This window comes from Protopterus annectens, chromosome 9.part0 (assembly GCF_019279795.1).
Source record: "Protopterus annectens isolate FY-2018-M chromosome 9.part0, PAN1.0, whole genome shotgun sequence".
Classification (NCBI taxonomy): domain Eukaryota; kingdom Metazoa; phylum Chordata; order Ceratodontiformes; family Protopteridae; genus Protopterus; species Protopterus annectens.
In genome coordinates this window covers 1754866268-1754938356 of record NC_056743.1, presented here as the reverse complement: position 1 = coordinate 1754938356, position 72089 = coordinate 1754866268, and positions in this window count along the sequence as shown.

Genomic DNA, 72089 nt, shown 5'->3' with positions numbered 1-72089 from the left:
AAGTTATCATAAACAAAGGTAATACAATCAATTAAACATTCAGCTAAAGTCATTTTAGAAACTGCCTTGCCTAATTTTGACTCCAAAAAAGAGACAAACAATTGTTCTGATTTCCTAAAATTTTTGGTTCTTTGTAGATAAAACTGTCATTACCTGTGAGCATCCAAAAAGTGTGACATACACTTTTCCTTATTTGAAAAATTTGGAAAGAAGACTGGAAGGTTGATAACCTGATTAATATTGGATTCTGACAACACCTTACGAAGAAAGGAAGGATTGGTCCATAAGGATACTCTATCCTTATGAAAAATCAAATAAGAAGGCTTGGATGACAAGGTCTGTAATTCTGATAGTTTTCCAGGTCAAGAATTCTAGTTCACATTTAGGTAATGGCTCAAATGGGGATTGTGTTAAGGTTTGTAAACAATGTTCAAATCCCAAGAAGGGGTGGGATCTTTTAACAGGGGTCTAAGTAGAAAAGTTCCCCTTATATAAGCTTTACAAAGTTTGTAGGAGGCTAAAGATGAGTTATTTACAACTATATGTAAACTGGAAATGGCAGCTATTTGTACTTTACTGGTATAAGAGCTAGCACCTTCATTAAAAATTGTAGCAAAAATTCAAGAACTTTAGAAACAGGATCTAGGTTTTTCTGCTGAGTTGAAAAGGCAAATATTTTCTATTTACTTCTATAAAGTTTCCTAGTGGAAGCTTTATGAGATGATAGTAGAATGTGATGGACAGAAGAAGAATGCCTGGGCTGATTAGCAATCAATGGAAGTGGAGAAACCATGCGGTCAATTTTAGGCTTGGGAATATCTGGACAACTCATGTCTGTCAGGTGAGACAGTAGGTCTGGAGTTGGATCCAGAATCTATGGAGGATGAAGTAGATGAGGGAAAAGAAAGGGAAACCATATCTGAAGAGGCCAGTAAGGAGCAATGAGGACAACTATGCTCTTCAACTGAGATGCTTTCAGAAGACATTTGTGGATTAGAGGTAACAGGGGCTAGCTGTAAAGGCAATTGGGGGACCAATTGTGAAGTCAGTGTCCCTTGGTGACTTCCCTGGTGGGGAGATCAGGGCAAATAATGTGCTGCACTTGTTGTTGAGGGGAGATGGAAAGAGGTCTCAGCATGGCTGTCCGCATTGATGGAAAATCCTTTCCATAACCCTCATATTGAGGACCACCCATGAGACATTAAAATGGACCTGTTTAACTTATCTGCAATTGCGTTGGATTTTCAAGACTGTGCATTGCTATCAGAAATTGATTGGATGACATCATCCATTGTCATACTCTCATAGCTTCTCAACACATGGGGTAAGATTTGGTTCCCCCTTGTTTGTTGATGAACCAGATTACTGACATTTTGTCCATCTGGATTGCAATAGTCCCAGTGGGGAAGAGTGTCTAGGAAGGTCTGCAATCTAGAAGGACAGCTCTCACTTCCAGGACACTGGTATGTGTGTTGGCCTCTTCAGGGGACCATGAACCTTGGACTGTCTTTCCCAAGAAGTACCTCCCCCATCTCACAGGCATCAGTGGTCACTCCCATCTTTGGCTGGGGAAGAACAAAGGGATAACCTTCTTGTACTTGACTGGAGTGTATGCACCATTGGAGATCATTTTTGCAAGCCTGTGTTACTTTGATTTGACTGGGTAAGATATGGTAGAGAATGGACCACTGAGTTACCAATGTCCACTGAAAAATCCTCACATGGTACCTTGACAACAGTAACAGGATGATTGCCACTGAGATGGATCCCAAAGCTTGAAGGATCAGTCAAGCTGAGAGAGAAGAGCTGTGAATGATCTTTCTGACCAAGACTGAATACTCTGAATTCTTGAAACAGGGAGACATGCTGTTTGATTGATCATACTGAGCAAGGCACCAATTAATTCCAGTGTCTGTACTGGTTCTAGATGAGACTTCTTGTAACTGATAAAAATTTAAAACAGCTTGAAAGAAAAACTCTAAAATTCCAAAAACAGAGAATGGCCACCAAAAGTCGGATAGAAATACAATGTTTTAGCGCTTTCATTCTTTACTCATTTTATATATATTCAACACTTGACAGATATGTTTATGGACAGTGGGTATACTAGCAGCTTATTGGAAGCAATAGTAAACAAAGTTGTAGAACTTAGAAAGGGCAAGGCTAAGCCAAATCTAAGATGTCCTGCCACTAAAAATAATTCAACTTCCATAAATGTATCAAAAGCTTCCAGTAAAGTTTCCCAAAATCAATTCACGGGGCTTTTCCTCTCCCTGTTTCCACGGATTTAGCAGCCATTAGAGAAATTATTCAAAATAAATGGAAGATCATTTTAGGAAACCAGGATATGGCTGAAACATTAGGAAGTGCACCTTGTTTTACTTACAAAAAAAATCATCAAATATCAAAAATATGTTGCGAGAGTCAAGCACCTTGATTCAGACAGCATTTCCACATTTGGTACTTTCAAATGCAGAAGATGCAGATATTGCGGATACATCAGTAACTGTTCAAGTGGTTTTCATAGGTTCATAGGTAGGTACTAGGCTATTGGCCCTAGGGCCTATATAAGCCTAGCCAAAAAGGTACCCTGGCTTTCTCCACCCAAGAAAATTATTTTCCTGTGCCCATGTTGAGCAAAGCCACAGAGGTGATCCCCGGGGTGAATTGCACACAGAGTGAATAAAACCATTATGGCAAAAGACCAATACAATTGTAACTCTTTAGGCATTGTCTATATAGCCAATTGTGAAACAGGTACCTGTTTTTACATTGGGAAAACTGTGAGAAAGCTCTCCAAATGATTATATGAACACACACTGGCTATTAGAAAGAAAAACAATAATAATGCATTTAGCCAAACACTCAGTTATGTACTGATTTTAAGAAGTTTACTTTTTTTGTCTTGGACAAAGTAAACACAGAAGGCTTTATTGGAAATTACAACATTCTGTTTGAATGCCATGAAGCAAAATGGCAGATGAGACTTGCAGCTGACAAGAAACCAGGTCTCAATGAACACATAAACCTTTCATTGTTTTATTTTAGCACAAAGGTTATAATCTGGAGTGGCTCACTGAGTTAATTTACTTCAAGTGGACCTTAACCTTAAATGAATACACATACAGTATATGTTTGTTCTGAAGTCCAAATGAAGTTCTTAACCATTTTAGTTATTTAATTTTAAAAGTGTAAACTTGTGGATTTACAGCTTTAAATATAAGTCTGAATTTGATAATTTGTTCATCATGATTCACTGAGCAAATCATGTGATGGTTGGTGCAGTTTTTTAAAACCTTTGTAGTGTAGTTCACTTCAATTGAAATGCCAAGATGGGAGCATAACTGGAGTATGTAATCTTGAACTAGAATTAGTTGATGCCCAATCAATGCAGTTATGAGCCAGTTGTCAAGATATGAAAACACTCAGAATTCCTGCAGTCTCAAGTGAGCTGCCACTACTGCCATACACTTGGTGATCACCCTGGGGCTGTGGTGAAGCCAAAGAGCAGAGACCTGAATTGGTAATAACTGGCTCTTAGCTGGAAGCATAGATATCTCCTAGATTGTCTGTTCATTTTGATATAATAGTATGTATCCTGAAGATCTATCGAGCACATCCAGTCGTCCTTGTGCCGAAAAGGCAGAATAGACTGAAACATGGCCATCCTGAACTTTGTGTGTTGAACTGATGGATTTAGACATCTGAGATCCAGAATTGTTCTTCAGTCCCCTGTTTTCTTTGGCACTAAAAAGAATCTTAAATAAGTTCTGGACTATTTCTGATTTGGGGGGACCTCTTGAATGACTCTTTTTTTCTAGCAGCATTTGTGTTTCTAGTGCTGCTGGGTAGAATGTCCAGGATTTAATTTGATACTAGTCTTGGCTGGAGCCCCTTCAGTGTGGAGTCTGCATGTCCTCCCCACAGGCAAGTGGCGCTTGAAAGACATGCGTGAATGGGTATGCCGTCGTTGAAGGTTGGGCATCAAGCTGGCACCTCGGCACCCATAAAAATCTACTGCCAATCATTAGCGGACCGGAGTTCCGCTGTGGCGACCCCTAACTGGGAAAAGCGGAAAGAAGAACAAACAACTAGCGGGGATGGATGGGAAAAAGATACTATTCATTTTCTGGATATTATCCTCCACACCCATGAACCTTTGCTAAGTTTTAGCCAGGTTCTCTGCAGCAGGGATAAATGACCCCTGACTACCTCCAGAGATGGATAGTTAGGCCTCCTTTCAGAAGCACTGACAGGATCTGCCAGAGAAAGTATGTCTAGGTCCTTGGTTATGCAGACCACCTCTGCTGCAGAGATGGTGTCTTCCATTAGAGCCCCCCTAGCCCTGAAGGAACTGTCTCCATGTGGATCTTGGAAGGGACCCTGGGATATTCTGAACCACATTTTTCATCCACATCATTGGTTCCTAGAAAAGGTTGTTGAGGGTTCAAAAATGTGTGCCCACAGCAGACAGGGTTTTCCCTTCCTGCTCACACCAAGAGAATGTGTTTTTAAATTTGTGGCCAAATAAGGAACTTCCGCCCAAGGGAGCATTGGCAAAGGAAGCTTTGAAGGGTTCTCCAAAGTCACACAAGTGCATCCATGCATGCCTCCTAATGGAAATACCTGGACCCATCATGCTTGAACTGCCTTCAGCTGCATGAGATATAAGCTACATGGACAATTTAGAAATGGATAAAGGGTAGCCAAATGCAAGGCAATAGAGCTCTCTCCCATTGAAAGATATGGTCCCAGTAAGGGATTTGGTAAGTTCTTTAATCAAATCCCACTGACGTCTCATGAAGTGTGCCAAATACTTCAGCAGCCAAATGGCAAAGTTTTCCGAAGCATAGACATGCCTCTCAAATCTGTCCAGCACCCTAGACTCCATGTTGGGGGGGGGGTAAACAGAGGAATTTTGTTCTGCTAGTTCCTTCTTTGTGGCTGTGACTACAACCATGGCATCAACTGGTACTCCCTTGCTCCAATATTCAATGTCTTTTGGTGGTGCCAGGATCCTGTCTGGTCTCTTGGGGACTGGCTCTACAGTGTCAGGATCCTTCCACACCTGTTGAGAGACCAAATCAATTAACCCGTCGGTGGGCATCGTCACCCAGGAGGTAGGTGGATCAGCTCCAAAAGCCTCCAGGAATACCGATTTCTCTTGGGAAGGGTTGTCAGGAGACCAACCAACCCTTTGCTTTAGGAGTTCTAGGATATCTCTAAATGAGACAGTGTCAGGTAGTGATCATCAAAGTCAGTATATTCTGTGACAGACTCTTGTGGAGAGTCTAAATGCCTCCTTTTTGCACTTTTTCTTCCTGGGAAATTCTTCAGTGGGATGTTCCAGGGAAGTATCACAAGAAATTATTATACTCTGTTGGGTATCCTGGTGACTGACATGGGATGGCTGTCCTAGTGGCATAGTTGGTTTAGGCTCTAGACTCATAGATGAATGTGGTTGGCTAGTCAGTGCCAAAGAAGGAAGAGAAGTTCAAACTCTGGGAACAGAGAAAGGTCTTTTGACTACCTTGAAAGCAGAAAGCCTTGGAGACAGGGAGACCTACAGCTCCAAAAAGACATGCTTACGGAATGTAGGCTGCCTCCACCCCAAAGGCAGATTAGTTGAGGAGGGAGTCAGAGCCCAGCTATCTAATGCTGAAGTTCCAAGGGGCAGAGATGGCTCTGACAGCTTTGGAGTCTACTCCAATACCCTGGATCCAGCAGCAACGCTATGGCTTAGAGAGTCATCTAGCTCTGAAAGGCTCAGTGACAGTCCACTCAGAAATGCCACCGGAGTCAATGATACCATACTGTTCAGATCCGATGTGGATGACTCCAGAATCTTCGGATCCAATGGCTCTGAAACCAATGGTTGAATTGGAGACGGAGCCAATAACGGTGGGTAGTACTAATAATGGTCTCTGGACCTGATAGGGTCGGAGATGGAAGAACCCTCATTTGAATCTGCATTGAAAGGAACTTCCTCATTATCCTGTCCACATCAACTTCGGTCAGAGTTCTGGAAGAACGTGTAGAACATTCTGTGCACAATGGTCTGGAATGGTGATGCTTCAGAGATCACTCCAAGAAAGGGGAAGGTAGTCGAGAGGAGATCAGATCTGGGACCAACTATGGTGATCAGATCCTGGGAGACATTTCAGGTCAAGACTTCGGATCCAAAGGGGTCAGATCTGAAGGTTTAGAAAATTTTCAAGGAGGTTTGGAAGCCAGAGTCTCACTTGTGTTTGGATCCGGGAACACTTTCTTGAATCCTTTGTATCCAGTTTCTTAATTTATTCTTCCTGTTGATCAAAACTCTAGCATTAAAAGCTTTGCAAATATCACAGTTAGAGTCAAGATGCACTGGGCCTAAACAATACACACATTTAGAATGCGCATCCAATAACGGTAGTTTATGGCCATGGGCCATACATTTTTTTAAAGCCCAAAGGCTTCTCATACATTTTTTAAACACTTTGCAAAATGAAGGAAAGATATTAAGCAAAGTTATTTTTTTTAAAATAATTAGAAAGGGAAAAGGGGGCTGCGGTGGTGGTGCTGCGGTAGTGTTGTCGCCTCACAGCAAGACATTGTGCCATTTGATTCTCAGCTAGAGCGTCTTCTGTGTGGAGACATGCGTGAATGGGCGTACCTTTGTTGAAGGTTGTGCGTCAGGGCTGGCAAACACGGCACGTAAAAAATCTACTGCCAATTATTAGCAGACCGGAGTTCCGCTGTGGCGACCCCTAACCGGGAAAAACCAAAAGACACAAACAAGAAAGGGGAAAGGGGGAAAAATGACCAACAATAGTAATTAAAGTAGTACTAAAAAGTAAGAAGAATAGGAGATACCAAGAAAGGTAATTAAGACTACACCAGTATGGGTAAAAAAGGGAGGAAGTGATATAAAGGCTTATTTATTTATTTATTTATTTATTTATTTAACACTTTTCTTTTACCAGTAAAGTCCGACTGGGACAGAGCCCAGTTTCAGCGGAGACCTGGGGAGAAAAAAATCTAGACATGTTATTGGAATGTGGGAGAAAACTGGAGCACATGGAAGGAAGCACACATGAACAAAAGGAGAACATGCAGACTCCATACAGAAGTCACACCAGCAGATAATCAAACTGGAAAACCTCTTGCTGTGAGGTGACAATGCTAACCACTGCATCACTCCGCCACCCATGCTTGTATAAGTTTTATAGAGAAAAAAGAAGTTTTTAAACATATCAAGATAAATAGTTATAATAAAGAGTCTCACTCACAAGAAAATAAGTCATTATATTCAACATTATACAGTAGGGTTATCACCTGTCCCACTTTGAGAGGGACAGTCCCTCTTTGGCAGTTGTGTCCCAACAAAAAATATTAAAAAGGGCAAATGTCCTGAGATTGTAGGACATAATTATGTCCCATATTTTAATAGTTGCATAAAATAGTTATTTCTGTATCTAAAATACCTACATGTTACAAGAAACATAATAAGCAACTAAACTGCTACAAGAATAAGCTTTTATTTATGAAAAAAAGTTAAGTTCTATCCTTTGTACTGACCATGGGTATGTGTCAGCCTGTAAAATCTGATGTGTGTCCCAAAAATGTCCCACTTTGGCCATTTGAAAAGGTGGCAACCCTACTATACAGTGAACATGTCCATACGCTAAGGTGGCAAACAAGATCTGAGGTATGTTAGGTCAATAGGGCATTGTGGGTAAGGGAGGAGCTTGAAAGTTTTAGTGTTCCACGAGCTGGAAAAAGTGGCCGAGTCAGTTGAGGAATGAATGAAAATTACAACATCAGATATCCTTTTTATGTTGCACAACTTATAAGTAATGAAATGGCATCTAGGTCCAAAGAGGTCATTATCCCACTGTATACCACCCTTATCAGACCAATCAAAGAGTATAATACTCCATTTGGTAAGTACCTTAACAGGCATATGCAGCAACTAGAGCAACCTCAGAGGTTTCTTACAAAAACAATACAAGGAGTAACAAACCTGCCTTATACAGAGTGCCTTAAAGCCCTTTCCCTCTATTCAGTCTCCTACAGATTGCTGAGGGGTGATCTATGTCTGGCTTATGAGGTATCTGCAAATCGCACACATGAATCTCCTACAAATTTGTAAGTCAAAAAGTACCAGAAACACAAGGTCTTGGGACCTAAATTTTGTCTATGACTTAAACAGAACATCCTGGACAGATAGATATGTGTCCCAGAGATTGCCCATCCTATGAAACAGACTTCCTGTCCATGTGACATTGAGTTCATGTATTGCCCAGTTTAAGTGCAACCTAGATGAGTGGATGAGTATAGAAAATTTACACCAAGCCTGCCACTCATATCCCCTATGGACAGAGAGAGAGGTTGCTTATAAATGCTTGGCTCTCAATAACCTACTGGGAAACAGGACATTGTTATTCTTTTGGGAAAACTTGGCTAGGCTTAAAAAGGCCTCTCCTGAGTAACAATCTGTGAAGCTATGGTGGGACAAATGACAAAGGGAGCTGGATTGCCAGTATCGCTCAGTGGCTATGGCAGATGTGCAACAGACTGATGTATGAGTGATGTTAAGCAAAATGCAGCAGGCCATAAATATTTTGCATGCAGTAACAAACCATACTGAAGACCTCAACCCCAAATCAACCAAGCAACAGAAACAGGCTTTGAGCAGTTGAAACCCTCAATCAGAGTCTATGCATGTATGGGAAAAGGCAGTGCTAAAGTGTTCGTCTGCATTTCTCTGCAGACCATGAACTGGTACCATTAGCCAAGGTTCAAATGGGTATCTTGTGTTACCTGGAATGTATAACAGAGAGAGGACACATAAGGGATCATTAGTCATTACTACCTATATCACTACATAACCAGAAAATAATTAAGGATAACAACATTGTAATATTCTGCATTAACCAATTAGGTGATCATGAAGATTCCTACTATGCAATAAGAGGTGGTATAGTGAATTGTGTGCCAAATGTGGGAATCCTGGGTACTACCAGGATGCTGGGCCAATACATTGGTGATGCAGCCCAGTGCATCACATGCCACCTGGCAGTTGATGAAATGGTAACCATTCTTGCTATGGTACCTCTCATCCCAATGTCCAGACTGGGCCCTTATAGCCACATGAGTGCAATCTACCTCTACAAGCTCCTCAGGAAAGTGTGCCATTCCACAGAAGGTACACATGGTACTCAATGCATCCTGCAGTGATACTAGAAAATATATGTGACTAGCCTCAAGGGCCAAGAGTCTTTTGAGAAACTGTTGCTGTATCCTTCAGGCAGAACCCTGTGAGAAACTCAGTGTGTCCCCAGTATGTACAGAGACCTGGTTCAAGGCTCCAGACAGCACCCCTGCATTACCAGGCTATAATTCATACCACAACTTTCGGCCACCTAACCTGGACCGAAGCACTAAAGGTGGAGGCGTGTCCATATTCATTAGGGATATCCACATCTCCAGGCTAGTTGCTCAACATAATCCATCCAAAATTATCCAAGTGCAACTAACACTGGGCAAGACTGCAATTCAGGTAGTAGCTTGTTACACATCCCCCACCATGCCCCAGGATCCCCACTCTTCATTTCATAAGATACTTGAAAATATTAAGGTGCAACCCAATACCTTAATTATGAGGGATTTCAACTACCCCTCCATCAGCTGGGAAAACTAATCATGTACCAACTCATTCGCTCAGTGTTTTCTGGAATTCATAAATTCCAAAGCCTTGGATCAGCTTGTCTACACCCCCACCAGGGGCAGCAATATCCTGGACCTGGTCATTACCAATATGGGTAACCGATTTTCCATGCCAGAGATCAACTCCTCGCTGGTCAGATCCGACCACAATCTAATCATCCTAGACATCCATATTCCACCCCATCTCCCATTAAGGAAACCACCGTCAAAAACTACTCCAAAGCCAACTTCATGCTTCTTAAGACAGAAGTGGCAAATGTCACGATACCCATGCAGATGGAAAATAGAGGTACGACTGCTGAATCTTAAATAAATGCACTGTATAAGCACATACACGAGTGCATGGATTGTGCTGTCCCCAACAGAACCAAGATGCTATCCTCCAAAAAAAGGAAGCCAATCAAGTGGTCCCCTGCCATAAACAAACTCTACAAGAGAAGGAAGAAGCAGTTGCAAAACATAGTAAAATCCCAAGATTAGAGGAACTCCCTGATCAGCCTCAGCAAGAAGCTGAGATCCCTCATAAAATCCTCCAAAGCCAGTTATGAAAATAAAATTGCCACTGATTCCAAAGACAACTGCAAAGCATTCTACAGCTATGTCAAGAATCTCAATGGCAACCCTCAGATCTGCTCTGAGCTACAGCACAATGGCACAAAATATACAGAACCAACTGATATTGCCAACATCCTGGCAGATAGTTTCAGTGCTAACTTTACCCCCCCCCTTACCCTCCAAATGGCCCATCTTTATACCAGAAGAATGCAAAGCCCCTGTAATCATGGATGAACAAGTAAAGACTGCACTCTCCAAAGCCAAGAACACAGCATCCATGGGACCAGACAACATCCCAGGCTGCGTACTGCATGAATTACAGAATGAACTGGCACCCTACTTAAGTACCATGTTCAGTCATAGCCTCACCTCAGGCTATGTGCCTACTGAATGGTGCACAGCGACGATTATCCCACTCCACAAAGGGGGTGCCACCATGGAGACTGGAAACAACTGCCCCATTAGCCTGACAAGACTGGTCTGCAAGGCCATGGAACGTATCATCTTGGAGCTTGTAAACAAAGACATAGGTAACTTCCAAACCCTGGACCCCACTCAGTCTGGGTTTGTAAAAGGTAGCTCATGTCTACTAAACCTGACTGACTTCTTTGAAGCAGTCACTACAGCTCTAGACAAGGGAAAGGTAGTGCACACAGCCTATCTTGACCTCGCCAAGGCTTTCAAAACCATCCTCCACTCTGGAATTATAGATAAACTCACTAAACTGGGCATAAATCCCTATATCACAAGATGGGTGGCCAACTGGCTCACTGACAGAACCCACACAGTAAAAGTAGCCGACTCCAAGTCCGACTTCAGACCAGTGATGAGTGGAGTAATACAGGGTTCGTTCCCGGGTCCTCTCCTATTTGGCATCTACTTCTCTGAAGTGCAGGCCAACACAGAAGGTCTTTGGCTAACAAAGTTCACAGATGACTGCAAATGGGAACCATAATAGAATCACCTAATGATGTACAAAAGGGCCTTACAGAGACAGATGCTTGGTGTCAAAGTCATGGCCTCAAGCTCAATACCAAGAAGTGCATTGTCATCCCCTTTAGGAAAAACTCAGTACCCATGAACTACCACATAGGCAGTAGCTCACTAAACACTGAAAGTGTGATAACAGACCATGGGACACAGGTGGACAGTAGTCTCTCCTTTGATAACCACATCGCCACAGTAGTCAGGAAATCTTTCTACGTGGCACACCTCATCACAAAAGGGTTCTCCTCTAGAAAAAAGGAGGTCATTTTTCCTCTCTACTCATCCCTCATCAGACCCATTATAGAGTACAATGCCCCGTTTGGCATGTATCTCACAAGACACCTACATCAATTGGAAAGGCCACAGAAATACCTCATTAAGAGGATTACCAGCCTCAAACTGATGCCATACGCAGACCGTCTCAAAAAAGTCCAGCTCTACTCCATTGCATATCGCCTACTCAGAGGCAATCTCTGCCTATCATACAAAACTATGTCAAACCCAGAGCTGTTGGACATGGTACACTTAAAGAAATCCCAGTCTTTCCAAACCACACGCTCCAGGGACCTAAACATTGTCAACACAATAAATAGAACATGCTGGAGGGATAGATTCCTATTCCAGACTTCCCATACTCTGGAACAAACTACCCATTCATGTCAAGCAAAGCTCCTCGTTAGCCCTCTTTAAGAAAAACCTTAACAACTGGATGGGAAATAGAAAATTCACCCCGGGGATCAGTTCTGTGGCACTGCTTGACAGGGGCACAGGAAAATAATTTTCTTGGGTGGCGAAAGCCAGGGAACCTTTTTGGCTAGGCTTATATAGGCCCCAGGGCTGACAGCCTAGTACCTACCTATGAGTCTATGTCTCTGAAAGGTCCCAATAGAAAGTATAGTAAGGGTATACATAACTTGGTAGCCACAGGAATAGGAAGGATATGCATTCCTGCAGTTCCAGTTTTTGGGCTGTAAAAGTTCAACAAAGCCCTTATGATCTCCCTCTTCATTCAAAACCAAGTAATTCATATTCTGCAAGATTCAAGTGCCTTATTCTCTCCCTATATCTCGTACTCATAGGTCAACAAGAGTGGCTCAGCACACCAGTTCACAATGTGGCACAGACAAGCAGCTCAAAGTGGGAAACAATAAGGCTTGCAGCAAAACTGAGCACCTTCACCAATTACAAGGTGACTGAAAAATGTGCTGATTTGCTTTTTATAACAAAAGTGCACCTGCATACCAAAAAAGAGAATCTGAATCACAAAAGTTGGGAAGAAAAATGTATTTACAGTTAACTTGCATATTTTGCACACACTTCTTATTTGCATCTCATTATATAATCATCTGTCTATGAACTACTTCAAACATTTCTTCTAACTGCTGCGTTTGTATGCAGCGCATGTCTCTGAATCATACCTGCTATGTGCTTGTATGCAACTGGCATACATGCGTGCTGCGCACCTGCTTAATGAGTATGAGTACCACTCAATATCTTCAGACTACCTCATTTCTTTTTTCACAAGATCTAAAGCTACTACAAAGCACTGTGATTGTATGGCTTCTAGAACAGGTGATATGTTGGAGTCTCGCTAGTCTGACGCTCAGAATGATGGAAAGACTGATGAGATAGGCCCTTGATGATATAATTTACATAATTGTATTATATTAGTGCCTAAAACTCCGACTGTGGGCAATAAGAATATACAGTAACAAGTAATTATTTTACATAGTTTCTGAAGCTACACAGAGCAAAGTTCTTAGCTTGCAGTTTTTGCCCTATATTCATATCTCTCAATCTGCAGACACTGAAAATACGGGTCTATATTAGAAGCACAAGAATACTTCTGAGTGAATATGGAAACAGCAACACATATTCATCGAATCGCATTTAAGCAATTCGATGAATATGTCATAGGGCAAGGAGATAGTTGGCCAACTTCACGGAGTTGTCCTTTCCTTCCCTATAGTGCGATCTCGGAGTTGGCATATTTAGTTAGGGGGGGGTGTGCGAAGCCCCTCCACCTGTTTATGACATTAAATTATTTTTTTTTTAGTGAACGGCTGCGTACGTTTTTTCCCTAGGAAAAAAATTGCTTAAGTGGCCATTCGCTATTGTTAGGTTTCGTGCATTATGTGTCGACTTTTATGTAGTCGCACATATGCATTTTCAGTCTTATAATATAGACCCGAAAATACATACAAAAGCCCTTGAAAAGTAGGCAGATCCAGCAAATAAATCTAGACTTCGTTAGATCGGAGTGCAAGTGATGTGCGCTGTATCTTTAAGAAGCATGTCAAAGCTGTACGTGCACATATATAATCTCAATCACATGCACTCCAGAGGGCCATTTTGTAAGAAAGTCGTACATAAGTTAAAGCCAGTAATCTTAAATAATGTGTTTGTATATAATAAAGCTGCTTGAACAGAACCCACAAAGACTGTTCTATTGTTTCCAGAATGGGACAGCGACAACTTCTAATTAGCATAAACTATTAACTTCCGAAAGGAAAGCACAGTTGTGTAATTTGCACTTGTCCATAACAGTAGATCTTCGACTTCTTCACTGCTGCAGTAGCCTATTGGGTTCTTTACTGCCAGGGTTACAGCAACTGGCCAGCTTCCAAAAGCTTTTATCCCCTCCTACACTGTCACTCTGGCTGCTTATAAGCTAAGCCCTTTTTGGAGGGAGCTATATAAACAGTCAGAGGGGCTAAAAATCCTGAGGACTTTCTTGTTCCTAAACAAAAAATGTCTCTGCATCATCTTTGGGATCCTCTCTGCATCATCTTTGGGATCCCACAAAAACAATATACAAGAAGAGAGATGGCGGATGAGTAGAATTTGTGCAACTACTGTTATGGGTAAAAGCAAATTATACAACTGTACTATGTCCATCATCCTCAATGCTGCAGTAGCCTATGGGTAAACTACCATAGTTTATCTGACATGGGAAAAAGGTGGATAAGGATCTGTGAGACTCTGGAGAATGGTCCTAGCAAAACCTACTCTCAATCTGGAAAATGTATCCAGTTTGTAGTGTTTAGTAAATGTATGGATGGAGGACCAAGTTGTTGCCTCTAGAACACTTCTCAAGTACACCTCTTTCCAGATGCCTTAGTAAAAGCTAAGGCTCTAGTAGAATGTGCCTTAACAATGCCTGGAATGGATTTTTCATAGTGAGGGTAACAAAACACAACAGCAGAAGAAAACCACCTGGAGATAGTCTGTTTAGACACAACCTGACCCTTTTTAGTCTTAGAATAGGAACAAAATAGCTAGTTAGCTTTCTTAAAGGACTGTTCTGTTTTTATAGCACCTGAGTTGCTTATGCACATCCAGAGGGTATAGAATCATCCCCCCTTAATGTTTTGGATCTGGATAGAAAATAGGAAGAAATTGACGGCCTGATTCAACATGAACTCTGAAACAACCTTGGGCATAAATGAGGGCTATGTATGCAGAGTGACCCTGTCTTTATGAGAGAAACAGATAGGGTTCTCCAACCATAACAGTTTGCAACTTAGACACTCTTCTTGCCAATGTCAGAGCAATCATATCAATCAGAAGAGCAGTTTCCATGTAATGAACCTCAAATCAATCTGATTGACGGGCTCAAAGGGTGATATATGCAGTTTTGCTACCATAAAGTTGAGATACTAAGGAAGAGGAACCCGTCTATGAGGAGGTCTCAGGTGAAAACTCTTGAGAAACCATTTAACAAAAAATGGAGGGGGGATATAATGGATAAGGTGTTTACCTCACAGGTACAGGGTTTCAGTCTCACCTCTGGCAAGTTAGCTAAGTTTGAAAGGGCAGTTTGTCTATGAGCATGCTAAATGCTATGAAAGCTTTTATGGGGTGGTGTTTGGCATAATGGTTAAGGTATTTACCTCACAGATACAAGGTACAGGGTTTGATTCTGACATTTAGTCACTGGATAGGCTTGTAATAGTCTGTAGACTGATAGCCTACTATTTACCTATGAACATATAAACAGAGAAGAAAGAGGGGGATCAATGGGCAGGCATGCTGAAATGGCTGCAAGATGTACTTTTCTAGAGGAATAACATAAGCCACAGGATACAAATAATCTCTCACAGTTCTTGGCGCAACAAAATGTGAGCAACAAGCAGCCAAGGACGATAAATAAGGTGAAACTTGTCTTTTATTACTATGAACACTCCACAAACAGTCCACATTTTCATCCAAAATTAACAGACTTTATCAGATATAATAAAATCATACCCACAATCCTGGTTTATATACATTTTCAAAACCTCTCCAACCAGTCATTACACAGTGTTCAAATAGCCTCAACACTTAATTGCACTAACACATTAAAATTTTGAGCCATAGCCTAACTAGTCTTATTACACAATTCTTTTCATAAATAAAATTGATATGTTATAATATATAAAATCTTATATGTATAAAAATGTATTCATAAAACTGTGTTTGTAAAAGTATGTATTTATAAAAATATAAAGAACATGGTTTATACTTACTAAACCATAAATAGTGTAGTATAAGGCTCCATCTAGTGGCTTTATACAAAATTACACTTATTGTTAAAAATTTAAAAACCTTAAAATTCCACAAGGTTGACTTTCTTCTTAAGCCTTAAAACGTGTACATTTTTTTTTATTTTGTTATAATTAAAAAAATCACTACTAAAAAAAAGATAAAGTCTAATAGTCTTCCTCAATACAATTCATAATCACAGCACTTTTCAGGGATAATGTTATAACTTAGCCAACCTCAATTTCAATACAGGGGCTATGCTAATATTTCCATTAAGCCCAGGGATTCTATTAGCCTCAAGCCTGATTTGCCAGAATAATTTTCTGTATTCAAGCCTTGTTTCCCAGGGTCTGCCCCTTAAGTCCACTTCTACCTTCTCAACAACAAAAAAAGAAAATTTAGCCCCCATTCAAACTTTAGTATGCTTAAATAATGCATTTTTTTTGTTTTGTGTACTAATTTTTCCGAAGTACAAGCAAACACAGGAGGGTTATGGCTGACAAAGTTTGCAGATGACTGCAAACTGGGCGCCATAGTAGAAAACACATCTGACACAGATATCCTTCAGAAGGGTCTCACAGAAACGGATAACTGGTGCCAGAGCCATGGCCTAAAGTTAAATGCCAAAAAATGCATAGTCATACCCTTCGGGAAAAACAAGGTTACCCCTAGCTACCAAATAGGTGGCAATCCACTGAGTACAGAAGAAGTTATCAGGGACCTGGGGACCCAGGTTGATAGTAGTCTGTCATTCGACACCCATGTAGCTAAAGTAGTTAGGAAGACCTTCTACATTGCCCACCTTATCATGAAGGGATTCTCATCTAGATCAAGGGAGGTCATAGTCTCCCTATACTCATCACTCATCAGACCAATGATTGAGTACAATGCCCCATTCGAATGTATCTGACCCGACACTTGCAGCAGCTGGAGAGGCCACAAAAGTTCCTCACCAAAAGGATAAAGGGTCTCAAACATCTGTCCTATGCTGCCCGACTGAAAGAACTCCAGCTCTATTCAGTCGCACCGCTTGCTCAGAGGTGACCTTTGCCTAACATACAAGGCCATGTCAAACCCAGATTTGATGAATATGCTTCACCTCAAAAATCTAGATCCGTCAGAGCCACAAGGGCGGAGACTTAAACCTCGACACGGCTATTAATAGGACGTGCCGGAGGGATAGATTCATCACCCAAAGACTCCCTATGCTGTGGAATAAAATCCCGGTATATGTGAGGCAGAGCACCTCGCTGGCCTTGTTCAAGAGAAATCTTGACCAATGGATGGGAGATCGCAGATATACCCCAGGGATTACCTCAGTGTCACTGCTCAACAGAGGCACAGCAAAATAATGGGTATAGTTCCCCATACTAAAGGGGTGGCGTAAGCCACAAAACTATGGGCTAGGCTTGTAAATGCCCTCGGGCAGATAGCCTAGTATGAACCTATGAACCTATGAACCTATAATGCCATAATAGTGCTTGTAAATACGCCTTCTTAATTTGCGCTTAGTTTTGCCTATGTAGACTGCCCCACATAAATCGCATGTAGCTAAATATATTACCCCTAGGGCATTACAACCGTTATAAGCTCTACCTATGATTTCATTATTCCTACTAGGGATGAGCACCTTTTCACAATTCATAATGTAGGGACATTGAGAACATGCACCACATTTATAAATGCCAGCTCATTTCGTACTGATTACGCCACCAGCACAGTTATCATGTTCCAATAATTTATGACTGTGAAGCATTCTTATTAATAAAATACGAGCTTCACCTTATTTGTTGTCCTTGGCTGCTTGTTGCTCACATTTTGTTGTGCCAAAAACTGTGAGAGGTTATTTGTATTACTTTGGTGGCACAATTGTTCCTTTTTAGCATTTTTTGATAAGCCATAGGATAGTAACACACGCAAATATAACACCCCTGATGGGTCCATGGTCATTGGCTAGGCATCAACTAGAAAATCTTTTCCATTTCCAATATATGATTTTCTAGTAACAGTTTTTCTTGCCTCCTTCACTACCTGCTGCACATCCTCATGAAACAGGTGCCTAAAAGGTATCAAAACTGAATCATCCAGGCAGTCAGCTGAGGTTGCTGGCTGTTGGGATGCCTGAAGAGCTAAGCAGTGCTGTGTAGTAACTCTCAAGCCATCAGTGCCAGCCAGCACAAAGGGTACAACATAGTGCCACCTGTTTGTTTATGTACCACATCACAGTGGTGTCTGTAATGATTTGAAGGAGACCTGGGTCCCAAAGATGATTCAGAGACCTTATGGCATGATTCACAGCCAACATTGTTTTGATACTGATGTGTTTTGATCTGACTGAACAGTCTCAAAGTCCTTGTACTTTTACTCCCTTTGAAACTGCTCCCCAAGCAAAATATGAGGAATCAGTCAATACACATGGTGTTGGGGTAGATGGAGAAAACAGGAGACCTGGAGTACGAGCCATTTGATCCAGCAAAGGGAATCACAAGAATCATAAAAGTGATAAAGCCTAGTATCCTGAGAAATTCTCTGGCAGTAGCTTGAGACTGGTGAAAAAGTTCAAGAAGACTTATAGATCCAAATCTACCTTCTCTTGAGGAAGGAAAGTCTTGTAGCACAGTGTCTATCAGGAAACCCAGAAACACAGTCTTGTGTGATGGAGTATGAGAAGGTTTTTGCATATTTACCTGGAATCCCAGATGTTCTAGGAGAGGAAATTTCTTTGCTAAGGACTCCTGACAACTGGGAAAAGACTGCACAAATAAGCATGTAGTCTAAATATGGAAAAATGTGAATAGCATGCAGTCTGCAGTGGCCCACCAGTGGGGTTAAACACTTTGTAAATACTCTTGGTGCAGTGGACAGCCCAAAGAGTAATGCAGATAACTGATAATGTAATGCAAGCACATAAAATATTAGAAATTTCTTGAAGATGCATGTTATCGGAATGTGATAGCAAGCATCTATAAGGCCTAAAGTTACTGTATGACTCTAATCTGGAATCAGAGCTAACCTGGTATGAAGGGTCAACAGCTTGAATTTTGGAATCCTTACAAACAGATTGAGGGAAAAAATATCCAAAACTGTTCTGCAAGAGTGCTTCTTCTTTGGAATGGAAACATTCTTGAATAAAAGCCCATTCCTGTTTGATCTGTGGGAACATTCTCTATGACTCCTGCATCTAACATGTGTTGGAGCACTTGAGGAAATAACTCTGTTTGATTGAGAGGGCGGAGGGAGGGAATCCCCCTGAAAAGAAGTTTTTTTTCTGTCCATTATGAAATGTAACTTGAGGAAACAATTCTATTTGATTGAGAGGGTGAGAGGAAGGAATCCCCCTAAAAAGAGGGGACTTTTCTGTCCATTGTCAAATATAACCCTCTTGAATCATCTTGAAACTCATTTGTCTAAAACAATCTGTTGCCAAGTGAGGCATGGAAGCTGTCCTGGTTTTTGGTATAGTCATTCTGAGGAGGACACCTGACCCCTTTTTGGAAAAACTTCCTTCTTTTAGGGATTTTCATTAGTCCCCTCTTGCCATCTCTTCTTAGGTCTGTTAGCAGGAGACACCACTTGTTTATGTTGTCTTTTAAATGGAGTAGAGAATTTGAAAAGAAAGAACGTGGAGATCTAAAAATCCTACAATCCACATTAATTTACCTCTCTCATCCTATTATTTGTGGACCTGCATAGCAGAAGGCCCAAATAAAACCTCATTATCCAGGGGGAATTCAAAATTTCTGACTTTAATCTTCTAAAAATATTTGATTACATACTCAGTCAAATCTTCAAAACATCGTAACTAAAGCAGAAGCCCCAGTATCACCATAATAATGCACACTTTTTATGGAATGTTTAAAAACGTTAGAGAAGTTTGCAGCAATTTGCCTGGGCCTCCACTGAAAAGGGGGTTTTTGACCACTTTTAAACCCACTCAGATAAACCAAACAAACAAAAGTGAAAATAAATAAATAAACAAATAAATAAATAATCTGATTTAAGTAAGAATTACCTTCAGGAGATTGAAAAGCAGAAAATTCTCAACTGTTGGCACATTTTGCATAAACTTCTACATTTAGCTTTGGTAAAGGCTAATGTTGGGGAAGTAAAGAATATCTTACCCAAGCTTTCCAGCAGTTTACCCTCTTTCTCCCCAGGAAATGGGCTGGAGTGGTAAGGAACCTGTTTGCAGTAGGAGCAGTAAGATGATGGATGAGGCAAGAAATATTTAGTAGTTTGAAATACTTTATAGCATTTGTCTGTCTTTTTGGTGCTGGTGGATGAGATTTAGGAGTGCTACAGTCAGTATTAAAAGCATCCTCCGAGGTTGACAGAATGTGAGGAATGGGTGCACTACATGAGGTTTCTTCTGGAAGTAAATCATAATGCCTGCCCAATTTAGGGGGAGCCACCACCTGTCCCCAAGCAAACACATCCTTTAGTCATGAGACAGTTTCAAAAATGGAGAAAGCCTCAATTTGTACAGATTCAGGCTCACTATTTAAAGAGTCAGAATTTTGGGCTGTGGAACCCTCATATGGCATAACCCTATCCATGTCCACATGAGAATCATCTGAAAAAACATCCTCATCCTTTGGAGTGGAGGAATAAGAAACAAGAGGAGGCACTGGATACCCAGTATTAATAGTTTGCAGCAAACTCTTGGCTAAGGTAAGACCATCGTTTTTATACACAGAACCATTTTCTTTTATCAAAGTGATTAATTTTCTATCTCTTTTTTCAGATAACATCCCCGGAGGAAGACCAAGAAGGGGAAGATATATGCTGAACAAGAGGTCTCCTTCCTTGACCACACAAAGAAGATCCTGTGGTGTTGCCTGCACCTAAAATGGATAGTTCTCCAATGCTCACACTGGGCACTGGAACAGCTGAACAGGATGTGCCTGACCCTTGGTCCACAGTGGCTGGTAAGGCTGCAAGAGAGGTATTCCAGGAAACCAATAAATGATCTGAAGAACCAGCAAAGGCCACTGCAGGGTCACCTAACATCATCTGAGGATTTGACTCGAGACAGTGCTGAAAGCACAGTTTTTTTTTCTTTTTGGGTACATTGGAAAAAGGAAAGTACAGTTGCGTAAGTTGAACTTACCATAGCAGCAGATGTTCAAATGATCACTGCTAGAGTAGCCTATATGGGTTATATCCTGCCAAGGGTATAACAGCCAGCCAACTTTGAAGGCTTCAGTGCACCTTCCATGCACCCTAACTGTTAAGCAGCTCAAGCAGAGCTGATTAAAAAGGCATGAAGCCCTTAAGAACTTTCCTGCCACCATAAAGGAGGCTGATCCCTGAAAGAAAAACACTAGGAACAACAAAGCACAAATGTCCACACCCTGGCATAAAAAAACACACCAAAAACAAGGGTGTTGGAGGGAGAGAGCAGCTACTGCAGCAGTGAGCATTCAAACATCTACTTTTATGGTAAGTTTAACTTACGCAACTGTACCATATTCTTCATATTGATGGCTGCTGCAGTAACCTTAGCTATATGGGTAGATTAACATACCTTACTACACTTGGGAGGTGGAAGGAGAGGAATCCAGGAGCCCCTGGAGAATGGTCCAACCAAAGCATGATCTGGACCTACAGAAGGAATAAAGCTTATAGTGCTTTGTAAAAGTATGTGGAGAGGACCAAGTAGCAGCTTCTATAATATTTCTAGAATCCAACCTTTTTTAAAAAGCCATAGATGAAACCAAGGCCCTGGTAGAGTAGACCTTGACCCTGCCTGGAATAGATTTGTTATGGTGAGTATAAAAAAAGGTAAAAACATTTGAAAATAGCCTGTTTTGTCACAGGTTGTCCCTTCCTCTTTCTGTCACAAGAGATAAAGAATTGACCCAGATATCTGAAAGGTCTAGTCTGTCAAGATAGTACCAGAGTTGTCTGTGGACATCCAAGCTACAGAGTATCTTCTCTCCCTCATTTTTACGTTGAGGAAAGAAAATGGGGAGATTGATAGTTTGGCTTCAAGTAAACCTGGTTACCACTTTAGGCATATAAAAAAATTAGTTATCAAAGAAACCTATCCCTATGGAAAACGAGATAGGGTTGACTGACCATAAGAGCTTGCAAGTCAGATTCCCCTCTTGCAGTTGTTAGAGCAATGAGTAAAACATTTTTTTTTAATGTTAGGAACCTCAAGTCAGCCAGATAAGTTGGTTCAAATGGAGAAAGTGTTAGCTTCTCCAACACAAAATTAAGATCCCAAGGATGGACCACCAGTTTTCTTGGAGGTGTCTTATGCAAAACCCCTTTCAAGAACATTTTGACATAAGACTGCCTTGAAAGAGGAGGATCCATGGGCAGACATGCTGAAATGGCCAATAAATGAGACTTGATAGAGGAATAAGAAAGGCCATAGGATAGTAACTTACAAAAATATTTAAAACCAGAAAACACCTAGCCCTGAATGCTGGCATTGACTAGAAAACTGTTTCCATTTGCTAATATATGAGTTTCTATATAGGCATTCTTGCTTCCATTAGTACCTGCTGCAGGTGCACTAAAAGGAATTAAGGCCCTATCATCAAGGCAGTCAGTTGAAAATGATTGATGTTGGATTGCATCAAACATCTCTGTTCTTGAGTGAGTAGATCAAGTCTGTGAGGAAGCTTGTAGCAACTGTTCTGGACATTTCCAAAAGAAGGGAGAACCATGGCTGCCTGAGCCAGAAAGGAGTCCCACAGTGATCTTCAAGTATTCCACCTAAGTCTTCAGAAGTACCCTGGATATTAGTGGAAAGGTGGAAAAGCATACAGGAGCATTCTTGTCCAAAGGAAACAAAAAATACTTCTGTCTTCCAGGCCTCCTTGCGTAGAGTCCTGGAAAAGAATCTTGCCAGTTGATTGTTCATACAGGAAGCAAAGAGGTCTACTTAAGGAATTCCCCACAATTGGATCAAATCTTGGTAGACCCCCTGATCTAGTTTCCATTCTTGACGGTCTGCCCTGATCCTGCTCAGCTAGTCTGCTGCGCAGTTTTGCTCTGATGGAATGTAGGTTGCTTGTAGAGTGAGGCTGTGATGTGAAGCTATATCTCAAGCTAACATGGCTAGTCTGCAAACAGGGTATGACCTGGTTCCCTCTTGCTTGCTTGCTGATGTGCCAAATGACCATGGTATTATATGAAACCACTTGAAGAGATCCCAGGAACCAAAGATGTTTCAGAGAGTTGAGTACGTTGATCAGGGCAAGCATCTCCTAGATATTCATGTGCTTGTGTCTGTCCTTGGTGTCCCAAATCCCCTGCACTTCTGTCCCTCCTGCAATTGCTTCCCAAGCAAAATCCAAAGCATCTGTGGTGACTGACTGCTTTGGAACGTGGCAGGAGAAGAGAAGACCTGCATTCAAGGATAACAGAAAAAACACCCAAAAGAGCAGAAACTCAAAACTAGTGAAATAAAAATAAAAAATGCCACCAAACCTGTACAGAACGGTAACACTTGACAAACTTTATTGCAGAAAAAGACTAAGCGCTTTCACCCTGTAGCTCCCAGGGCTTCATCAGAGTAACTGTAAAAATTCAAATGCAAGCTTAAATAAACTTCTTAACATAGTCACATGATTAGTGTAATAGGGAAATGAATGAATACTTATTTAAAAAGACAGTACATCAGCATGAGTAAAGTGCTGTGTTCAATAGAAATCACCTTAAAATATACATATAAATGCATATTAATTCACTTATAGCAAATTATTATAAAGTGCTAGTGCTAATAAAATAATATAAATATGTTGTATAACTTAGTTAAAAATGACTAATTTAAAATTGAATAAAAATGTTAAATAAAAATACACACTGGTTAGCCCTTGCAGGTCTTAAACCCAGGACCCTGTACACTTTAGTCACAACAGTTAACCACTACACCATGACTTCTTTCCTACTTATTTAAACACTACATAATATCTACATTGTACTATATGTATTTAGAGAACCAAGGAACCAGAATAAACAGACCTTAAATATAATATTTTCAGATCTCCAGTGCCCTTAATTTTAACACCGGAACTAAAGAGATATTGTAATTTATGCCAGGATACACAGTGGCATTAGTTTTTAGTTGCCACTCAAACTCAGTTTCTCAAGATATAAGTTCAAATCTCCACCCCTGCAATAATCAAACACTCTGTCAATGACAAAGAACAGAACTTTTTTGAAATGATTACAGTTCTTAGAATGCATATATAATGTGTTCTTTTTTTTCTCTTTCTTGATGTCTCTATTATGTTCTAATATCCTTTCCTTAAGTTTCCTAGTGGTTTTACCCACATAGAAAACTGGACAGGACATACAGGTAGCTAAGTAGATCACCATCTTGGTGTTGCAGTTGCATTTACCAGGACACGGAAGGGTACGATAATAGCCATTAATAGCAACAACATAATTTCTAGTTTTAATCAACATTTTAAACGGGTATCCTCTGTCTCTAAACATGCCAATTAATGTGTATATCTCATTCTCAAACTCAGTATCATTGCTTGTTAATCATGAAATTCGTACCATTTGTCCTTTCACTGTGCTTTTCTTTTGATGCATAGGATGGCAACTGTTGTAATGGAGAAATTAATTACAATATGTTTCCTTCCTAAAAATCATTGATTGTAGTTTCTTGTTAGTCCTGTCCCATACCAGTCTTATATCAAGATAATCTATACTCTCTACTGCTACCTTGTATGTAAACCTTAAAAATGAAGTAGTAGAGTTAAGATAAGTGATAAAAGATGCTAGTTCTTCCTGGGTACCTTTCCAAAAAATCACTATAGCATCCTAAACTCTTAGCCATGTTATAATTTTGCTATAATAAATTGATGGAAGCACACATTCCCATTCCCAGAATGCAATGTGAAGCTATATCTCAAGCTGACATGGGTAGTCTGCAAACATGGTATGACCTGGTTCCCTCTTGCTTGCTTGCTGATGTACCAAATGACCATTGTATTATATGAAACCACTTGAAGAGATCCCAGGAACCAAAGATGTTTCAGAGAGTTGAGTACATTGATCAGGGCAAGCATTTCCTAGATATTCATGTGCTTGTGTCTGTCGTTGGTGTCCCGAATCCCCTGCACTTCTATCCCTCCTGCAATTGCTTCCCAAGCAAATTCTGAAGCATCTGTGGTGACTGACTGCTTTGAAACATGGCAGGAGAAGAGAAAACATGCATTGAAGGATATCTGCTGTCTCCACCAAAAGATTCCTTTTCTGACAAACCCCAGCACTGGGATTTGAAAAGATAAAGTGTGTTGATGCTGGGGCCAAAGAGACTTTAGATACCACTGTATCTTGGTCATGTGTAGTCCTGCCAGGGGTATTATGAGAATCATGTATACCGTGACACCCAAAGTACTGAAATATTCTCTCACAGTGACCGAAGTCTGAGAAATAGATCTAAATATAGATATATTTTTCCTATGGAAGAAAAGCTCTTTGAATCAAAGTGTCTTGCTGACATTCCAGTTTGTGTAAGAGATCTCTCACTCAAGAGAAAGATTCCTGACACTTTGAAAAAGACTCTGCCGAGGTAAATAAGTCATCTAAATATGGATACCCTGTAGCCTGCAATAAGCTGTTACTTGAGTTAGACATTTTCTGAATACTCTTGCTGAAGTGGATAGTCCAATGAGTAAGGCAGAGAACTGACAGTGTGATCCAGACACACAAAACCTTAAGAAATGTCTGAAGTCTGGATGAATAGGGATGTGAAGAAGAACAGGTGAAAACAAGACTCTGAACTGGGGGAAGAGGAATGACCTCCTGGAAAGGAGGAATTTCCTAACACTGCCATCTGTAACCTTGATGAATGATTTTCAAAGCCCATTTGTTTGAAACTATCTATTGCAAAACAGAAAAATGTACATTTGGACTTTCTAGAAAAAAATGAGCCAGGTTGGGAGGGGGTCACAAGGTCTCTCAAATAATCATTCAGACCCATGGGACTGCCCTTGGTTTTCAGAGCTTTGAGACTTCTCTTTGGAACCCCCTTCATCATCATCATCATCATCATCATCTCCCCCCATTCCCTTTTTTTTTACATGGGGTCAGGGTATCGTGTTAACTGTCACCAACTCTCTCAATTCAGTGCCACCCTCCTGCCTTCTTCAACACTCATGCCTGATTGTCGCAGATCTTCTTTCACACAATCCATCCACCTCTTTGCTGGACATCTTCACTTCCTCTTACCGTCCTCCTGTCTGTCCCAAATCTTCCTCACCAGATTGTCTTCTGCTTTTCTACACATGTGCCCAACCCACCGTAATCTGTTCTCTTTGATCTTTCCTGCAATTGGAGCTACTTTGGCTTCTGCTCTTATGTCCTCATTTCTTCGCCTGTCCCATAGTGTACATCCTGCCTTTCTCAGGCACTTCATTTCCATCACCTCTAGCTTCTTCAACTGTTCTGCCTTTACTGCCCAAGTTTCTGTACCATACAGTAGTACTGGTCGCACAACTGTCTTGTGCAGCTTACTTTTCAGCTTCTTTGGCATTCTTCTGTTATAGATTACACCTGATACTCTATGCCAGTTGGCTGCAGCCCCTCTGATTCTAGCTTTGACATCTTCATTCAGACTACCTTTCTCCTGAAATACCACTCTCAGATACTTGAAGCTGTTTACCTGTTCCACCATCTTCCCTTCTATCTCTATTCTCAGCTTCTTCTGATTTCCTCAATTTGCTGCCATTACCACTGTCTTATCTGTGCTTAGTTTCATCCCGTGTGGCTTCAGATTTGCATTCCATTCTCCTATCCTTTGCTGAAGTTCTAGTTCAGAGTCTGCTGTACTGCCACATCATCTGCATACAGCAGCTTTGTTGATCCATCTCCTCAACCTGTTTGCTAATGTAGTCCATCACCAGTATGAACAGCAGTGGGCTCAGAGCTGAACCCTGATGTACACCCACTCCCACTGGGAACCCCTCTGTGAGGCCGAACACCATTCGTACTTGAGTCACTGGGTCCTTGTACAAAACCTGCACTAACTCTACCAATGTTTCTGTGACTTCAAACCACCGCAGTACTGCCCAGATCAGCTTTCTTGGGACCATGTCATATGCTTTCTCCAAGTCTAGGAATGCCCAGTTGGACTCTTTCTTCATCTCTAGCTTCTTCTCAAGTATCTGTCTCAATGCAAATATCGGGTCAATTGTGCTGCATCCTGATCTGAATCCAAACTGCTCATCTCCCATCTTACATTCTACTACTCTGTGTATACGTTTATCAATCACCCTCTCCAGAACTTTCATGCAATGTGATAGGAGTTTGATGCCTCTGTACTGTCCACATTTGTGGATGTCCCCTTTGTTCTTGTACACTGACATGAGTATGTTTATTCTCCAGTCATCTGGGATACAACTTTCTCTCTACACTGCTATTAGTACCCTCAGGAGCCATTTCTCCCCTATCTCACCCAGCATCTTTATCATATCTACTGTGACCTCATCTGAGCCTGCTGCTTTCCCTGACTTCATTTTCCTTAGTGCTGTTTTTACTTCTTCTAGGGTGGGCTCCTCTTCTTCTCTCATTGTAGGCTGTTTCTGGGGCAGTACAGCTTCTGTGGGGTTTTCTTCATTCAGAAGCTGCTTGAAATACTCCTTCCATCTGCCTGTGATGTCCTCTGGACTGGTGAGCAGGTTGTTGCTGGCATCCCTTATAAAGGGTGTCTGACTATCTTCTTCATCTTTCTGCCTTTGCTTTGCAACCTGAAATAGTTTCTTTGTCCCCCTTACTGAGTCACTTTCCAGAAGTTGGTACATTGCCTTCAATGCCTTATTCTTTGCTATTACAACTTCTTTCTTAGCTTCTTTGTTGGCCAACCAATAATCCTTCCTAACTTGGTCAGTCTTTTCTGTCTCCCACTTCTTTCTGCATTCCTTCTTTCTTTTGATGACTTCCTGGAGTTCTGCATTCCACCGCCAGCTTTCTTTATGTACCTTATTTCCATACCTGGCTCGGACACATATCTTTTCTGTAGTCCTAACACATGCTGTTTTTTTAGGCGCTGCCATTCTTCTTCAACTCCACCTATTTCCTTCTCTTCTTGGGGTGCTAGAGGCCTGAGTAATTCCTTGAACTGTTGTACTTTCTCTCCAGTCAACTTCCAGGTCTTCAGCCTGGTCTCTGTTGACCTTAGAGCCTTCTCTGACCACTGCTTGCAGCTGATTGTGGCAACTAGTGGTTTATGCTGTGGGCCGACTGTTTCACTGGGGATGACTTTGCAATCATGGATTCTATCCTAGTGCCTTTTCCTTACTAGGTGGAAGTCTACCTGAGTTGCATGCACCACTCTTGTATGTGATCTTGTGACTGTCTCTCTTTCTGAACCATGTGTTGGCTACTATCAAGCCATTTACCAGACAGAACTCATGTGAGGCCAGGCAGTCCTCATATCCTGTTCTGGCTGTCCTGATATGTGCATTCAAGTCACCCATTATCAACACCAATTCATGTTGTCCTGCTTTATCTAGTAGGTCCTGCTACTGCTGTCTGAATGCACTCTTTTCCTCACTATCACAACCTTGTTGTGGTGCATAGGCTGAGATTATGAATACTGCCCTATCATTACACTGGAGTCTGACTGCCATGAGTCTGTCATTAATTCTGATGATATCCCTTACTGCCCTCTGAAGCCTCTCTCTCTCAACACAATTCCTACACCATTTCTAGTCTGCCCTCCACCTGAGTAGTAGACTCTGGATCCCAAGCCAATTGGCTTTGCTGCACTGCCCTTACATCTCGTCTCTTGGATACATAGGATGTTCAGCCTCCTCTGTATCATCATGTCATCTACTTTCAAGCTGCATCCTGTCAGTGAACCTCCATTAAGCATAGCGACTCTCAGTTCATGTTTGGCAGGTTGGTTGGTTTTACATCCAACTTTTGCTCAACAGAGCTATCCCAAGTAACCCAGGCTGGGCAACTAGAAACCAGCCAGCCAGTAGGTTATTAAGCTAGGGCTGCTGGGCTTTATGGCAGGCACACACTGGCCAACAGGGGCACATAAACCCCTCCCACCATTAGCAAGGGTCCCTGGTGTGGGTCAGAGTAGGCTGGGTCCTCAACCCACTTAATACTGGTAACTACCCATGCCCATTTTTGGCGACATTGGTCAACATGACCGAATCACCTAGAGCCATATTTTACACCATTGAGTGGCTAGCCCTGCCACGGCACGCAGTTTGTGATCCATGTTCTCCTGTCCTGAGGATACTGTGCACCACAGTAGATGACCAAAGCGGTTGGTCTGTACAACTCTTCCCCTTTTGTGCACCATGCAGAGTCTGTGCTGCTGCCCACAGCTCCAGTCATTGGTGAGTTTGAGATGGAAACAGCATGTTTTTTGAACATGGGACATGGGAGAAACCCCATGGAGACACAGGGAGAACATGCAAACTCCAAGCAGGCATTGGTCGGAGGTCAGGATTGAACCTTGTACCTTGTGCATGGGAGGTGAAGACCTTAACCACTAAGCCATCTGGTTTGGAACCCCCTTGCCATTTCTTATTAAATGTCTGTTTACCTGAATTTTGTTAAGATTGTTTAATTTGTTTTTGCCAAAATTGGATGAAGAGATAGATAATATCTTGGACAATTTGGAAAAGAAGGGCTGAAAAATTGCCCCTTTTATCACACTTTTGATCATCTCTGCAGCACAGGAAGAATTTAAAATCTCATTTTTACATTATCAGGGAGGATCTCAGAATGCAACTATGGAATCCGCCTTAAAGCAGTACTAGGGATTAAACAATGAGTAGTGACCTGTGCAACAGAAACAACTAAGTTATTCAAAACAGATTTTTTCCTTACAAAAACAATCAGCAGATAAAATATTCCTCATAATTTCACAATTAGAACAAACTTTAGAACGTGAGCGTGACAATTCAAAATTTTGAAAATCAAAGTTGCAGAAGTATACATTTTTCACTGTACCTATCAATAATTTTCACATCCTTATCAAAAACAGGACAGGAATTAGTTAAGTGCTTGGCAGCAGTGGGACTGACTAAAGCTTGAGCTGCTGGGACAGGTCTGGGAATGGTGTACAAAAGTCAAAAGACTGAGAAACGTTATACATCGCATCTGTCTTTTTACTGGAAATGGATAACTGTCAGGAAAATGGCAGGCAGTAACACATACATCTAAAAGCAGACAGAACAGGAGGAATGGGTGTGGGTTCTGACCAAAGAAATTTGAGGAGGAGTAGATACATGCTTGGATGTCTGTTTTTTTTTCTTTTTGACAGGAAAATGTGACCAATTGTGTCACTAATGGTGGCAGCTGCTTCCCCAGAGATGGACAGAGCATTCTGACTCAACAGGGAAACCTTCCCTGTTCCTCTCCCAGGACTGACAAGAGTGGCTCTCCCTTGCCCACAGGGGGGACTCCCAATAGCCACAGTGGATGTGGCTAACCCCCAGACCATAGTGGCTGTAGGTGCTACACCATAGGGTCCGGGTTAAAAGATGAGTGGTCTGAGGTACAACAAATGGCCATATCAGTCACCCACCTGCATCTGAGGCAAACTGCTCAACTGCTGTGGTAGCAAATGCTGTTTGTTTAACTTTTTATTTTTGTGGCTAGAAAAAGAACCAACCATGGGTCCATTGTCAAACTGAAAAGTGTGCCTCTTTCCCATGAAAAACAAGCAGGAATTGCCAGTAAATCTACAAGTACACAAAAGATACTTTTTTTTTGACAGAAAAAAAAAACACAGTAAAAATCACTTTACAACAAACACCATGTCAACCACACAAAGGAAAAATAAACACAGTTTTTCCACAGAAAATATGCCTTCAGTTAGGTTACACTACTTTTAGACTGACAGAAAAAAAGTGCTCCATTTAAAAGTATGTTACAGTTTCAAGACAGTCCATTAAAACACAGCACTCCTAACTTTAAAAATAACTTTCCTGAAGGGGAAAGTAATAAACATCAATAAAAACTAAGAAAACTGAACCTTTTTTCTGCAAAGGGAACATATCTGCCAAGCAAAGGAAAGCACAAGCCGACCATTGATCCTCAAAAGACACAGCGGAGCGGACTCTTTGGCATCAGTAAAACTCTGAAAGGCTTCGCACCCAAATGTGTTGTTTAGTGAGCTCAGCTCCAGCTGCTTGACAGTTCGGGTGCGTGATAGGTGCCTAGAAGCCTTAGAAGCTGGCTGGCTGTTATATCCATGGCATGAAATAACCCATATAGCTGAGGCTACTTCAGCAGTGATCAGTATGATGAACATCAGCAGGACCAGAGTAATTATCCATGATGTAGTTGAGGAATAAGCCTGATCGCCGATAAGTTATCCTAGAAAGGGTTGGTCAGAAGGTAAGCTGTCATTTATTACACAAAAAACATTACACATCCTTTTAGAAGAGTCCCAAAAGCCCAACGCAAAAGTTATGCAATCAGCAAACAGGAATTCCTTTTTCAAAACCTAGATTCTTTCCCAGTGAACTGTCTAATGAAAATGAAAAAAAAAATAGCACGAAGCGTACATGCCATTTATATTCAACACACTTCCTGCCCATTGCTTTCCAACACATAAAAACACAATATTAACTTAAAATTTCATTAAATAAGTCCCAAAACCTAGATAGACAAGTTATACCTAAAAAGCAATTTCTAAAACTACAGTATCGTTAATTGAGGAAAGTCTACCAGCATTATTGGAACGCTGATATTCTTAAAGTGACATACAGTAATTTGACAGAAAATAGGAAAAACATATAATATATAGAAATCTTAAAAATGAGTGTGAAAGGGTTCCCCAGTGGGATCTTATCTGAAGAACAGGAAGCCTCTGGCTGACTGCTGTTCCTGAAAAGCCTCAGAGCTGTATCTGCACGGGGCTGCAAGAAAGTACTGAAGAATTTTAGTCACTCTGGCTGTTTATGTAGCTTCCTTCAAAAAGGGCTTAGCCTATAAGCAGCTGGAGAGAGCATGAAAGATTTCGGAAGCTGGCCAGTTGCTGTATCTTTGGCAGTATACAACCCCACAGACTACTGCAGCAGTGAGAATGATGAACATTGAGAAATACTACTCGGAAACACAAACAGAGCCAGACAAAAAATTATGGAAAAATACAAGCACAAATTCAGAGACTATGTAAACTCTGTAGACTTTAACTGCAAAATTCTACCACAAAAGGTCAACTATTTTTGCTACACGCAAGATGTGTCATTTTTTTTAATTATTTGTGCCACTAGTATGTTGGCCATGTAGTCTAGTTTTCTGTGTACTAAACACCTTCAAAAATCACACGTAATGGGGTGAGTTCAGTCAATTATATGAAAGGGTAAATCAAATCTGAAAACAGGTACCTCATGTGCAGGGGTAAATCAGGCCTGAAAATAGGTACACTCCTCCAGAAGAGACACAGTTGTGAAGTGTGCATACTGCATGATAACTTGGTGGCCCTTAGGGATATGATGTTTTGGTTATTCCTGAAGGACTCAAACGTATCACCACATATTATACCGAGACTGAAGAATATGAGAAAAAATTCAAGACCCACTCCTCATTTTAGAATATAGATACTGAAGCAGCTGAAGATGGGACATATTTTTGGATATTCTTATCCTGACAAAAATATATTTTTAAGCTGTACTCATTTTTGCTAGGACAATACAGGTGTATTGTTAGACCATTAAAGCTTTAAATGACCTTCTTATCATTGTTCTATTAGTATGATTATTAAAGCTCTAAATAACCTTATTTATGGGGAATATCAGAAATAAATAAATGATTATATTCCTTCCATTAAGAGGCTGACAGATTCCAAAATTATGAAAGTCTTACGGAGAGGAAGCAAGCAATCTTAAAAGGCCATCCTTAATCACAGGATAATATGACCAGAATTAAAGTTTCCAATTTGGGCTCCTTATTAAAACATCAAATTTACTGACTGCCAAGTTTCAAAAAATAGAAAAAAAAAATTCACACAGGAGAAGAGTGAATGTCAAACATCACTCTTTTCATTTAAGCCTGTTTTTTTTTTTCCGGTGAGGCATCAAGCCCCCCTGCACCCTGGAACACCTGTGAATTTATATATATAAACTCAGAGATTGCGATATCTCAGATAAAAGGAAATATTCAGGAAAAGGGCAATCTCAAACTTAGCACATATAGGTGGAAATTTTCAGTCATTCAGTCTCCACATTTCAGAACTCAACAACCTGAGTCTCAACAGTCAATTCCAGTTTCTTATGGAGTCTTTTTGTTATGGAGGCTGCTGCTTTTATATGTAAGTAGAGAAAGAACAATAAAATGAAGAAGAACCTATACAAATATTTGCATTTTTTTATACAGGCTCATCTCCTTTTATTGCTTTTTGATCTATGTTGCCATGAGAAGCAATACATTTCTGCTTTTTTCAGGAAGAGTGTTATATGACAGCTCTCGCTACATAAATGGCAATCTCAAAGGTGTAGATGCTGTACAAGCTGGAAAGAATTCAAGGAAAGGGGAGCAGTCAAACCTCAAAACAATTTCTGGCCTACTTTCTCTCCTTCTAAAAAACATTACTTTTAATAATGCTGCTCAAAAGGAACAGTGGTTGTCCCTTTCCCTGGCTTTTGATTTCTTAGCTAGACAGACTCACAATTTTTCATATACAAATTCTATGCTGTCAGACAGCCACCTAAGTAGAGTAATTTTCGAACATTCTGTCCTAGCTTTGCTTTAGATAAGTCTACAAATAATTGATCAAATTTTATGAAATCCTTAGTCCTATCGAGATAAAATCCAAGTTGTCTGTGGATGTCTAGAAATGAACAGTACATTCTCCTTTGTTAGAAATTTGTGGAAAGAATGCCAGTAAATTAATGGTTTTGTTAATGTTCATTTCGGATGCCACTTTTGGGATAAAGATAAGATTCATTCTCAAGGAAACCCTATCTGTATGGAAAACCAAGTAAAGAGGTTTACAAGAGAGTAGTTGTAATTCAGAAATCGTTTTAGCTGAAGTGGAGGCCGCAAAAAAAAAATAGTGTTCCAAGAAAGGTGCTTTAGGTCTGCTGAAGCTACCAGTTTAAAAGAAGGTTTTGTTAACGTATGAAGCATGACAGTTATGTCCCATGGAGGAAAATAATCTTTTATAGGAGGTCTCAGTAAGAAAGTTTCTTTTAGAAATGCCTTTGAAATCTTTAGAGGGTCTATAGCTGTTTGATTGTGTCCAACATGGAAATTAGATATACAGCTTGATGAACTTTGATTGCTTGAAAAACTGGAATCCTTCTGAAACAGATATGATAAAAAATCTAGGCTAGAAGGAAAAGGAGCTGAAACGGGATCTATCCCTTTAGCTACTGCCCAAACAGAATCTCTTCCATTTGCTAAAGTAACCTTCCTTGGCGCGCAATATTTTAGAGGCTAACAAAATATGAACTACTTTAGTGGAAAGACTGGTAGCTCTGGCCATCATTAAAATTGGAGGAACCATATAGTTAACTTCAATGTCTCTGGATTTGGGTGATGCTGCCAGTATGGGTGAGTCAGAGGATCTGGAAGGATGTCCAGTGTCCAGGAAGGATGTAGAAGATAATAATAGTATCCTTAGGAAGGTCATCTACCCCTGGTAACCATCAAATTAATAATACAGCCCTAAGTGTTGAACCAATAGTCAGGGACTTGGGGGGACACATACACAGTAATCTAGCCTTTGACCTTCATATGTCTACAGTAGTGAGGAAATCCTTCTATGTTGTGCAACTTATAAACAAATGTATGGCATCTAGGTCCAATGATGTCATTGTTCAACTGTATTTGGCATTTATCAGACCTGTCAATGAATACAATGCCCCTTTGGTATGTACCTAACCAGGCACATTCAACAACTGGAACGTCCACAGAGGCTCCTCACTAAAAGAATACAGGGCACAAATAACATGTCCTGTGCAGACCACCTCAAAGCTCTATCCCAGTATTCTGTTTCCTACAGACTGTTGAGGGCAGATCTATGCCTGGCATACAAGGCATTATTGGACCCCACTCTGATGGCTCTCTTTTATATATGCAAAACAGGCAGCACCAGAATTACCTATTCTAAAGACTTAAACCTTGCCTGCAATATGAAGAGGACCTGCTGGAGAGACAGGTATGTATCCCAGAGACTACCCCTTCTCTGGAACAGGCTCACCATCCATGTGAAGCAGAGTTCCTCCCTAACCCAATTCAAGTGTAACTTGGACAAATGGATGGGGAACAGAAAATTTATCCCTGGTTTGGCACCTTGGTCTCTAATAGGAACAAGCAGCCTGTAAATATTTCATCTCCCAGGCCCGTGCTTGTAAATGTTTCATCTCCCAAGCTCTCTGCTTATGCTTATCAAGGGTACCAAAACTTGTCAGAGATTTGGGATGCATAGCTAAGCTTCAAAAGGTCCTTGTGGTCATTAGCATAATACACACCTTTGAACCTAGAAGGCCAGAGAAAGGGGAATCACACCTGAAGAGGGCAGAAAGGGGCAATGAAAATTACTTTGGCCTTGCACCTTTTTTCTTTCTGAAGGAACTTTGTTATTAGAGGAAAGAGGGGAAAGGCATACAGAAGACCCAGAGGCCAAATGTGCACTGCAGCATTCCTCTGTGATTGTCCCTGTTGCGGGATTATGGTGAAGCATTTATTTATTTATTTATTGACATTTGATTACTGGGAAAGTCTGACTGGGTAGAAACCCATTTTCATAGGAAGCCCGGGGAGGAAAGCTCCAAATTATTATAAAACATTTTAAGAATAATAATTCTACAATCTTCAAAAATAAAACAAAAACATCTAGAGTTTAAATAATTATAACAAATTAGTGATAATATAAAAACATTGATTAAGCATTGATACAAGTTATATGACAATCCTATAATATTTATAGAAATTTTAGATAGTCTGTAGAAAAATTAAAGGTAAGTTAGTCTAATACAAACAGGAATTGCAATATGAAGTGATGGAAAACAGGCTTATGGTATATTTAGAGAGAATTTGATAGAAGTAAGGAAGTGAGTGAAGAAGGGAGGGTAAAGAGGTGTAAGGAATGAAAGGTACTTGTTCACATTTAGGGATATAGTTTATTCTGGTTTTGCGCAAAAACAGAATCAGATTTTAGCTAGGAAGTCTTTCACAGTGGTTTTGACAAAAGGGAGGGAGGGAGGATATTGACCTGCTGGATACAGGTAAGGGGTTCTAGGCTTTAGCAACCTTGTACAAGCACAGACAATGCCCAGCAGATTTGATAGGTTTGTAGAGAGACAGGAGTTTTTGGTCACTGGATCTCAATGACTGACTGGTACATTACACACAACTTATCTTTGCGCATAAACTCATTTATATACCCGAGTGTTGCTCTTCACTGAAAAATATCATTGAACCTTATGTCCCATCCAAAAATCTATGCTCTAACAACAAACACCTGCTTAAAGTATCAAAACCTAATAAAAGAGCTGGTGGCTGCCTCTATTCCCATTCCATAACTAAGCTGTGGAGCACTCTCCCATCATCAGTTACAGAATTAGACAACATAATCTCAATTAAAAGAAAACTAAAACATCATCTCACCGATAACCCCAGCTGCACATGCAACACATATCCAGAGCCTCCTTAATCTATCAAAACTGTTTCACATAGCAGATATACTTATGTATATTTTATGCTGTTACACCATACAAGTTATCCCTAATCTTTAGTATCATAGTCCACACATCAATATAACCATTTAAACACATTTTCTATTCCTTCACTTTCTACATTTAATACTACTATTAAATACATGCCATCTATAATCTACATATTCTCATCACCTAGCTATACGATTCTAAGTATATCAGTCCTACCTTTAAGTTTAACTCTTTAATTCTACCTTCCCACTACACTTACCTTTCCCTTTTCCTACCCCCCCAAAAAAAATAAATAAATAAAATGTGAGCTGTTTTGTTAAATATTTCTAACTGTATAATTTTCCTACATGCTAATGTTCCATTGTTACTGTATTGTGTCTTTTTACAACATATGTGCTGTTTTGATAGTTTTCTTATTATTTCACTTGCTTTAAAAGTGATTGTTTCCTTACAAATTCATGTCATGATTTTCATGTAACTTGGAACTTTTCTCCCTGGGCCTCCAATGAAAATGGGTCTCGAGCCCAGTGGACTTTTCCGGTCAACAAATGTCAATAAATAAATAAATAAATAACAATTGCATTTGTACTTTAGGTGTGAAGCAATATGATGGCAGTATGGTTGGCCCCAGTATCTGAATATCTGAGTCACCACTGTTTGATTGAGTAACCACTCATGAGGCAGTAGGATGGATCAGGTCATCTTGTCTGATAACATATGGGAAGTCCCAGGAACATGCGTTGCTATCAGAAAGTGATAGAAAGACATCACCCATTGCCACACTCTCATGGCCTCCTGGCATAGATGACATCAACAGTTTCCATCATGCTTGTTGATGTACCATACTACTGATATGTTGTCCATCTAGATGGAGATTACAGCCCTGGGGAGAGAATCCTTGGAAGGCCTGCAATGCTATAAGGATTGCCTTCATCTTCAGGAGACTGATGAGAAGAGTGTCCTCTGTGTTCGACCCTGAACCTTGAATTGTCTTCACTTCTCAATGCCCCTCACCCCACCCCAGCAGGGAAGCATCTGTGGTTACTATGGCTGTGGGGGAATGTGGAGAAATGGGTTAATCTTCTAGGAGAGCTGTGGAGGTCAGCCACCCTATGATGTGGAACTTGCACACTGTGGTTAGGGGAATCTGCTCATGAAAAGGATGAAGGAACTGCTGGGGCCACTGTACTGAAAGTACCCACTAAAGAATTCTCATGTAGCACCTGGCTAGGGGAACTAGAATTATCTAGAAGCCACTAGACCTAACACTCAAAGGAAAAGTCTTAAAGGTAGAGACAGGTGATGAAGAACTTGTAAGGTTGTCTAAAGTAAAGATACTGTCCTGAATTCTAGTACAGTAGCTATCTGGTTGCTTGTGTTCAAGTGGCATCCAATGAAATCTATTTGTTGCATGGATATCAATTTGTTTTGGAGTGATTGACTGTGATCCCCAAATACTGGATAAACTGGAGCAAGAATTCCCTTTGCTGGAGTAGAAGATCCTTGACTGGTGTGGTGAGAAGCCAGTCGTCTAAGTATGGGAATACCTGGAACCCCAGCAGCCTGAGACAAGCTGCTGCAACCTCTGCCATGCAGTTGGTGAACAGCCAGAGGACTGTGGTGAGGCACTATGATTTGAAAATGATTGGGTCCCAACCGGAAACAGAGGAGTCTCCTTGATCACTTAAATGTGACCATCTGGAATTTTGTTTGCTTTACAAGCTGATTGAGATAACTGAGGTCCAAAACTGGCCTCAGGTCCCCCTGTCTTTTCAGACCTAAAAAGAACCAAGAATGCATTCTGGATTCAAACTGGTTTGGAGGACCTGTTGGATGACTCTTTTTTTTCCTAACAGGTTTAAGACTTGTACTGTTGCATATTCCAACTTATGGGGTGGTACTGTGGGAATCCTTCTGTTCTTTAAAGGAGGGGGAAATAAAGAGTATTGAATAGTCTCTGGTGATTATCTGTTGCACCCAAGAATTTGATGTGATGGCCCACCAGGCTTGAGGGTGGAGGAACAAACACCCACTGACTGCCTCTAGAGTGCAATCAGGCAATCCTTTAGATGTACTAAAGGGATTTCTCCTAAAAAGAACCACAAAACCCTTTATTCTTTGGTCCAATGCTGCCTTTATTGTTCTCCCCTCTGCCTCAGGAGGATCTGTCTACAGGAGCATCCCGGTTGAACCCTTGTGATTTTCTGAACCATATATTACCACCTCTCTGAGTCCTGGAGAAGATTCTCTGAGGGGTGGAGAAGTGAATTCCAGTGGTAGAAAGGGTCTTACCATCCTACTCACTCCTAGTGAGAGTCTCCTTAACTTTTGGCCCAAAGAATGTGGTGCCATCAAAGAAAGCATTAAGGAAGCATGTCTTGAATCCTTTGCAAAATCACATAATTCCATCCAGGAGTGCCAGCAAATGGATATGCTGGTTCCTGATGTTCTAGCTATACCATTAGCTGCATCAGAAAGCAGACGCATGGATATGTTAGACATTGATTGTAAGGGAGCCAACTGGGAGTCTAGGGTCATCCATGAACTTATCTATGAATGTCCAATGGTAGGTTATCTGAGAGGGACGTGGTGAGTTCCTTTGTCAGAAACATCTAGAAACGTGTCATCTGGGCCAGGTAGTTCAGTGCTCTAAATGTGAAAGTTGTTGTAGCATATGGCCATTTCCGAAATCAGTCCAGCACTCAAGATTCTTTATTAGGCAGAAGATCAGATGTACTCTCCTCATAGAGATGCTTTTAGTGGCTGCTGCCACAACTACGGCATATTCTAAGGGATCCTTGCTCCAGTGCACTTATCTAGGTGCAACCAAAATTTCATCTGGCTTTTTAGGGATTGGTTACACCATTTCAGGGTCATTCCAAGCTTGCTGAGCTACCAGGTTTATAATTGCAACAACAGGTGGTACCAACCAGAAGGTACAAGAGGCAGCTCCAAAAACCTTGAGGAACACAGAATCCTCAGGGGAAGGCAAATCAGTGAGTAAACCCCTCACTGCTTCATCAATTCTAAAATGTCACCAAAGATGACACCCTCCAGTTGGAATCTTGGGGATCCACCCTGTTGTCCAAGTCTATGTCTTCAGTGACTCATTTTGGAGAGGAATCTAAATGTCATCTTTTACATGTCTGTTTCGTGGGACCCTGCCTCAATTGGGCTTCTGGAAGCAGGTCAGAGTGAGACAGGGAACTCACTTGGTTAGCAGCCCCCATCAACGAGGAAGGGTGGAGTCAGATGCAGCAGCCAAAAGAGGCTGGGATTAAGCTGAGCATGAGGAAAGCACCTCTTCTCTTGGCCTAGCAAGAATCCTTTTGAAAGTCTCGAATGCAGAGGTAGACATTGGGTCCAAAGAGACTCCCACCCCATCATGACAAGTTACTATAAGAACCTCCTCCAACCCAACTTGCCCCGAATCCAAAGCCAACATCGGAGCTGAACTATCCAGTGCAGAGGTGTAGAGCAAGTGAGATGGCTCCAAAAATGTCAGAACTAACTTTTTACTTTGCACCCTGACACTGATGCCTCAGCTCTGAGACTCTTCCAAAACTGAAGGCATCAAAGTTGAGAAAGTATGAGATGCAGCTGGTGTGAAATTTAACAGGACTGTTGGCTCTCACGTGGGTGCAAGGAAGCACAAGGAAGGAAGCACAGATCCATAGGCAACAGATCCAAAGGGCAGAGTGGGACTGGAGACATTAGTGAGGTATAGTTGGAGACATTCTCGGAATGTCCTGTGTGGAAGGAGATGAGAGAACTCCTAGTTCAATTTGCATCCGAAGGAAGTTCATCTTCCTGTCGAGGTCTGCTTCAGTAAGATTCCTCTCTGACTGAAAGGACATGGAAGATATTGCCACTGATGGTGATCTAGATGAATGCCACTCTTGAAGGAAGGGATAATGGAGCCAAGTACTCACAGGCTCCGATAAAAAAGGAGGAGAAGGCGTAGGTGATTGGATCTGAGGGGGAGTCGGATACAAGTGATGCCATACCTTCTATGCCAGACCCAAGCATTCTGACAAGACCAGACACCTTGATTTGTGTGACTTCTTCTCAGGCTTGTCCTTCTCTTTTGACTTATCTTTTTGTTTCAATTTCTTCATGGTCTTAGCTGGAGAAACTAATGAAGCAACTGAGGAAATTAACTGTCCTACCTGAGGAATAAGCCCTTCTAAAACCAATTTGTCTCTATGGCCTTGGATGGCCCTAGTATCTGTATCTAAGTGGGCTGCTCTGAGACAATAAACACAGAGGGAATGCAGGTCCTGCATGGGCATCTTATGTCCGCAGGCCAAGCACTTTTTTAAAACTACCATAAGAATGGCAAGGGAACGTGAAAGGAAAAAAGAAACTCTATATCACAAACAACTGTAATAATAATAACAATAAGAGAGAGTATAATCTAAACTAATGGGTAAAAATTATCTATAGAAAGAGAAGAGTGGTATAGGAAATAGCAATATATATATATATATATATATATATATATATATATATATATTTGCCCTAAATAGGGAAGTAAAAAAGTAAAAAAGAGTAACTGCCTAAAAACAGGGAACCCAGAAGAAAAATTACGTACCAAATAGTTAAAATGTCAGAGCCCTTGAAAACACGACCTCGGCAAACGAGATCTGAGGTATTTGGTGGAAGAGAGGGATTATGGGTCAAGAAGGATTCAGAGCCCTGGATCCACAGTTTCTAAAAGGTGTAGAGGTTAGATCCTGTCTGATACGATAACCTAAAAGTTGAATCGAATGAAAAAAGACAACATCAAATCAGTGATTAAAGGTGATACCGATGAATCAAGGAAACATTTCTTACCATTTTAGCCAGTAGTGTCAGTGATGTCATATGCTTCAGACTCCATCTGGGATGCTTATCTCTAAGATGTACCCATCAAAGAACATTTGTCCTCATGCAAAAAAGAATCATACCAACATAAAATCTATGTTAATAGCATTCCTGAAGCTTAACACATTCAAAAACATTCTCCACCTAAGTATCTGAAGTAAACACAGACAACTGTATGGTTATATAGTATATAAAGCAGCAAGGCATCACATGGTTATGTCACCTTTGCAAGCTAGCCATGAAAGTTAGCTTTGCCAAGGAGATAAGACTATACTATCAAACAGTTAAATGACTACGGAAAGAAAATGTGCTTCCAGATTTCATTTCTACACTTTTTTTCCCCAATACTTTCACAACTTTTCCCAATGCATTCACGGTTTTGCAAAAAGCACATACTTTATTTTGGACTAAATGAAACAGTACACGATGCAACTGTCTGCTGTCCAAAATTCATCATGTTACAGATAATCTCCAGTTCACTGTAAGCACACATTAATTCCCTGTTTTCAGTCCAGACTTTACTTTGGATTCCTCTTTCATTTCTGGTAGCTCATTATGCAAATTCCTGATTGAAAAGAGCCAGTCTCCTTCACCACTTCCTTATAGCTTCACAAGTACAAATGTAAGTACTAGACTAGCTGCCCTTTCAGGCAATTTCATGCCTAGCCAATTTCCATATTGGTGCTTGAATTAGCCTATCTTGTTTGGAGTTAGACTGGCTTTACCCACCCCATAGCTGATAATTATATATTAACCCTATTGAGAGTAACTGGAATATTACCATAGATAATTTGAGGGCACTCATGCATGGAATAAAAGATTTAGGAGTGGCCACTGTCCATTATTAGTACAGAGGGCAGCTCTCGGATAAATTTTCTTTTACCCATCCACTGATCCACGCTGTGTTTGAATATGAACAGGGATGAGCTTTGTTTATGTGAAAGGGAAGACTATTCCAGAACAGTGGTAACCTCTGTGAGATATACCTGTCCCCTCAAACCATTCTGTTGATGTTGCAGAAGAGGTTTAGATCCCTATACCAAGTATTTCTCATGTCATTTGCCTTGTTGATGTGAACTAGATCCATCAGTGTTGGGTCAGAGGATGGCAAAACTTAGCCAGACATTTAACAGAGCTAATCTGCTAGCTGCCTTGATGATGACCCCTCCTGGTTGACCCACACCTTAGTGATGGGAACAAATAAGCCAACTGCGGAGGAAGGAGATGATGACTGACAGGCAGAAGGGGCAATACACGTTAAACAAGAAAAAAAATGGAGGCACACAGCTTTGAAGCAAATCATTTCATGTAATCAGGCTCCTTGACCACCCTTAGAAAAATAAGACATTTGTGCCTCAGATAGCTATGCATAGTTACATAACTCAAGTGATTCTTTTTCTCATAAATGTGTTGATATATAGTATATCATCTGATGTTTTGGTCTACTCCTTCCCATTTTAATTCATTATTACTGAGTGTTGCCTGCCACAGTGTAGCTGTGCCCTACTGCATTATGTTTCTGATGTAGAATATGGCCTGTGCAAATTACTTAGGTCTGTTGACCACCAGGTCTGCCAGTCCTTATCTTAATATTTCTAAAAATGTTGCTGGAGTTTAAATAACCAAACTTATTTTCTGAGTTCTATACCTCCTTCACAACTATAAACAGTACATTCATTTTCTTACCTTGTCATCCTTCAGTACTTCTTGGAAGAATTGTCCACTCAACTCTAGTCACTGTCCATATTTTTCTCATTTCCTGCTATATTTCTATACTCATTTAGGCTGGTCAGTCTCTTTCATTTCTGTAAAGTCTTGTCACAGCCTTATGCCTCATTTTCTTTTAAACTGCATTGTTGTTATGGCTGGTTGGCTACTGTTTATTTCTTATGACTGACAGTGCTGCTTGTCTTGGCCAGTTACTTTTCATTCACTTTAATGTACTCTCCTGGTTTGTGACTAAAAATAAAGTACAGTTGTCTAAGCTCAACTTGCCATAACAGTAGATGTTTGAATGATCACTGCTGCAGTAGCCACAAGGGGGAGGGGACATGCCTTGAACCGTCTGTCTCGAGTAGTTCCCCCCACCCTAAATGGGAAGTGTCCATGGTCACCGTGGCCTTGGGCAAGGGAAGAGTAAAAAGGCAGCTCAGAGAGACTTCTTCTCTGTGAATCCACCAGTTTCTATGTTCTCTGTAAATCTTTGTGATTCGAATAAGGGAATCCATGGGATACTAACCTACTGATCATTGTATTGCAAATGTCCATTGCAGAACTGTCACGTAAAATCTTGCTAGTGACACAAGTGTAATAGTGGCTGTGACTGAACCAAGGAGCTATAGAGTCAACCTGTCTGGCGATGAATGATGAGATAACAGATGCATGGATTCACTCTTTAATGTGAGCAGCCTGGCTTGAAGTCAACTTGCAAGCTGGGAAACTGTAATGAGGGGAGCACCTACGAACTCCAGGACTTGGGTGGGGGACAGTTGCAATTTGCTGTAGTTCACTGTGATGCCCAGATAAAGACATAATTGGAGCAGGTAGTCTCTGACATAGATCAGAAGATACTTGGTGGGAGAAGTGAGGAGCCAGTAGTCGAGATAGGGAAACACCTGGAATCATTGCAGTCTCAAGTGAGCTGCAACCACTGCCATGCCGTGGTGAACACCTGGGGGCTGTAGTGAGGTCAAAGTGCAGGGCTCTGAACTTAAAGTGCCTGGCTCCCAGCCAGAAGTGAAGGTATCTCCTGGACTGCTTGTTGACCTCGATGTGATAGTACACACCCTGAAGATCTATTGAGTACATCCAATTGTTCTTCAGCAATAGCCAGAGAATGGACTGAAACGTAACCGCCCAGAACTTCGAGTGTTTGTCAAACTGGTTCAAGTGATTTACATCCAAGATTGGTTTGAGGTCTCCATTTTTTTTTGGCGCCAAAAAGAATCTCAAATAAGTAGCAAATTTCCTTAATGGTCTGGTGGGACCATTTGGATGATTCTTTTTGTAAGCATTTTTTTGATCTCTAAGGCTGCCACTTTTCTCTGACAGGGTGGTATGGTGGGAATTTTTCTTGACTGCATGGAAAGATGGGAGAAAGAAGGGAAAATGGAATGTAATAATTTGTGGAAATTATTTTCTGCACTCTAATATCTTTGGTGATGGATGCCCAAGCTCCTGGGTGCAGAGATAAGTGCACTATTTCCACGGGAGGATTAGAAGAATAAGATGAAACAAGAATATCTGACTAAGCTCAACATGAGGTATATGAAGCCATGTCTAATCACTGGAAATGGCAAATGAGGATTATGGGTAAAGGGAGGAGTTTGAGCTATAGAACCAAAGACTGAAAACTGTATGACGTCAGATCCAAAACCCATGAATGGATGAAAAAGACAACCATTTGGAAATAATCAGTTTTTACACAGGTTGTCCCTTCTCTTACCTTCACAAAAAATAAACAATTGATCTGAATATCTGAGAGAGAGAGAGAGAGATGGTTCTGTCAAGATATACCTGAGTTGTCTGTGGACATGCAAGGTATGGAGTATCCTTTCTTCCTCATTTTTAAATTCAGTAAAGAAAATGGGGAGATGCGTAGTTTGTCTTAAAGTAAACCTGGATACATTAGGCACAAAGGAGGGATTAGTTCTCAAAGAAACCTTGTTTCTATGGAAAATGAGATAGGGTTGACTTACCATAAGAGCTTGCAATTCAGATAACCTTCTTGCAGAGGTCACAGCAATCAGTAAAACTGTTTTCCATGTTAAGGATTTCAAGTCAGACAGATTAGCTGGTTCAAATGGGCAAGCATTAGCTTCTCTAACATGATATTAAGATCCCAAAGAGGGGTCACTGGTTTACTTTGTAGCCTCTTATGCAAAAAAAAAACATTTCAAGAACATTTTGACATGAGACTGCCTTGAAAGAGGAGGATCTATGTGCAGATATGCTGAAATGGCCAATAAATTAACCTTGATAGAGGAATAAGAAAGGTCATAGGATAGTAAATTATATAAATATTGTAAAACCAGAGAAGAACTAGCCCCAAATGGGTGCTGGTTATGTTGTTGGAACCAACTAGAAAACCTTTTCCATTACTACCTGCTGCACGTCCTCAGTAAACAGGTGCCTGAAAGGAATTAAGACCCTTTCATCCAGGCAGTTAATTGATACACCCCCAACATCAATCATCTTCAAACATCTCTGTACTTGTGTGAGTAGATCCAGTCTGTGAGGAAGCTTGTGGTAATTGCCCCTGGCCATTTCCAAACGAAAGGACAACCACTGTTGCCTAGGCCAGAAAGGAGCCACCACAATGATTTGGGGGGATTCTTTCTGAATCTTCAGAGGTACCCTGGCTATTAGTGGAAAGGGAAGAAAAGCATACAGGAACACTCATGTCCAAAGAAAAGAAAAGGCATCTGCCTTCCAGGCACTTCTGCATAGTGTTCTGGAACAGAATCTTGTCAGTTGATTGTTCAAAGAGGAGGCAAAAAGGTTTACTTGAGGAACTCCCCATAGATGGATCAAATGTTGGAAGACCCACCAGTCTAGTTTCCATTCAAGAAAGCCTACCATGTTCCTGCTCAGCTTGTCTGCCACACAGTTTAGCTCTGGTGGAATTAGGTTATCTGCAGAGTGAGACTGCTGTGTAGCTATATCCTAAGCTAACACAGCTAGTCTGCAGAGGGGGTATGATCTTGTTTCCCTTGCTTGATGATGTACAAAATTACTGTGGTATTGTCTGAAACTATTTTGAGGAGATCCTGCGAGGCCAAAATGGTTCAGAGTTAAGTGCATTGATCAGGGAAAGTATCTCCTATATATTTCTGTGCTTGCATCTGTAATTGGTATCCCACATCCCCTGCACTTTTTATCCCTCCTGAAACTGCTTCCCAAGCAAAGTCTGAAGTATCTGTTTTTACTGACTTCTTTGCAGCATGAAGGGAGAAGGGGAGACCTGGATTTAAGGATATCTGCTGTCTCCACCAAAAGATTCTCTTCTGACAAACCCCAGCACTGGGATTTGAAAAGATAAAGGATGTGGATGCTGGTACCAAAGACATTTCAGATAACATTGTATCTTTCTCATGTGGATTCTTGCCAGGGGTATCATGAAAACCATAGATACCATGAGACCTAAAATCCTATGATATTCCCTCACAGTGACCAAATTCTGAGGGGAAAACCTTAGAAACATATCTAAATAAATATCTATTTTTCCTGTGAAACAGAAATTCTTTGAGCTGAGGTGTCTAGTTGATATCCCAGGAACACAATCTTGTGTGAAGGGGTCAAGAAAGACTTTTGAATGTTCTCTTGGAATCTCAGCTTGTGTAAGAGATCTCTCACCAAAGAGAGAGATTCCTGACACTTTGAGAAAGGCTCTGCAAAGATAAGCAAATCATCTAAATCCTGAAAAGGTGGATACCTTGGAGCCTGCAATGAACTATAACATCAGCTAGACACTTTCTCAACACTTTTGGTGCAGTGGAGAGTCCAAGGCTGAAGGTAGTGAATTAATAATGTGATCCATGTGACGCAAGTGCCCTGGCCCAGCAATCATGGAGCCTCAATCCTCACCACTAACACCAGTGAGGGGTGTCTCATATAGGAGGAAAGGATAACAAATACACACAGTAAAGTGCAATTATCCTTAAGATCACACAGAGGTCACAGTCAGTCCGGGGCTGGTCGCTACCTTGCTCTCCAGGTCCCCAATAAAACTCCCCACTGGCACAACTATAAAGTCCAGATCTCAGCCTAGTGGGCAAGCTAAAACCTCCAGCACCCTCTCTGTCCAACCAGTGCTTTGTGTCCCTACCCAAGTAGCTGACACACACACACACACACACACACACACACACACACACACACACACACACACACACACACACACACACACACACACACACACACACACACACACACACACACACTTTGAGAAGAGTTTATACAACCACTCAGACACTCCTAGGGAAGGCTGGCACAGGTTCTCCAGCTGTTCCCCTTTTTCCCAGATGATACAGTAGTACCAGTTGCCACCACCCACTAATATTTATCAGCTACTCAATGGTCCTTAAAAGGGTGTCCAATTATTACTGTGCAATATTATTATCCAATTGGTAGTATACCCCAGGGCTAAAGCTATTAGAGTGGCTTTGTACAATTTTACCAAAGTACTCTAAACAGCTTAAATTATCTCTACAAAAACAGCCACAGTTGAAATGGTTTAAAAATATTTAATAACAAATAGTCAAAAACAAGACAATACTTTTTACTACACAGTCATAACTCTCAACCTGGAAGCATCAAAAATCTGGACAAGGCCCATAAAAAATAGGTACAAATCTGTACACTGATTAACATCAAATTTGCATACATAATTATGTAATCCCACCCACTCCAATGGAATTGTGGGATACTAACTTTCAAATACAAACTGAAGAACAGACAACCAAAATATGGCACCAGAGTCCCCCTGCAGCCATTCCAGTGTCCCATTACCTGTCTCTTTTGCCCCATTTACCATAAACACTAACCTGTGCCTACTGCTTTACTTCTACAATGATTATTTAGACTTTATTTTTACATTTTATAGCACAATGCACAGACACTAATAGACATCTGCTAAACAAAGCTGCTAAACAAAGCAATACTGGCTCACAATGAAAATAGACTTGGCATTAAAACTTCTCGGCCCTTGAAACAGCATTGAAAGACACACCATATCCAAGGAAAATGCATCTGCCCAGTGGTGCATAAAGATTACCTTTGCGCTGTTTTCAAATCATTGGCACCTCTTGCACACAAAACAAGAAACATAGTGGCAGGCTGCCTCTCTCCCTTAGAGATACAGGTGCTAGACCTGGGGTGCATTTCTAACTTCCATGCACTAGTCCAGGTTTCTCTTGAATAGGGTTAGGGAAAAGCTCTGCTTCACACAGATGGGAAACCTGTTCCAGAAAAGGGGAATTCTCCAAGACATATACCTGACTGCTTTAGAGGTGGTGGGAAACTGGACCAACATGTGAATACTCACATGGACATTAAGATAACTGCAATCTGCATACAGTTAGAAATCAAACTAAAGCTGCATACAGGCTATAAATTTGCATTAATATTCAATTGCATTTAGCTCTTAAAATTATCTACATTATAATGAAATAAGTATCCTGTCAGGCTTGGCTCTGGTACCAAATAAAACATATCAGACTGCGCATTTTCCTTAAAAAATCTGTAGAAATATTAGTTATTATCCAGAATTGTCAATTGAAACTTAAAAAAAAATCACAATAAGACAAACATTAACTCAATCACATCTTACAGATGTTAAAAGATACAGACCTTGACTAATGCATACTTTTAATGGTTTACCAGGAGCCATTTCTGACAATATCAAATTATGAAAGCATGCTTCAAATCGAAATAAGTAACACAAGAGCCATAACTTCTTTTAAAATGTGTAAACAGCAAAGTGGTTCAGCAGAAATTCATGTTTTCAAATGGTAACAAATTAGATTGGGAGGCATAAACTCAATTTTATATTGCTAATTATATCATGAAAGATTATTAGTAATTAAAAAGCATGAATGTGATTGGTTGTTCATTAGTACATGTCAATGTAAATCAAGCATTACCCAGAGAATGAGGCCTGCTCCAAAAGCTCAAAACAACAGCAAACTGCTACTGCTGTAAATCATTGTAGATTAAAAATACAGCTAATTTTCTCTGCACTACTAACAAGAGAATCTAAATTAGCAGCCTAAAAAACAAAAATAAAAATAAAATACACCCTCTCTGCACTAAAATTATTCTGGAAATCTAGATAGAATATTAAAAACATATATTCAGCACACCTGCACTGTGTTAATAAGGTGTGAGCATCCTTGAGCACACAGCTTGATGAGTACACATTCTACTCAGTCCAAGAAAAACAAACTGGCAGCAGCTATACTAAAACAGATGTACTGTGGAAGTGACGTCACATACATAAGTGTGTGCATGAACACTAAGTGTATCAGGCGTCACCCATTGTTACAGTCAGTGAGAAGCAGCAATGGAACAAAAGTTAAGTTCTCTAATACAGTACCATTATTTTACAAATGTATCAAGCTTTTTTTTTTTTTTAATAATGCCGTTGTATAATCACAGTAAATCATATCTGTGTATAGGCACTACAGATTTACCCATGGCTAGTTGTGATTAGTTGCACCAAATATGGGTAAATCCTACATTATCCATAAACAATAATGATATACACCTATTTCACAGATTTCAGCAAAGTTAAAATGCTCGTGAAAAACTCATAGATTTAAGTATCTCAGCAATTGTAACAGGTAAACACACAATATGAGCAGCAGTTTTTTGGAGAATTGCCCTTACTCCAAGGTAAAACAATCTTCAACATTATATTTATATACATATATGTGGAAGGGAACGTGTGTGTGTGTTGAAGTTATTTCATGCAGCCCATTTGCATAGCTTATGGAACACACCCCAAACCTTGCATTCCGTACAAGTTATAGAGCTAACCTTTCAACAGATTAAATGCATTTGCTTAAAGCAATTTGATTTTAGGAATATTAAAGGGACTATAAAACAGTGCAAGTATTAACAACTCTTGATATATCCACTGTGGTACACCCCCGATACATGCATACATACACACACACACACACACACACACACACACACACACACACACACACACACACACACACACACACACACAGAGCCTTCGCTGTTACATACTCCTTACCAGTTCTTCGGCCAGCCAGGATATCCGTCCCACAGCTCCTGCTCGCAGCATACGCGTTCGCCAGCCATTGCTGTAACTATTACAGAATCCATAACTGTTCCCGCTAACAGCATTTGAGCGCCAGGCAGAAATGAGCTCAATTCTGGATCTGAGCTCGATTTCGATAGGCTGGCAGCACTGACGGTGCGGACGTCATCGTGCATGCGATGATGTCAGCAGAAACAGTGCGAAAAATTTAAACAATGTGGAAAAAAATCAGGAATGAAGGGGTGCCACTCAGGAATCATGGCACCCCTTCATTTGGACCCCAAAACTTGGTTAAACCCGAGTAATTTGGGACAGTTGAGAGGTATGTACACAGTGCTAGTCAAGAGTTCAGAGATCAAAGAGAAATACTTAAAATAATTCAGTAGTACAGTTCTGACATCACAGAAAAACACTTAGTCTAATCTTTCCAGTTTCTAGCTATTTCTAAGAGAAAACACAACTCTAAGATAAGCTTACATATAGAGCAAGACAGTGCTCATGAGTTGGATGGTCAAGACAAAAATGTTTAATGCTCTCTGATTCTCTCTGCTTTTACAATCACATTCCTGGTTCACATTACATCATTCTTCACACTTCCCTGGGTTACCAGGCTAACAGAAACTACATTTACATTCTTCACCTCTGGGCAGAAACCAAAGCAATAAAAGACATTTATGCTTGCAAATTCTGGCCATTAACTCTGGTCTTAAAACAATAGGTAGGATGCCTCAATCTAGACTTACTGGTCCCGGGTTTTAACATCAAAGGGTTATAACATGCTTTACTTGGTCAGTAGAGTGCACTGTTGTTACATTATTTTCCAGTTCCACATGTAACACTATTTTTACCATTTAAGACAACAAGCCTGTGGTTTACAGTAATATTTACAGATGACAGAATTATTTCCAAAATACTATCTGGCTAGGCTGGTAGCCTTCACCCATCTTCACCCAATCTTCACAATCCAGACATAAAATCGTAAGAAACTTCTAAAGTCTGGATGAAAAGGGATGTGAATATAAGCATATTTTAAGTCTAGTATTACCAGGAAGCCTGAAAGTGGAAAAACCGGTAACAGGTTGTGAAGTGACATAATTTTTAATTAGGTCACTACACAAACAGGCTTGGGAAAGGAAGATCCAGACCTGTTCTACAGCCATTTTTTCTTTGGCACTCAGAACATCCTTGAATAAAAATCTTTCCCCACTTGGGAAGGAGGGACTGGTTCTATCAGTGCTTGGGACAGTATGTGATGAACAGGTGGAAACAAAAGAGTCTGATCTGGAGTATGAGAAATTTTATTCATTTATTTTACATTTGTTTACTGGGAAAGTTTGACTGGACACAGGTTCATTTTCAGTGGAAGACTGGGGAGAAAAGCTCCAGCAATAAGAAATACAATCATTGTAAAAATTACAATAGTATAGGTTACAATAATATAAGGTTACAGTATTATAAGGAAATGTCAGAAGCAGTTCACAGTCAACAACAGTACAATGTTGGGCAATAGCAGTCTTTAGAGTTTTCCCTAATATAATATGTTACACAAGTCTACATACATTTAAATAATGAGGAGAAGCAAATTACAAGAGAAATGGGTGCATAGATCTGAGAGAAATAGTAGCCATGAGTTAGATGTGAAAGAAGTACTAGCGTTGGAGTTAGCCATGACAGTTGCATAAACAGAGCCAGGTCTCTACTAAGTGAATAGTTAGAAGTAGTTAGAAGGTGATAGAGGTTGGTAGTTTATTCCATATTGTAGGAATGACATTTGAAAATCCAGCCTCCCCAGCTGAGTTGTTAGCTCTTGTGGTTTCTAAAAGGAGTTTATTACTGGAACGGAGGGCTCTAGAAGTAGTGTTTAGTTTTATAAGATTTTGGAGAGAAGGGATTTTCTTTGGTTGATGCAGAATTTTGTGGGCAAAGCATAGCAGTTGAGGGAGTTCTAGCCATTTTAGTTATTTAAGAGCTTCACAGTGATATGACCGCTGTGTGGTATTAGTGGCAAATTTGGCAATTTTATAGTAACGTGACCCCCTGGAAAGGAGGAATCTCCTCCCACTGCCATCTGTAACCTTGACGAATGATATTCAGATACCATTTGTCTGAAACAATCTGTTGCCAAAGAGAATAGATATTAAGACTTTCTGGAAGAAAAATTAGTCTAGATTGGGAGTGGATCACAAGGTCTCTTAGTCACACATATTGGATTGTCCTTGGTTTTGGATGGTTAGAGACTTATTTTTGTAACTCTCTTGCCATTCTTTCTTAAATGTCTGGGTAGCTAAATTCTGCTGAAACTGTTTATTCTGTTTTCTGCCAAAAATGGAAGAGAAGAAAGAAAATCCCTTGGATAATTTGGAAAAGGACAGCTGAAAATCTTTAAGAGATTCCATGGATCAGCTTGCCCCTTTCATCACCCTTTTTGATCACCTCTGTAACATAGGTACCAAACACTAAATCTATCCAAGGGAGAATTTAAAATCTTATTTTTAACATCATCAGGAAGGTTATGAGAATGCAGCCATGCAAGCCTCCTTACAACAGTGCCAGTGGCCGTAGCTCTGGAGGAAGCATCAAGAGTCACACACATATTCTGCAAACAATAAATAGCGACATATGTAAAAGGTGAAACTAAATTTTCCTCACAAGAAGAAACTCCAGGTAAAACACTCCGCATGCTTTCACAGTTTGTCAGACCAAACTTTAACATATGAACCTGACAATTCAAAATTCTGAAAAACAAAGTTGCAGAAGTATAAACATTTTCTTCCATACCAATGAATAACTTTCCCATCCTTATCAGAAACAGTACGACTGGAATTAACTAAGTGCTTAGCAGTAGTGGGAACAACAAAGGCTATAACTGCTGAGTCATGTTTGCGACAGTGTGTAAAGACATTAAATGACTAAGGAATTTTATACACCGTATCTTCCTTTTTAGGGGCAGCCAGCTGGCTAACAGGAAAATGCAGACAGTAATATACACATCCTCTAAAGTTGACAAAACTGGAGGCATGGTATGTTCTGAAAAATCATTCTGTAACAACCCATAGTATTTTCTGAGGGACTTTGAAACCTCAATGTTCTCTCACCGAAAACACCAGCTCATTCTAGCAATAGCCTCAGAGACAAAGAAACGCCAACAGGAAGAGTCAGAAACAGCTTTCCTCTGAGTCTGAATCAGAAATCTGAAGAAAAAACTTCGTATCCATCCCTGCATCTTCCTGTTCAGATTCAGAATCTTGAATCTCTTCAGAAAAAAAAAAATCCATCTTTGCTTTACTAGAAACTACTTTACAAGAATGATTGATAGTCTAAATTAAACCCTGAGCTAAACCCAGTAAACTACTCCTGTTAAAGGAACTTGAGGAGGAAAAGTACATACCTGCTTGGTTTGCTGTTTTTTTTTTTTTCTGACAGGAAAAATGGGGCCATCCATGTAAGTAATGGCAGCAGCTGCTTCTCCAGGGATTGGCACAGCATTCTGGCACAACAGTTCCCTGTTCCTTCTACCAGGACCGGCAAGAGGGCTCTCCCTTGCCCACTATGGAGAATCCAACAGCTGTACAGGATGCGGCTAACCCCCAGTTCATAGTGGTGGTAGGTGTTGCACCAGAGGGATCTGGGATAAAAGATGAGTGGTCTGAATTACAACAAATGGACACAGCAGAGTCACCCACCTGCAGCTGAGGCAAACTGTTAGCCTGCTGTGGTGGCAAAGGACAGAACGACTGTAGTACTGGTAATCTGTTCCACGATCAAACCAAAAATGGTGTCTCTTTCCCAGGGAAGACTGGCAGAAAATGCTTGTAAATCTACCGGTCCAAAAAAGTTACTTTGTTTTAAACAGAAAAAGCAGAGTAAAAAGCACTTTCAAACACTATGTCATCCTCACGAAGGAAAAATTAACTCATTTTCTCCACAGAAAATATTTTTCATTTAGTTAACACAACTTTTAAACTGGCAGAAAAAAGTGCTGTTTAAAAGTGAGTTACAGTTTCAAGACAGTATGTTAAAACACAACACGCATACCTTTAAAATAGCTCTCCTGAAAAGGAAAGTAATAAACATCAATAAATTTAAGAAAATGGCATTCTTCCCCCAAAGGAAACTTATCTGACCAGCAAAGGAAAGCACAAGGCCATCACTGATTATCAAAACCCTCAGGAGTGGACATTTCTGTTACAGTACATCTCTGAAGGGTTTCACTCCCAAACTTGTTTTTTATTCAGCTCAGCACGAGCTGCTTGACAGATTGTGCATAGGGAAGGTGCTTCGAAGGTTTGAAAGCTGGTCAGCTGTTACATCCTTGGCTGAATATAACCCATATAGCTAAAGTTACTGCAGCAGCCAGCGATCAATATGACAAATATCTATGAAATCATTTTAACTTTACCCTTTAAATGCATTTAGGGATCTCTGCGGTGGTGCAGCAGTAGCATTGTTGCCTCACAGCAAGAGGTTCTCCCGTTCGATTGTCGGCTGGAGAGCAGGGAGTGCCTTCTGTGTGGAGTCTGCATTCGGTGGCATTGGAAAGACATGCGTAAATGGGTGTGCCTTTGTTGAAGGTTGGACATCGAGCTGGCATCTCGGCGTTCATGAAAATCTACTGACAATTATTAGCGGACCGGAGTTCCGCTGTGGCAACCCCTAACCGGGAAAAGCCGAAAGACAAACAACAACCTTTAAATGCATTTAGGGAAAGTAAAGTAAAGAATGATTGTTTTTCAAAGCCTGATGCGGACACCTACTGGTAAACCATGTAATAATTATAAGCAATAGCTCAGGAAATGTGTTCTCTGTCAGTGCAAACTGCCCACAGCTCTATTTCATATCAGTTATGGACATTTTTTCATTAATGGTTATGCAACTTTTAAAGTGCTTAAATACTTTCTATTTCTTTATAGTATTTATATTTTATATGACAAGTTTTCCATTGTTCTTGCTGGTATATGTACCTATATCTATATAGTTATCTATCGATATACAGAGAGAGAGAAAGATAGCTAGCTATAGATATATATTTGCACTTTTTTCCTCCCACACAGTTTCCCTTACCTAGTCATACTGAGAAAATGAGATCAAACTATACTATAAAATGACCATCTCTTGCTACTATTACCTGTCAAATGAATATGCCTTTCCTCTGATGAGAGTCCCTTACTGTTGTTCCAATGATGTGAGCCCTCTTGTTTCTCCAATGAGAAGGAACATCTGCTCACCTGAGTGCAGGGGGCTATAGGGAGGACTATAGCAGACAGGGTATGACCTCACTGGCAGTGATCAGTTAGTCGTCTCCATTAGCCAACCAAAGAAATGTTACTTTGCCACTGTTTTACCTTTATACTTGGATAAGGTGAAGGTTGTTGTTGTTGTTGTTGTGTCTTTCGGCTTGTCCCGGTTAGGGATCGCCACAGTAGAACTCCGGTCTGCTAATGACTGGCAGTAGATTTTTGCGTGCCGAGTTGCCAGCCCTGATGCACAACCTTTAATGAAGGTATGCCCATTCACGCATGTCTCCACACAGAAGACGCTCTAGTTGAGAATCGAACAGGACAACGTCTTACTATGAGGCGACAACGCTACCGCAGCACCACTACAGCAGTGAAGGTAATAGGACAAATATGTATGACTGAAGGAGGTATGAATGAAAAGGGCACTTTAGATCACCTCTCTTAAAAGGTCAACTAACAACAAGAATTTTATACGAAAATAAAATACTTAAAAAATGAATTCCTATACAGCTTCTGCCAAGAGATATTACACTTAATACATGTAGCCATATGACTCATACCTCTCAACTGTCCAGATTTTCCCAGACTGTCTAGATTTTTACTTCATATTCTTGGTCTGTTCCTCATAAAATGTGTGGTTTTCTGGCAAATCGCTGAGGATTGAAGTCAGTGAATAATGACACATTTGAGTTTCAGACTTCATATCCTTTAGAAAAATACATGCTAACACAAATACTGACATTCTAAAAATTTCTAAGTTTATAAGAGTAATATTTAAAATCTGTTCCTATTTTTGGGCTCTGCCCCTCCCCCATTATTTTAGGCTTTGTTCAGATTTCTTGAGAGGTATGCATAGGATTGTGCATCACTTTGAGTCTACTGTGCTAGTGATAGTCCTTATTGCTTAAATATCTTTTGTTTTTACCATTGTTGAGTGTAAGCTGGTATGTAGTGTCATCATGATCCCAGAATCCCTAGTATGTATTCTCTGGGTTTACAGTCTTGCACAGCATTGTTCATCTGAGGATTATATATTACTCCTTAATCTTCTTCCATCTTTTGTCATGCTTAGGTTGACCCCCAAAACAAACGTTAGGTTTTCTTTGGGTTTCCCCAACCAAATTACATAACCTTGTACTTTTTACATTAAATCTGTGATGCCACTTGTTTACTCTCTCTGTAAGTTGTTTCAAGTCTCTCTGAAGACAAGCCTTTTCATCTCTGATTACCACCACATTAATCTTTAATCATCAGTGTACAAGTTGCTCTTGCTGTCCAACATCAGTGTGACATCTTACACAAGTGTACTAAAGAGAATTGGCTGTGACTCTGTAACTCTCTGGTACTGAACTGATTTTTCTCCTGACATTTGCCCTGTAAGAGACATCCCCTACATATGATCGAGTAGGTAATTCCTAATCCCCATATCATTTAATTATCCCAGCAACCTCCTGTGAAGTACAGTGTCAGATATTATAAAGTCCAAGTACAAGTATCCACAGAGTTCCCGCTGTCCTCCTCAGTGGTGAATTAGGCATACAGCTTGCTCTGTCTGTACTGACACAATCTCTGCTGAAGGAAACCACACTGCTGACCACTGGCAAGGTAGTATTCAAGAACTGCTCTGGATTATCCCACACAATCTTTACAGTTAGCTTTCCTATAATGTAAATGAGGCTAAAATATCTCGATTTACCTGACTTCTTCTCAAATCCACCTTTATTCAAGGGAACCACCACTGCCAACCTACAGTTTTATGGCACCACTCTGGTTACTAATAGACTGTACTTCTCTGCTAATGAATTACTGAGTGCCGCTGTCATTTCTTTCAGCACACTGAGAGACAATTTTTATAGGACAGGTATCTTTATCTGCTCAGAGATGCTTACGTTTCCTCTCTGCTTCTTTCCAAGTTACTTTCTCTATCTCTACGTGTGTCCCCATGCATGTCTGTCCTGCATTCTCATTCATAACGCTCAACTGTCCCTGATTCACAGAATTTCTCCTGTCAGCTAATCCAAATCTCATTCTACCTCTTGCAAACTATACACCTCCCTAATACCTACGGCCCCACCTCCTCTTCCTACAACTCTGATCCCTTTATGTTTATATGAATTCACAATATACTACAATTATGCTCCACCACATACTTATACAGACTCACTTTACAAAATGTACATTTTGAAAGTATGTGAGAGTATATCTTGTCACCTTGGAAATATCTCATGTATGAATGTACTTCTGAAGACCCCTGTGAAATCTCCTTAACAATTATTTATTTATTTATTTTATTTATTTGAAGTTTGTTTGCCAGGATGGTCCATTGGGCCAAGTGAACCCATTTTCAATGGAGTCCTGGGGAGAAAAGCTTCATAGGTACAATATCAAGTAACAATATATAAGAGTAATACAATAGCATAATGTCAGGAAAAGAATAAAAAGAAAATAAAATAAAGTAAAAAGAAAATACAATGCAATACAATACAATAATGCAATAAAATAAAGTAAAATACAAAACAATATTGTAATAGTATGTAAGACTGAGCAGAAGAGTACATATAAGCATGTGAGAATGTTAATACAGCAGGAATGTGAAGCTTAGTGACAATTCATGTCAATTTAAACATTTTTTTTTTTTAGGAATGTTAAAGGAAGGAAATAGTTAGAAGTAAATGCAGAAGAATATAAACTTAAGAGATTATTTACGGTGTGTATTCCCACAGGGATGTGATTATAGACTGGGGAGGTAAGGTAGTAGCTGGGATGTTATGTAGGATGGGAACATGAGCATTCCCAGAGAGATGATAAATGTGTGTGTAGGAGAGTTTTGAAGATGGGAAGGTTGCTGGTGCTGCGGATATGAGGCGGGAGTGAGTTCCAGAGACGGGCAAGGGAAAATGAGAGTAAGAGTTTGCCTGCTGTGCGGGCAGGTTTGTGGAGTTCAATTAGGTTCTGAGTGTTGGTTCTAAGGGGTATGTTAGGGTGGTGTATGGTGAAGGCTGAGGTGAGTGAGGGACAGAATGAGGGCTTGAAAATGAGCTTATGAGCATGAGTTAGTTGAGTGTAAGTAAGGTAGTTAGGGAGCTCTAGCCAGTTTAGTTTATGGAGGGCAGTACAGTGATGGGAGGAGGATCTGTGGCCAGTGGTGAATTTAGCGATTTTGTTGTAACAGGAGGAGAGTTTAGTTTTGGTAGAGGATTTTAGGTTGGTTAGAAGTGGGGCCCCATATAGGAGGGAAGGGATTAGATATGTGGTAGAGAGGAGGAGTCTAGTGGATGGAGAGAGGAAGCGAATATGGCGATAGAACATACCAAGTTTTTGGTGTGTTTTTTTAATGTTTGTTTGTATGTGGGAATCAAAACTAAACTGATTGTCAATGAGAGCTCCTAACAGTTTAGCAGTGGAAACGACTTCTATGGATGTGTTGTTGTGACTGGTTATAAGGAAAGAGTTTATGTTGATAGTTATGTTTTTGGATGGGGTGAATATCATGAGTTTGGTTTTTGATGGATTTAGAGCTAGGTGGTTTTCATGCATCCATTTTTCAGTTGTTGAGAAGGCATCCTGAGTTAGTTTTAAAAGGGAGGGAATGGAATTAGCAGTACAGATAATTGTAGAGTCGTCTGCATATTGGACTATTTTAGCATTTGGGATATTGTGGTGGAAGTCATTAATGAAGATGTTGAACAGTAGGGGCCCTAATATGGAACCTGGGGGTACTCCAGTGACTGTGTTGAGGAATGAACTATGTATCTTGCAAATATTTTTATGTTTTTTTTTTTTTTTTTGTTATGACTTGAACAATTTCACTTGTATGCAGTACTACAAACTCATTGCCCTGCATGTGACTCATGTGTAATTTTGTACTATGAAATGAACTATGCCACTTCTATGCAACTTTGTGTGCTATGCATCCGGGTTGTGGCTACAAATGGCACAAGCACAAGTTCACTTACCTGCTTAAAAAAATAAATAAATAAATGTCCATTACTTTGTTTCATATTTTTTATCTGTTCCTCATAAAATCTGTATCTTTTCTGCAAATCATTGAGGACTGCAGTCATTAAATAATGACAAGACAGTTGAGTTTCAGACTTCATATCCTTTAGAAAATGCATGCTGATGTAAACCCTATTATTTTAACAATTTTCTAAGTATATAAGAGCTACATTTAAAAACTGTTTTTGATTGTAACCAGGCTGGTGGACTACAGAGATAAAGCCCTGACTATGGTCCAGTCAACCTGGGTTCTATTAGTGTCTCGGACAACTGATGGAGCACAGCAGGGAGTGATGGTATGCCTGTGCCAGGTAAGGGGATGTTCGTCAATGATGTTCCCTAAGGAAAGGCATGGTCCAAACAGGGTAGTTGCTCTCAGATGATTGACAAATATGGGAGGCTGGGCAGGCAATGGGTGTGGCATATAAAGACCCCCCAGGTAGTATGCAAATATGGCCGAGCCCCCACGATGCCATTAGGATTGATGACTGGCCCCAGCAATGCCACTGTAAGTCCGAGGGGGCAGGAGATAAGCTGGTAGACCTAGTGTGGATGTGGGTACTGGGGGCTGCGCTGTGCTGTTTAAATGTCACAAAATGATTAAAAAAAAATCTCTTTCTGATTTTGGGCCCATTATTTTTTATTTTATTCCTCCTTCTTGTGCAAAGAGTTTGAGAAATATTTTCATTTTAGAAATGTGCTATGTAACTCTCCAAAAAAGCCATTAAGCTATTCTGTCTGATCTAAGCCAGTTTTGAGCTCCCATACTCCACTGAACTAATATCTTGTCGCTTCTTCCTTTATGCCCCAATTTATGAGTAGTGTATATTATTTATCACTCATCTCTGTCCATCTCCTTCTCTAGGGTTACCTCAGCCTGTAATTTTTTTTCTGAGTGCAGGTATCTGTTCTGACCTCTCACTCTACGCTTGCTTATCATTCTTCTGTATGACGAATACCGTTTTGCAAGAAAAGAGCACATTTGTTATCATTAGCATACAGGTTTCCTTGTTCCTAAACTGTTGGGGTCATCCAATATTGGATAATACACTTCCAGCTAATATAAAACACGCTGCCTTCAGAATATTATTCTAGTCAGTAGAAAATGTACTGCCTTCAGAATATTATTACAGACAAATTGCAACAAAAGTTTTATTTATTTTTAGTATTTATTTAATTAAAAAGTACTACAACTATGTTTAAAACATAAAATTGCTGAAGCAGTTGCAGGACTGTAATTAAGAAAGGCAACTGTGCTTATAGCATTTCTTCATAACACTAACACGGTATATGTACACAGATTGCCTTGACAACACCTTTTTAAATTTTTGTCAGAAACCACTCCAATTCTATCCTAGACTGGATTCTCATAAATTCTCCTAATTGGTACCACCAGGCAGGTACACTGCCTGACTCCATCAGTGACCACCTGCATATACATATTACTAGGTACTCACCCAACCTCACTAGTACTCACCTCATAAAATACATTGGTAACCAAAGAAAATTCAACAGCACCTCCTTCAACGAAATCCTCTCCAAAATTAACTGGTCCTGCCTATACTCTCTACCTTTAAACAATGCAGTCAGCTACTTCAACCAGACATTCCTAAACATACTCAACTCTCTTGCCCCCATCAGGAAAATAAAAGTCAAAGCTAAACATGCCCCCTGGCTATCCAAAGAAACCTTCCTCCTTATGCATAAAAGAGATGCCACTTGGAAACAATATCAGAAAAGCAAATCTCTTGCCCTCCTACAATCTTACAGGGAACATAGAAACCTTAGAAAAAAAAGACTCAACCAGGACAAAAGAAACTTTCATTTCTCTGACCAATCTCTGCACACTACTAACCCCCAGAAGTTCTGGTCAGCCATAAAAACTCTTCTCAACCCTGGCTCACCAATAACCCCCAACCCTTTTCTTAACCAATCTCCCTCAGAAACAGCCATCCATTTAAATCACTACTTCATTGACCCCATTTCTAAACTAGTACCTAACACCTCTAATAACCCCAACCCCACCTCTAATTCCACTTCCAGTTCTGTCACTTCAATTACCACACCCACACCTTTTTCACATTCCCAATCTGACTCCACTAACCTCTCAGACCCCTTCATGCTCAAACCTGTCTATATTAAAACTCCCCTCAGTAAACTCAAACCTTGTTCTCCCGCCCCTGATAACCTACCGCCCCAATTCCTAAAACTTGCTGCTAACTCTATTGCCCTTCATGTCACCATTCTAATCAACCACTCTATCCAAGAATCCACTGGCCCCTCTATTTGGAAGCAATACTATGCTATCCCACTACATAAAGGAGGTAACTCCACAGAGCCATCTAACTTCCATCCCATTCTATTCTATTATTTCTCCCCTCTAAAAATTCTCGAAAAGTGTACCCATTCTCAACTACTTTCCCACCTTAATAAAAACAATCTTTTAACCACCACTCAGCATGGGTTCAGACCCAAACACAGTACTAACACTGCACTCTTATCCTTCTCACATACACTAGCTGACACCAGAGACAATAACAAACTCATGCCCTGCTTTTTCTTAGATCTCTCAAAGGCTTTCGATACTGTCTCTCACAACCTTCCACTTCATAAACTTTCTCAGCTGAACATTTCCATCCCCACTCTTAATTGGTCCTAAAGTTAAATGTCCAATTGCCTACAAGCAGTTAAATGGCTAAATTCCTTCTCTCCCTTTCTGGCAGTTCAGACCGGTGTTCCTCAAGGCTCAATTCTCGGTCCCCTCCTTTTAACTCTCTTCACCAATGACCTACACACTGCCTGTAACCTCTCCTCTATCATTCAGTATGCAGATGATTCAACTCTGATCTCCATTTCTGACTCTATCAACAACCTCCACCATTCCACACAAACTTCATTTCATTCTGGTGAGAAGTGTCTCACCAACAATCAACTCATCCTGAACTCCTCTAAAACTAAACTCTTATTATTCCTGCCTAAAACTCTAGCCCAGCACAAATCCAGTGTTCTCTTATCCTCTCTAAATGGCAACATCATAAGACCAGACTCACACACTAAACTCCTGCATGCCATCATAGATTACCAGCTCAAACTAGACCTCCACATACTTCATTCCATAAAGAAAACACATAAAAAACTGGGCCTGCTTTACAGAAATAGCAAATTCCTGACCCCCAACTCAAAACTACTGCTAGCCCAATCCTGTCTCCTCCCTGGCCTCCTCTATGGCTCCCCTCTATTTTCTAATCTACAAAATAACCTGTTGATAAAGCTAGACCAAACCTACAACAAAATTGCTAGATTTGTCACCAGCAGCCCCTATAAATCCCATCACTGCACTGCACTCACAAAACTACATTGGGTCAAATTCCCACACCTTCTGCCCAAAAGTCAGCTGATCCAAGCTTTTAGAATTCTTAATTCAAACTCTGACTGTCCAACCTGATCTCCTGGTACATCCCTCCCTGTTCCCTGCGCAGCTCCGGTAAACACTTACTACAAGTCTATAGACCCAACAAGAACATAAGTAAAATACTCTGTAAACACTCCGTCTCCCTTATCTGGAACAATCTTCCACTCCAAATCAGAAGCCATACCTGCCTTCCTAACTTCAAACATGACCTGATACTGTATCTCCATAACAACCCTATACGTACCTGTAACCACCCTACTTAACCCCTCCCTCTCCCTATACCCACTTCACCACTGTCTGAACTATAAGACCTTTCCTCTTTCTATAACTTACTATGTCTAACTGCTCTCCCTTCTACACCCTTCTACACCCTTCTACACCCTTCTACACCCTCCCTCTAGATCACTACACCCCTCCTCTATTACTTTCTTCAGCACCCTCTCTTCCTCTGATCTGAGGCCCCTTGTACATACACTTTTCTCTACTTTTTTACTTCTGCACTAGTTTCATCCTCAGATCTGAGGCCCCTGCACATACACAATTCTCCTTCTAGCCACTAAACCATCCTTCTAGCCACTAAACCAATAATACCATGTTTCTTTTCAAAATAATACCTACAACCTTACTTCCCTTACTGCATACCTCCTGGATTTATTATTGTTATTTTTTTTTCCTTTTATAACCTTATTATTATACTTTTTTATGTATAAAGCTATGTATAATTCCATGGAGTACATTATTTTTCTTATCCACTGTATTCATGACATTGTTTTGCTCTGTATTACTGTAAACTTGTTTCTACTTGTATGTCTGTTTGGGGCTTTTCCCCTCGGGTCTCCACTGAAAAAGGGTAAATTCTTACCCAGCTAGACCAACCCGGTTAACAAATGCAAATAAATAAATAAATAAATAAATAAAAGCACAAGTGGAACACCTTCTTACTGACAAAAGTTTAACTAAAGCATTGATTGTAGTTTGCAAGTTTTCACCGTCATTCAAACAGATTTTTCAATAAGAAACATTTAAAATTTTGAATGAATACATGTGTGATACTCTTCCTTTTAAGTCTCAACCAGTAACCGGATGAGTTATTTTTCTTTTTATTTTAATTTTATTTTTGATTTCATGCTATATCGTTTTAACTATGATTTCTAATTCCATTTTAATACTATGGTCCCCATGAGCCTTTATAACTTTTGGAGGCTGGGACAAAAAGTAGTAACATATTGTTAAACTCAAGCACGGTAAATGTATTTAAGTGTCTGCGTGTCACAGTACAGGGGACTAGAAGTACCTTGATGACAGCACAGAATATGTACAGGTTTACCTAGAGTCACATGACATCCACTGAGACACAGTCTCACAGGGAAGACAAAGTGTGTACAACTGGGGATGACAACCTGGGCTGTTGAATCATCACTGGGATTTGGAGAAACCATGCAGTTAGTTTGGGGGAATTGAATGCCTGGATGAGGCAGAACCTAAAGTGGGTGAATTACACGAGGCCAGAAGTAAGGAAATCACACCTGCCAAGACCAATGAGAGGCTGTGAGGATTAATTAACCTTCACTGCAGATACTTTCTGTAAGAGCTTTAGAATTAGTGGTGCTGGGAGAAAGTGTAAAGGAGACCCAAGGACCAAGGATCCATTAGAGCATCCCAAGGTGACTCCTCCATGGAGAATTACAGAAAATAATTTGTTGGATTTGGTGTTGTGGGGAGAGGCAAAGAGATTTCAACAAGGTCAGCCCCAATGGCTGAAAATCTGCTTCGTTACTGAAGAGTTGAGGGACCACTTATGACGGAGCAGAATAGATCGGCTCAACATGTCTGCTAATAAGTTGGATTTCCCCAGGATGTGCATTGCAATTAGAAAGCAGCAAGAAAATATATCATCCATTGCCACACTCCCATGGCCTTGTGACAAAGATGATAAGATCTGGTTCCTTCCTGTCTGCTGATGTACTACACGACTGCCATATTGTCTGGATGGAAATCACACCTAAAGAGGGAGAGTCCTGAAAAGCCTGCAACACTAGGAGAACTGCTCTCAACTCCAAAATGTTGATGTGAAGACTGTCCACTGTCTGAGTCCATGTGCCTAGGACTGTCTTTCCTAAATAATGCCTCCCACCACTCCAGCTGCAAAACATCAGTGGTTACTGTTGCTTAGTTTAAAGGTGGAATGAATGGGCATTTTTGTATAACAAGTGGAGACTCTAGCCACCACTGGATGTATGTCCTGCAGATGTTTGACTCACTGGAAAGGATAAAGGTTCTTTTTTGACAGCCATTGAACTGCCAGAGTAGACTAAAGAACATGCATTTAATATATGATTGGTGGAACTAATGCGATTGAAGCAGCCATGAAACCTAAACTACAACAGACTTGTCTTGCAGGTGGCTTCCAGTAGGATAGAATTTCTAGGGCTTGCTAGTGAAGAGATGAGATTCTTGAATGAGGAAGCTTTGCTATCTGAGATATTGTGTCCAAAGTTGTTCCAATAAATTCTGGAGATTGAACTGGTTGTAATCTGGACTTTAAGTTCACTGTGATTCCTATGTCTGTACAGAGTTGGAACAAAGAGTCCCTGGACTGAATGAGTAGATTCCTGATAGGGGCAGTGATGACACAGTCATCCAAGTATGGGATACTCAGAAACCCTGCAGTCGTAGATGAACAACTACTACAGTCATGCACTTCACCTAGGGGGTTATGGTGAGTCCAAAAGGTAGCACTCTGAATTGGAAATGAATGGCTCCCAGCCAGAAGTGAAGACACTCTGGAGTGTCTGTCCATCTTTACATGGTAGTACACTTCCTGAAGCTCTATCGAGCACATCCAATCTTCCTTCCTTAGTAATGGAAGAATGGACTGAATCATGACCATCTTTAATTTTGTTTGGTTTGTTAGTTTAGTCAACTTAGATCCAAAACTGGCCTTAGGTCACTGTTTTCTTTGGCACTAGAAAGAATCGTGAGTAAATTCCAGATCCTTTCTGGTCTGGTAAGACCCCTTGGATCACTCGATTTCTTTGTAGCTTCTCTATTTCTGAAGTAGCTGCTTCTCTTTGTGAGGGTAGAACATGGAAACTCTTTTCTGAAGTTTTGGGGGAGTACAAAAAGGTATGAAATAGCCTCTGGTTACTATCCTCACCCATTTGTCTTCAGTGAGAGTAATAAACACCCAGGTTGTTGGTTACAGAGATAAGTGTCCTCTGACTGCCTCCACAGTACAACATCCAAGCAAACATTCAGGTGGGCTGAAAAGGCTCCTCTGAGAAAGGACCCCTGAAGCCTTGGTTTTATGGACCACCACTGCCTCTTAGGTGGTGTCTATTATAGGAGTTTCTCCCTCTGTCTCAATGAGCTCTTTTTCTCCAGAAGTATCTGCTGTTACTGTTCAATTTTAATTTGACAATATTACCTTCATAGTGTTCCTTGTCTTCCTTGTCTCCTGTTCTGGGATGGGTGTTGGTCACTGCTGTCCTACTTTACATGCAAATTGCTACTTACTAGATTTCTACTGTGATATTTTATTAATTTTTTTCTGTCTATATGTGCAACTGTTTCCTGCATTGAGAACAAAGCATTGTAATTTTGTTCAGCTACACTGCTGTGTAGTTCTGAATGACAATAAAGTTTTCTTTGATTTGACTTGACTTTGACAAACCCCTGGGGCATATGAAACCACATCTGCTTACCTCTTCTTCTCATTTCTGGAGAAGGTCTGCTGAGGTGTAGATAATTTGATCCCTACAGCAGAAAGGGATTTACCATCCTTCTCACTTTGTGAGATAGTTTCTTTGACTTTAGATCCAAGCAGGGTTAATTCATCATAAGGGAAACTGATGAAGGATGTCTTGAAATGTTTCACAAAATCACAAAGATGCATCGAGGTGTAACTCCTGATTGAAATGGCTGTACCAGCTGCTCTAGACACACCCTCTGTAACATTAGAGATAAGGTGCATGCAGAAATTGGAAAAAGTTTGGAGGGTAGCCAACTGGGAATCAATAGTCTTCCCTTCATTTGCAGACAGGGTTCCTGGAAGATATTTGGCATTCTCCTTGGTCAAAGCTCTCTGGAAGCAGGTGATATGTGCCAGATAATTTAGCACTCTCACCAAAAAGGCAAATGAGACATATACACACTTTCTGAATCTGTCCAATGCACATGACTCCCTGTTAGGTGGATGGACAGAGGAGCTCTCTTCTGCCAACTCCTGCTTAGTAGCTGCTGCCAGTATCACTGATTCTACAACAGGACCCTTGCTCCAATGGAGTCTATCTTTAGCAGCTACTAAAAATGTATCAGGCTTCTTCGGAACCGGTTCAACCATATCTGGTTCTTTACATGCTTATCACTACATTATGTCAATCATCTTGTCGCTGGGAGGAGCCACCCAAGAAGTACATGGGCCAGAACCAAAAGTTTTGAGGAACACTGATTCCTCTGGGAATGGTCTTGGGAGGACCATCCTTCTCTCTGTCTAAAAAATTCTTCAGAATCTCCCTGAACGAGATGTCCTCAAAGCAGAATCTAGGAGAACCTTCTCCTTCATTGAAATCAGTGTCAGTGGTAGTTGATTCCTCAGGGGTATCTGACTGTCTCCTATTGCAGTTATGTTTCTGGCGGGCCTCTGCTGTGACAGATTCAGGGGAGGACTTGGAAACACAGATGGCTTCTCTATGGGGAGCAAGCTCAAAGCTTTCCAAAACTGGCTGCCCTAATGAGACAGGAGCAGCAGGCTTTCGACCCTGGAAAATCCTGTAAGGATGGGTAGGATCCAGTTCAGAGACAACAGATCTCTTAATGGGCTAGGAGAGGACTTTCTCGAAAGTCTTTAATGCCAAGCTTGAGATGGATCCAGGGAGCCCTGCCTCTGCAGCCAAAATTCCTCAAAGTGGCTCAAACATGGAAGACATCCAAATTGGGTCCAAGCATGACTCTGGAAGTTAAATATCCAGAGCCAATTCTCCAAATGGGAGAAAGAGATCTGAAGACTTCAGATTTGTTCCCAACCTATCAGAACTGGCACCAACAGTCTGGCTCTGAAACGCTGATGCCTCCAAATGTGCCGGAGCTGACTCTTGACAGAAAACATATCCATGTTATGGAAGAATGTAACTTCAGCTCTGATGCAGACTTACCTTTAGTTAAATATGGATCCAAGAGCTCTGATCCTAGAGGATGGATCAGAAAAGGAGCTATTAAAAACCTAGAGAGAGAGAGACATATCTCCCATATCTGACAATGGTTGATGGCGGGAATACCTGCAACAGGATATGGGTCTGAAGGAAATGCCTCGTCATCCTGTTCATGTCCACTTCTGTGAGGCTCCAAGTGGACCTAAATGCCCTTAACAAAGAAGTGGTGGAAGGAGGCCTAAATAAATATCTTGGCCTATCCTGTACTGTCTGAGATCAGAACCTAGGAGGAACAGGTTCTAGTGAAAAACTCGATTTTGCAGTGAATCCAATGATTATTCGATCCAAAAACAACATGGCTCTGACAGTTTAGGGATCTTCGCTAGTGGGACCAGAGACAATGAAGTCTCCAAGTCCAGAGATCTCTTTTTTGAAGAATTCAGCTTATCATTTTCTGTCTTTCTTTTTTAATCAGTCTTCTTAGAAGAAGAAGAAGAAGAAGAAGAAGATGTAGCAGCCACTAACTTTCCTGACACTGAAGAATGTTCATCTCCTGTGGCTGGCTGTAGCAAACCTTTCAAAATTAGCTTATTTCTTCTCTCAAAGCTCTCTGCCCAAAGGCTTCACAAATGAAGCAATCTTCCTCCAAGTGAGAAGGCCCCAGACAGTAGACACATTTCTCATGCACATCAGAATTAGGAAGCTTCTGAGGACAAGCAATAAACTTCTGAAAGCCTGATGGCTTGTCTGACATTTTGGGAAAGAAAATGCTTTAAGGAAAAGAAGATTAAAGTGCCCAGAAAAAAATATTATATAAGGATAAGGATGTTTTTTAGTTTTATCCTAAGTAAGAACAATACTACTACAATAGGAATTAAAAGAAAATGGGGAAAAACATTTATATGTAAATATGTACACACACACACACACACACACACACACACACACACACACACACACACACACACAAACACACAAACACGCAAACACACACACACACACACACACACACACACACACACACACACACACACACACACACACACACACACACACACACACATATATGTATTTATATTTATATATTTATATGTATAACTACATGTATGGTTTACGATTAAAATTTCAAGTTGAGATGTACCCATATGAAAAATTCAGGTCTATATTATATGTTCGAAGTTTCAAAACATCGAACCTCGTATAATCGAAATTATATGAGCAAAGTTTTAAAACTTAGAACACATAATAAAAAAAAAAGAAAAGAAAAAGGAGTTGATATATTTAATTAGTGGGGAGTGTTGGGGGTGCAGGGGGGGCTTTCCCCCTCCTCAAAGCATTCAGTTTTTTTTTTTATTACATGTTCGAAGTTTTAAAACTTCACTCATATAAGTTTGATTATATGAGGTTCGAAGTTTTGAAACTTTGAACATATAATATAGACCCGAAAAATTTGAAGTATAGATGTCTGAATTTTCATATGGGTGAACATCTCAATGTTCGGTTATCTTAGAGAATGCATTGTGCATTCGCTAAGATAAATTTGAGGAATTGTACAGAGATCGTGGTACAGTGCAGTTAGAGAAATTCATCCCTTTTCTCACTGTAGTGCAATCTCGGAATTGGAATATATAGTTAGCAGGGGGTGTGGGGGCACAGCCCCCCACAGGCGGGGTGCAGGGGGGCTTGCCCTGCTGCAAAAACAGGATGTTCATTATAGGAGTTTACTTTATGTGAGGTCCTATGCAGACATCACGTAATGTGTTCGAAAACAATGTAAATCTGCTGAATTCAATCAGTGGATTCAACATTGTAACTCATTCTATTTTTTGACTTTCAAGGTTTACTTTTGATATGTCTTTCAAAAATTATTTCAACATTCGACATATTGATAGTAAACCTATATATATGGAGATATATATATATATATATATATATATATATATATATATATATATATATATATATATATATATATATATATATATGTATATATATATATGTATATATATATATATATATATATATATATATATATATATATATGTATATATGTATATATATATATATATATATATATATATATATATATATATATATATATATATATATATATATGTATATATATATATGTATATATATATATATATATATATATATATATATATATATATATATAGGTATATGTATATATATATCTATATATATGTGTGTATATATATATGTGTGTATATATATATATATATATATATATATATATATATATATATATATATATAGATTTACTTTAGAATATCGAAAGCCCATAACATTGAAATTCAAAACACTGAGACCAAACTCTTGAAAATTCAAAACACTGAAAACTCAAAACACTCAATCCCATAACATTGAAAAAACATAGGAAAGCAACATACTATATTCCAGCACAACTACATACAGAAACAAATAAAAAACAAACCATATCACACTTCTTCAAATATAACTAAGCCCCCCTGTACTTCCCCCACCCCCAGCTACTTAAATATATCAACTCCAAGATCACATTACACTACACTAAAATGTGTTATGTTGTAGTACAGCAAGTAAGAAGGGAACATGACTGAGGTTACCTATGAAACTCTGGCAAGTATCGGAGAGGTATATAGTAATGTATAATGTTTTAACAGTGAAGTAGTGTTTCTAAGAGAAGGTTGAGGATAGTTTTTACAATTTAAACAGGCAGTCATGTAGCATGGAATGGTATGTTTGCTGTTTTGTTCTGTGCAGTGCGATCTCAGGGTTGATATATTTAAGTAGCAGGGGGTGTGGGGGGTGCAGGGTGGCTGCTTATATTTGGAGAAGTGTAATATGCTTTTTTTTTATTTGTATGTAGTTGTGCTGGAATATAGTACATGTTGCTTTCCTATGTTTTTTCAGTGTTATGGGATTCAATGTTTTGAGTTTTTGGTCTCAATCTTTTGAATTTCAGTGTTATGAGCTTTTGATGTTCTAAAGTGAATCTGTAGATATATATATATATATATATATATATATATATATATATATATATATATATATATATATATATATGACTTAGGGAAAATGAAGGGGATGTATTTACCTATCTGAAGATAAACTTCAAAGATTTTCCACAAAATTCTCCTGAGCCATTGTAGCTCTTCAAGTGGCAAATCAGATCTGAGGTACTTCATTCTCTTCACATGGATTAAGGGTAGAGGAGGAGTCTGCACACTAGATCCACAAATTGGAAGTGGCTATGGCCAGATCTGAAGTCAGATCTCAGACCCATCCATTACAGAACAGATAGAAAAGGCAACATCAGCTGTACCATTTTAGCCTTAAGAATTTCAGTACAGCTCTATGTGGAATTTGACCCAACTTTGACTGCTTCAAACCATGGTAGTAGAGTCATGCTACATTACAAATGAAAAAAGACCTTGCAAAATATGTAATATTTTTTTTCTTTCTGATACAGTGACAGCTTAACAGACAGGTATTCTGCACCAGTGTTCTATTCTGCATACTGAGAAATAGTCATGAACAACCCAACAAAAACAGAGTGTAATGAAAATCTGCTGACTTTGAGAGTCTGTAAACCCATGAATGTAATGCCTTTGTATAAAAGGCCATATGTTACTGTCCCTTTGACATTTCATTACAAACCTTTCATTCAGTAACAACATGTTCAGCTGCAGAATGCACAGAAGATTGACATTCTACCTATATAGATTTCTACGCAATTCAAAGTTCAGTTGAATTTATCCCCATGACTAGCAATTCCAAACCATGGCATTTTGTTAATAGCATGTTGTAAGTGACAAAGTCTCTTTTTGTGAAGTTTATAAAATTTTTGATGATTTAGTAAAGATGCATTCTAGACAAATGCACTAAATGGTGTGTTGAAGAAACAGTGTGTGTGAAAAGCACTGTTCAGGAGAATGAACACTGCAAGAGCACAACAGAAAGAAATAAAAAGGCTTTGAAACGTTCTGCACATATCCGATCACCTATTGTTCAGGAACGTACCATTATCAGTGACGTAATAATGACTGAAGTAGTTTTGGAAACACCAGATTCTCAAGTACATACACAATTTAAGGGCACTGTATTACTAATGAAGGTAGTGATAGGAAATAACTTGCATCGTATTCTTTTAGGATTGCTTCTGCATTTAAAGCACTTATAGAATTAAAAAGTCATTTCACCGAGCAGTGTCGTGCTCATGTGCTTGAACACAGTCAC